The following is a 72,089-nucleotide window of genomic DNA, read 5'->3' as shown; positions in this document are numbered from 1 at the left end:
TGCATTCCTACAATTTTCTTTTTACAGCAATCCAGTTGCTAGGGTCTTATTTATCCTAGCAACCAGGCAGTAGTTTGAATGAGAGTCTGGGGGTTGGGCTGCATATTATGGTACACAGGCTCCTGATGGTACACTGAGTGTCCCTGTCATTTAACCAATTGTCATCCTATTTATAGCTTTGTGTTAGATACCAGGGGTTTTATTCCATTTATTGCTTTGTTGGCACAGACTGTCTTTAGCTGTTTGGCAGGTCGTACAGGCTATACTTGCAATTGGTCTTCAGCTGAGACAACCTGCAGTTGGTCTTCATTTATTTTTTCATTTATTTAGGTTTCTGCTTTGCATTCCTACATTTTGTTTTTTTAAAGCAATCCAGTTGCTAGGGTCTTATTTATCCTAGCAACCAGGCAGTAGTTTGAATGAGAGTCTGGGGGTTGGGCTGCATATTATGGTACATTTATTTTTTCAAATATTTTGGTTTCTGCTTTCCATTCCTACAGTTTGTTTTTTTACAGCAATCCAGTTGCTAGGGTCTTATTTACCCTAGCTACCAGGCAGTAGTTTGAATGAGAGTCTGGGGGTTGGGCTGCATATTATGGTACATTTATTTTTTCATTTATTTAGGTTTCTGCTTTGCATTCCTACAGTTTTCTTTTTACAGCAATCCAGTTGCTAGGGTCTTATTTATCCTAGCAACCAGGCAGTAGTTTGAATGAGAGTCTGGGGGTTGGGCTGCATATTATGGTACATTTATTTTTTCATTTATTTAGGTTTCTGCTTTGCATTCCTACAGTTTTTTTTTTTACAGCAATCCAGTTGCTAGGGTCTTATTTACCCTAGCAACCAGGCAGTAGTTTGAATGAGAGTCTGGGGGTTGGGCTGCATATTATGGTACACAGGCTCCTGATGGTACACTGAGTGTCCCTGTCATTTAACCAATTGTCATCCTATTTATAGCTTTGTGTTAGATACCAGGGGTTTTATTCCATTTATTGCTTTGTTAGCACAGACTGTCTTTAGCTGTTTGGCAGGTCGTACAGGCTATACTTGCAATTGGTCTTCAGCTGAGACAACCTGCAGTTGGTCTTCATTTATTTTTTCATTTATTTAGATTTCTGCTTTGCATTCCTACAGTTTGGTATTTTACATCAATCCAGTTGCTAGGGTCTTATTTACCCTAGCAACCAGGCAGTAGTTTGAATGAGAATCTGGGAGTTGGGCTGCATATTATGGTACAAAGGCTCCTGGGCAGGTTAAGGGGCAACAAGTCCCACAATAAAAGCAAGCTGCAGGGCCTTTTTGAAGGCCTTGTTGGGCCCTGGGCCAAAATCCAAAGAATGGGGCCCTATTATCCTGCTGCATGCAGCATGGGAATTTTTTTATTTTTAATGACACCAACTCTTTGCCCACACCCGTTTCACCAAAACATAAACCCAGACGTGCCAGAATAATTACTACAGAAGATGGATACTCATGAAATTTACTTAGACATGCCAGTATAATCAATACTGTGCCATTGCAACGAGTGTGGAAATGGCCAATGGGACAATCTGCAGATGGTCTTCATCTGAAAGGGGCAGGGGGGCAGGGGGGCAGGGGGCAGGGGGGCAGGGGGGCAGGGGGGCAGGGGGCAGGGGGCCAGGGGGCCAGGGGGCCAGGGGGCCAGGGGGCCAGGGGGCCAGGGGGGCAGGGGGGCCCTACCATGTCGGCTGCCCGAAGGCAGCCATGCTCTAGCATGTCTGAATGTAGACACCTTCAATTGCCCACCCTTTACGCCTTGGGGAGAATCAACAAAACATTGCCATTTTCACTGCACAGTGCGTGTCATCAATATTATCCCTGCCTCTTCCTCTGGTTCCTTAATCAAAGCAGAAACAAACATATTTTTCCCTTCGTAATGGACTCTTCCACCATAACTGGTATGCAAATGAGCTGCCAGTATATCCTTGGCCAGTAGGGCACACAGCTCTACTGCTGCTGTGGGAGAGGGAACTGTTATCTAATGGGGGGGCGGGGGTGGGGGGGGGCAGCATCACTAATTGCTGCAGGTTTAACTATATTGATATTTTTACATAGGATTTAGATTCTATTCAGCTGATGAGGCCTAGTTTAGGTGCATTGCTCTATCTTTGACCATCAGGGACTCCTAATGACACAACCTGAATACACCTTACACAACTGCAGAGGCAACATTTGCTACACACCACTGAGTGTCCCTGTCATTTAACCAATTGTCATCTTATTTATTGCTTTGTGTTAAATACCAGGGGTTTTATTCCATTTATTGCTTTGTTGGCACAGACTGTCTTTAGCTGTTTGGCAGGTCGTACAGGCTATACTTGCAATTGGTCTTCAGCTGAGACAACCTGCAGTTGGTCTTCATTTATTTTTTCATTTATTTAGGTTTCTGCTTTGCATTCCTACAGTTTGTTTTTTTACAGCAATCCAGTTGCTAGGGTCTTATTTACCCTAGCTACCAGGCAGTAGTTTGAATGAGCGTCTGGGGGTTGGGCTGCATATTATGGTACATTTATTTTTTCATTTATTTAGGTTTCTGCTTTGCATTCCTACAGTTTTCTTTTTACAGCAATCCAGTTGCTAGGGTCTTATTTATCCTAGCAACCAGGCAGTAGTTTGAATGAGAGTCTGGGGGTTGGGCTGCATATTATGGTACATTTATTTTTCTGCTTTGCATTCCTACAGTTTTTTTTACAGCAATCCAGTTGCTAGGGTCTTATTTACCCTAGCAACCAGGCAGTAGTTTGAATGAGAGTCTGGGGGTTGGGCTGCATATTATGGTACATTTATTTTTTCATTTATTTAGGTTTCTGCTTTGCATTCCTACAGTTTTCTTTTTACAGCAATCCAGTTGCTAGGGTCTTATTTATCCTAGCAACCAGGCAGTAGTTTTAATGAGAGTCTGGGGGTTGGGCTGCATATTATGGTACACAGGCTCCTGATGGTACACTGAGTGTCCCTGTCATTTAACCAATTGTCATCCTATTTATAGCTTTGTGTTAGATACCAGGGGTTTTATTCCATTTATTGCTTTGTTGGCACAGACTGTCTTTAGCTGTTTGGCAGGTCGTACAGGCTATACTTGCAATTGGTCTTCAGCTGAGACAACCTGCAGTTGGTCTTCATTTATTTTTTCATTTATTTAGATTTCTGCTTTGCATTCCTACAGTTTGGTATTTTACATCAATCCAGTTGCTAGGGTCTTATTTACCCTAGCAACCAGGCAGTAGTTTGAATGAGAATCTGGGAGTTGGGCTGCATATTATGGTACAAAGGCTCCTGGGCAGGTTAAGGGGCAACAAGTCCCACAATAAAAGCAAGCTGCAGGGCCTTTTTGAAGGCCTTGGTGGGCCCTGGGCCAAAATCCAAAGAATGGGGCCCTATTATCCTGCTGCATGCAGCATGGGAATATTTTTATTTTTAATGACACTAACTCTTTGCCCACACCCGTTTCACCAAAACATAAACCCAGACGTGCCAGAATAATTACTACAGAAGATGGATACTCATGAAATTTACTTAGACATGCCAGTATAATCAATACTGTGCCATTGCAACGAGTGTGGAAATGGCCAATGGGACAATCTGCAGATGGTCTTCATCTGAAAGGGGCAGGGGGGCAGGGGGGCAGGGGGGCAGGGGGGCAGGGGGGCAGGGGGGCAGGGGGGCAGGGGGGCCCTACCATGTCGGCTGCCCGAAGGCAGCCATGCTCTAGCATGTGTGAATGTAGACACCTTCAATTGCCCACCCTTTACGCCTTGGGGATAATCAACAAAACATTGCCATTTTCACTGCACAGTGCGTGTCATCAATATTATCCCTGCCTCTTCCTCTGGTTCCTTAATCAAAGCAGAAACAAACATATTTTTCCCTTCGTAATGGACTCTTCCACCATAACTGGTATGCAAATGAGCTGCCAGTATATCCTTGGCCAGTAGGGCACACAGCTCTACTGCTGCTGTGGGAGAGGGAACTGTTATCTAATGGGGGGGCGGGGGTGGGGGGGGGCAGCATCACTAATTGCTGCAGGTTTAACTATATTGATATTTTTACATAGGATTTAGATTCTCTTCAGCTGATGAGGCCTAGTTTAGGTGCATTGCTCTATCTTTGACCATCAGGGACTCCTAATGACACAACCTGAATACACCTTACACAACTGCAGAGGCAACATTTGCTACACACCACTGAGTGTCCCTGTCATTTAACCAATTGTCATCTTATTTATTGCTTTGTGTTAAATACCAGGGGTTTTATTCCATTTATTGCTTTGTTGGCACAGACTGTCTTTAGCTGTTTGGCAGGTCGTACAGGCTATACTTGCAATTGGTCTTCAGCTGAGACAACCTGCAGTTGGTCTTCATTTATTTTTTCATTTATTTAGGTTTCTGCTTTGCATTCCTACAGTTTGTTTTTTTACAGCAATCCAGTTGCTAGGGTCTTATTTATCCTAGCAACCAGGCAGTAGTTTGAATGAGAGTCTGGGGGTTGGGCTGCATATTATGGTACATTTATTTTTTCAAATATTTTGGTTTCTGCTTTGCATTCCTACAGTTTGTTTTTTTACAGCAATCCAGTTGCTAGGGTCTTATTTACCCTAGCTACCAGGCAGTAGTTTGAATGAGCGTCTGGGGGTTGGGCTGCATATTATGGTACATTTATTTTTTCATTTATTTAGGTTTCTGCTTTGCATTCCTACAGTTTGTTTTTACAGCAATCCAGTTGCTAGGGTCTTATTTACCCTAGCAACCAGGCAGTAGTTTGAATGAGAGTCTGGGGGTTGGGCTGCATATTATGGTACATTTATTTTTTCATTTATTTAGGTTTCTGCTTTGCATTCCTACAGTTTTCTTTTTACAGCAATCCAGTTGCTAGGGTCTTATTTATCCTAGCAACCAGGCAGTATTTTGAATGAGAGTCTGGGGGTTGGGCTGCATATTATGGTACATTTATTTTTTCATTTATTTAGGTTTCTGCTTTGCATTCCTACATTTTGTTTTTTTACAGCAATCCAGTTGCTAGGGTCTTATTTATCCTAGCAACCAGGCAGTAGTTTGAATGAGAGTCTGGGGGTTGGGCTGCATATTATGGTACAAAGGCTCCTGGGCAGGTTAAGGGGCAACAAGTCCCACAATAAAAGCAAGCTGCAGGGCCTTTTTGAAGGCCTTGGTGGGCCCTGGGCCAAAATCCAAAGAATGGGGCCCTATTATCCTGCTGCATGCAGCATGGGAATATTTTTATTTTTAATGACACCAACTCTTTGCCCACACCCGTTTCACCAAAACATAAACCCAGACGTGCCAGAATATTTACTACAGAAGATGGTTACTCATGAAATTTACTTAGACATGCCAGTATAATCAATACTGTGCCATTGCAACGAGTGTGGAAATGGCCAATGGGACAATCTGCAGATGGTCTTCATCTGAAACGGGCAGGGGGGCAGGGGGGGCAGGGGGGGCAGGGGGCCCTACCATGTCGGCTGCCCGAAGGCAGCCATGCTCTCGCATGTCTGAATGTAGACACCTTCAATTGCCCACCCTTTACGCCTTGGGGAGAATCAACAAAACATTGCCATTTTCACTGCACAGTGCGTGTCATCAATATTATCCCTGCCTCTTCCTCTTATTTTTCCCTTCGTAATGGACTCTTCCACCATAACTGGTATGCAAATGAGCTGCCAGTATATCCTTGGCCAGTAGGGCACACAGCTCTACTGCTGATGTGGGAGAGGGAACTGTTATCTAATGTGGGGGGTGGGGGGCAGCATCACTAATTGCTGCAGGTTTAACTATATTGATATTTTTACATAGGGGGGTTGGGCTTCATATTATGGTACACAGGCTCCTGATGGTACACTGAGTGTCCCTGTCATTTAACCAATTGCCATCCTATTTATTGCTTTGTGTTAAATACCAGGGGTTTTATTCCATTTATTGCTTTGTTGGCACAGACTGTCTTTAGCTGTTTGGCAGGTCGTACAGGCTATACTTGCAATTGGTCTTCAGCTGAGACAACCTGCAGTTGGTCTTCATTTATTTTTTCATTTATTTAGGTTTCTGCTTTGCATTCCTACAGTTTGGTATTTTACAGCAATCCAGTTGCTAGGGTCTTAGTTACCCTAGCAACCAGGCAGTAGTTTGAATGAGAATCTGGGAGTTAGGCTGCATATTATGGTACATTTATTTTTTCCTTTACTTAGGTTTCTGCTTTGCATTCCTACAGTTTGTTTTTTTACAGCAATCCAGTTGCTAGGGTCTTATTTTCCCTAGAAGCCAGGCAGTAGTTTGAATGAGAGTCTGAGGGTTGGGCTGCACAGTTGGGCCGACAGGTGAAACTCAAAATGTGATTGGTTTCTAGCATCTGCACAGGTGCTTTACTTTTAACGGGACTGCTACTGAGATCAATGGTCGGCATCCGCAGCACCGATAGGTAGGACCCCCCTAAGATGAATCGTTGGCACATCGGTAGCACCCTACCGCGACAAGCGCCGGCGGTGATACTGAGATGAATCGCCGGCACATCGGTAGCATTCCCCCCCCATCTCCCGAGAAGCGCCGGCGCTGAGACTGAGACGGTGCTACTGAGACTGGACATCACTAGCACCTCCCCTCTCTATGACTTGCTTGCCTGCCTCCAGTTTCCCAGCCGATATCATGCCGAGGTGGCTCTGCTCTGCTACAGCTGCTGCTGTTGCTGCTCCCCCCCACCACTGTGCTGTTGGTGTGCCATCTTCTCCATGGCCCTCATGGAGCAGAAGCCTCATGCAGAATAAAGTACTGGGTCTGCCCACTAATTGTGCCAAAGATTATATTAAATGATGTGGGGCCTGTGCACAACTATCACCCAAGTAAAGAGTGATACAGTCATTATCCATTGGGATTTTCTGCCCTGCTCCATTAGTACTTATGCCCTTGTTATTCCTACTTGGCAACAGTTTTTTTTGGCACTTTATGGCAAGGAATGGAGGAAACAGCTGTATAAAAGATGGCTTTCTCAGTCTGTTTGTATTAGGGATTATTTTTTACAAGGTAATACCCTACAGCTGCATATTGGAAGCCGCAAGACATATTCAATATATATGGTTTATACTTTTAATTTGCCCTTAGTAGAAGGTGCCAGGATCCACTTACCCACCCTCCATTCTTCACTCTGTTCCATCCAGTTCTACTCCATCTGCTCTCTCTGTTGCGTTGCCATGCTGACAAACTAAATCGCCTCATAGGCTGTATTCTCTTCTGCCTATAAACTGACACAGGGCTCCTCTTATGGTTATTGCTTTGCTTGGCATATGTTACAGAACGGACTGTATCTGCGTTATACCTGCTTATATCAAACGTGTATCTATACTGCGACACAGTTTGCCATTAACCTTGCCCTAATGTGCCTGGGCTCTTGTTGGGAAGAGTTCATGTACGGGTTCATGTACTAGCTCAGGTTCATGGGGCTTCCTGCTTAGTGCACCGCCTCCATGCTCTGATTATATTGATAGAAATATAAGTGCCTGTCAGTGGCAACTCTCTGGCTCTGAGCCCTTCGGGATACAAGATGCGTTCCTATTTGTGGCTGTCATTAGTCAGATGTGGCTATGTACCCCCGCCTCTGGCACCAGGATGCCTCCCTGGCACCAAGAAATCCTTTCCAGTCTGACTTTGCTAACGTGTCATGATAAGGGGAATTCTCCACCTAGCCACACCTCCTCCTGCCCGTCCCACCCGGTGGCCCGACCACTGCCGGTAGCCAGCTCCGCAGCCTCCCTGCTCCTGCCAAACTGTCCTACCGCCAGCAGCACCCAGCAAAGTTTCTGCTACTAATTCTTTCTGGCAAAACTCCTCAGTTATCCTTACCACGTAACAATGAGGGTTAAACCTGCATACTGCCCTGGCTGAGGAGATACTGAGGAGAAATACAGTGTGAAATAATTGCACATCATTTTGTGTGGGATAACGCTACAAAAAAGTATGCTCACCCCAGAAAGCCATATATTTTTGGAAAGTACACATTTTCCTGAATCTAAAATGGGTACCTGTGTCTTTCTACTCCAAAGTACCTAGCCACAAAGCATTTCTAAATTTAGCAATTTGGATGACATTTCCAAAAATCCCCTCAAAGCTTCCATTTTGCAGAATCTTATCTCCCACACAGCATTAGGTACCAAGATAAAACACCCTAAATATGAACCCCGGAGGGCTACTGTTATAACTGAACAGTTTGATGCACATGTCACTTAGAGACCCCAAAATATACCTTGTGCTCACTAATTTCATTGCTAACCTTTACCTAATTCATAAACACATAAACACATGGCAGTTTTTTCTGGGGTAAAAGCTGCAGAAATGTAGGAAGTCCCCCTTGATTGTAGAGGAGGCATTTGGCAGTAAAAGCTATAGCAAGCCATTCCTGTCAGCAGCAGCAAAGATCAGCAAGATAATAGAGATATAGATAAATAAATAAATAAAATATAAACATACATACATATACAGAACCAGTGATGCAACAAGAAAACAAAATTTTAAACATTACATAAACATCAGTACACTATTTAGCAAACTCTCAACTTTCTGAATTTTACTGAGTGTGCAGACATAACTCTGCCAATAAAATCAGAACGTTCATGAATATGAAGAGAACCGCCTTACATTTCTCAGAAGGCGCTTTCAAAATAACAGTTGATGTGAGGATGCTATTCAGTATGGAGGAGGGAGGGTGGGACTTTGCTAGTTGCTAAGTGACATCACAGCAAGGGTGTAGCCACTCCCATTCAGCAATTGCTTAACTGTCTCTCAGAGAAAGAAACCTAACTCTCTGTAATAATATCTAAATTTTTTAAAAAAGTAAGCATTTCTTATAAAGAAATATATTTGAAGGTTTTAATATTTTCATCAGCACTATCCATTTGGACAATTTGATTTTCATGATAGATCCCCTTTAATCAAAGCAGAAACAAACATATTTTTCCCTTCGTAATGGACTCTTCCACCATAACTGGTATGCAAATGAGCTGCCAGTATATCCTTGGCCAGTAGGGCACACAGCTCTACTGCTGCTGTGGGAGAGGGAACTGTTATCTAATGGGGGGGCGGGGGTGGGGGGGGCAGCATCACTAATTGCTGCAGGTTTAACTATATTGATATTTTTACATAGGATTTAGATTCTATTCAGCTGATGAGGCCTAGTTTAGGTGCATTGCTCTATCTTTGACCATCAGGGACTCCTAATGACACAACCTGAATACACCTTACACAACTGCAGAGGCAACATTTGCTACACACCACTGAGTGTCCCTGTTGGGCTGCATATTATGGTACATTTATTTTTTCATTTATTTAGGTTTCTGCTTTGCATTCCTACAGTTTGTTTTTTTACAGCAATCCAGTTGCTAGGGTCTTATTTATCCTAGCAACCAGGCAGTAGTTTGAATGAGAGTCTGGGGGTTGGGCTGCATATTATGGTACACAGATTCCTGGGCAGGTTAAGGGGCAACAAGTCCCACAATGAAAGCATGTCTAAGCATGGCATGTCTAAGTAAATTTCATGAGTATCCATCTTCTGTAGTAATTATTCTGGCACGTCTGGGTTTATGTTTTGGTGAAACGGGTGTGGGCAAAGAGTTGGTGTCATTAAAAATAAAAATATTCCCATGCTGCATGCAGCAGGATAATAGGGCCCTATTCTTTGGATTTTGGCCCAGGACCCACCAAGGTCTGAAAAAGGTCCTGCATCTTGCTTTTATTGTGGGACTTTTTGTCCCTTAACCTTCCCAGGAGCCTTTGTACTTTTTTTTATCCACTTGTTACTCAGTCTCTATATTTTCCTAGTTTTTTTTATCTTTGTAAAATTTAATCTATTCTACTATATATTCAGTTGTTTGATATCTATAGAAAAATAATTCATGTACATGAATTTCGCCAAATGGCTAGCAGGAAAGCCCACTGACACCTGGTCCCATTGGGAATTTTCCTGGTATTCCTGTGGGCCAGTCCGACACTGGCTGGCAGGCTGATGCAAACAGATGTTACGTCACTGTTCTGGAGATCCAGGAAATAGCCAAAACTGGTGTCAGCAGTCCAAGTGCCAGTTTTTCATGCTCTCCATTTCAATTCCATGTATTTCTTTTTAACGACTGTCTGCAAAAGGAATAGGTATAATTATTGGGTATATAGAGGCCGATATTGTGCACCATTTTATTCTATCAAGCAGATTTTTCACTCATGATAGCTAAATGTGTGTGGGCCCTTACTGTTCTGTTGAACTTGACACTATTCATTTCCCTGGGCTTTGAGGGATAATAAATAAAGTTTGGAGATCCTTAGGAGTAAGTATTGAGTAAGTACCGCTAGACCCTGAAATACCACTCACTGTACCCCTAGGGGCACATTTACTAATCCACGAACGTCCGAAAAGCGTCCGAATGCGTTTTTTTCTTAATGATCGGTATTTTCCGACTTTTTCGCGAATTGTCGCAAATTTTTCGAGCGCTCAATATGAAAAAGTCGCGACAATTCACGAAAGTCATAATGGCTATGCAAAAGTCGCGACAATTCACGAAAGTCATAATGGCTATGAAAAAGTCGCGACAATTCACGAAAGTCATAATGGCTATGCAAAAGTCGCGACAATTCACGAAAGTTATAATGGCTTTGAAAAAGTCGCGACAATTCGCGCAAGTCGTAACGGCTACTAAAAAGTCACGACAATTTACGAAAAAGTCGTAACGGCGACGAAAAAATCGCAAAAATATGAAAAAGTCGCAAAATGTTCGTTTCCAATCCGAATTTTTCCCATTCGGATTCGGATTCGTGGATTAGTAAATGTGCCTCCTAGTGTCCTATGATTACATTTAAGCCACCTCTGCATCCACACCAGGGCCGCCATCAGGGGGGCACAGGGGGTACGATCGTACCCCTTTCCTCAAGCCCGGGTCCTGTCTTTAGTTTTATCCTCCTCTTTGTGCCGCGGCTCTCTGCCGCATCTTTGCTTTTATAAGGTTGCGCCCGTGCGTACTGACGTCAAACGCACGGGGCGCAACCTTATAAAAGCATGGAAGTAGCAGAGAGCCGCGGCACATAGAGGAGGACATCGCCGGAGCTGGGTGCCAGGAAAAGTAAGGTGCTTGGGGGCCCTGGGGGTAAGCTGAAGGTTGCTTGGGGGCCCTGGGAGTAAGCTGAAGGATACTTGGGGGCCCTGGGGGTAAGCTGAAGGATACTTGGGGGGCCCAGGGGGTAAGCTGAAGGATACTTGGGGGGCCCTGGGGGTAAGCTGAAGGATACTTGGGGGGCCCTGGGGGTAAGCTGAAGGATACTTGGGGGCCCTGGGGGTAAGCTGAAGGATACTTTTGGGCCCTGGGGGTAAGCTGAAGGATGCTGGGGGAAGCCGGAGGATGCTGGGGGGGCCCTGGGGGAAGCAGGAGGATGCTGGGGGTGCCCTGGGGGAAGCAGGAGGATGCTGGGGGTGCCCTGGGGGAAGCCGGAGGATGCTTCGGGGGGAGCAGGATAATGCTTTGAGGGGCCTGGAGGGAAGCAGAAGGATGCTTGGGTGGCCTTGGAAGAAACAGGAGGACGCTGGGGGGGAGTGGAAGGATGCGGAAGGAAGCAGCAGAGGGCAGGCCATAGTATGAGTAATTTGGGGGGAGCACCAATGTTATAGGGGGCCCTGGGCTGGCCAGCATTGATTTAGGGGGTACCTGCCCTGGCACCAATGCAAAACGTAACCCCTGGCCACCAATGTTTTAGGGGGGCCCTGGCTACCAATGTCTGTATGTCCTTTATATTGATGGGAGGGGTCACTGGGGGAGGGGCCATTGGGAGTGTGGGAGGAGGGGGGGCCCAGAAAATCTTGTTGTGAGGGGCCCCGTGATTTCTGATGGCGGCCCTCATCCACGCATCCCAATATTGATCTATAAGTACTTGTTAAGGGCAACTTTAGGCTCTCTTGCTAAACTGGTCAGACTCAAGTGGATTCCAGCTACTATAATGGTAGAGAAGTTTCCATTGGTTGGGGCTTCCATGCTGGCTATGAAGAGCTACTGAGGCCTTGGTGAATGAAAAGGCTGATAATCCACATCCCAAGGTGATGGCTACACGCATAGGCCCTATGCTGCTGTATATAAATACAATGCTACAATGATTCTATCCATGAATGTAAGATGTATAGGGCATACTTTCCCTTTAAAGGGTTTGGTTAGCTCTACATAACGACATTACATGTTATTTCTCTTTTCCCCTTGTTTTTAATCTAAATAATAAAGTTACTCCACAGAACGTGTTATCCCGCTCGCACCCCTCCGTGCAGCCCGTACAAAAGCGAGCCTGTGTTATCCCGCTCGCACACCCCCCCCGTGCAAAGGCAGCTCGAACCCCCCTCCATGCAGCCTGTACGAAAGCGACCCCCCCCGTGCAAAGGCAGCCCGTAATACCTCGCTACAGCCATCTGGCTCATACCGGCATTCGGCGCGCACGCACGTGCGTCACGTCGTGCTCTGCGACTAAGGACTCCCATAGACTCCATTAAAAGCAAATCATTTAAATACAGTATTTTGTACTTAATCCCTACAAAGATATAATAAAACCTTATTGGGGGACTCCAACACAAACTACAAAGAGGGATAGTGAAGAGTAACTTCATTATATCAGAACTGATACAGCAGATAAATAAATATGATTATATGTAGGGCATTTATATACATGAGGTGCAGCTCACATAAATAGTTTTTCTTTATTAGCTCTCCTTTAATAAAATGAATTGTTTATGAATCAATAAATCATTTTCCTTGTTGCACACAGCAAGCAGAGTTTCTAGGAACCATTAGGGAATTGGGCCATGAATTTTGGGCAGCAGGAAACCCAGGGATATGACAAAGAAATGATGCAGTTACATACAATATAATTGTCTCAGATTTCTGTCCAAAACTGTCATTAGCTATATCTTAAATGGAATGGTAATTGTGATACTTGATGTAGAATCAACTAAAATTCTTTATGGGTTCTATAGTGTCCCAACTGCCGAACAGCACAACTGACTTGTTCACAGAGGAGGAGAAAATATCAGGGGTAGAAATTGCACAAAAAACACAGAATTTCTCAAAGATAAAATAAAATATAATATATATAATTATATATTACCGTCTTCTTGGGTCTGCCAACCTGGGGCAAAACAGACCTTATTAAAAGTTAACTAAAATGTGAGATTTTTGTGTGCTAAAGGAATACATAATAATATAATGGGAAGTTGCAAATTTGATAAAATATACAAGTACATTCTTGGTAAACTACGCATTTAAGCTGCTGAGGGCTCTTGGGGGGATAGCCTTACAGTCCACTTTTACCATAATATACATTTAAAAAAACATTCCAAATAGACCCCATACTTGTATGTTCATTGGTTGGGGAGGAACAAACACATGTGAGCAGAAGTATGGGGTTGAGAGATGGAGTGTTTGGGGACTGGAGATTTAGGGATTAAGGTCTTTTGGGATCTATCCTTAGATCACCATACTAGGGCTTCTAAAAATAGGTGCAAATGCTGAGAGTATGGGCTCTAAGAAGCACTCATTTCTACCCCTTGGCACTTCAGATCTTGTACCCCTGCTTAGCACAGAGGAATAACTGTGCTGCCCTGAACAGGCTATGGGAAAACCAAGGGGCTGTTCCAGCTGATTTGTGCCTAGAACAGGGGAAAACATGTTAAGGCATAATTTTATTATATGTTTCTGTATAGGCTATGAGCTAAATATTGTTTAGTACACAGGCATAGCTATAATTTGTGCTTAGTACAGGAGAATACCTATGTGCCCTAGCTTATGGGTATCTCTCTGTACATGCTATAAGCAAACTTAGGGGGCTGTTCCTGCTGAATAGTGCTTAGTACTGGGGAATACCTATGCTGCCATAGTTTTATGGTATCTCTCTGTACAGGCTATGAGCAAACTTAGGGGGCTGTTTCTGCTGAATTGTGCTTAGTACAGGGGAATACCTATGCTGCCATAGTTTTATGGTATCTCTCGGTACAGTCTATGAGCAAACTTATGGGGCTATTCCTGCTGAATTGTGCTTAGTACAGGGGAATACCAATGCTGCCATAGTTTCATGGTATCTCAATGTACAGGCTATGAGCAAACTTAGGGGGCTGTTCTGCTGAATTGTGCTTAGTACAGGGGAATACCTATGCTGCCAAAGTTTCATGGTATCTCAATGTACAGGCTATGGGCCTGAACAACAAGGGTTTTACTGGTAGAGCTGCGAAGATAAAGTCACTACTATCCAAAAAGAACATAGTGCTAGTAATAATGCTAGTTTTGCTAAACTCTACATGGGTATATCAGAAGGCTTTTGGAAGACTATTCTGTGGACACTTGAGACCAAGATAGAACTTCTGGCTCAAATATTTGCTGAAGGGCAAACACTGCATTCAAACATAAGAACCTTTTTTTGGGCCGTTGTTGTTGCCTTTGGACCAGGATGAATCGTATCTGTCCATGATGAACTAAAGCTGAAGAAAACATGCAACAAGACAGCAATCCTAAACACACAAGTCGCTTCCCTAAAAATTGCAGAAGAAAGTTCATGTTTTGGAATGGCCAAGTCAAGATCTTGACCATAATCCTATAGAAATGTTGTGGAAGGAGCTGAAGCAGGGAGTTTATGCGAGGAACCCTCCAACAACCCTTAGATGAAGGAGGAATGGGATAAAATGATTCCATGCTGATATGCAGAGCTGCTCAGCAGTTACCGGAAATGTTTAGTTGCAGCTATTGCTATCCAAGGGGGCATTACAGCTACTAAAAACAAAGGTTTACATACAAATATGTGAAACTCACAGATATGACACTTTGGATAATTTTTCTCAATAAATAAATGAACAAACAGAGTTTTGACTTTTTTGTTTAATTGGGTTCTCATTGTCTAGTTTCAGGACATTCATGAAAAAGAGATCACATTTTAGGTCATATTTATGTAGAGATGTTGAAAATTTAAAAGGATTCACAACATTAATTGCAGCTATTAAGGCACACTGAGACAATGCTTGTCCACATAGTAAAAAAGGTCTACAGAACTGCGCTTTAACATTATGTAATAGCATGAAAATCATTTAGTCATTTACATTTCGTTTCAGTAATACAATGGTTGCATATTATATATGATTCGGATTTGACCTGTCATTTTAATTACTTAGTAATTGTATTAAAATTACATTTAATTTACAATATTACATACTGTAGGTAGATTACCAACAATGTAGATCCCATGTGAACCTGAATAAGTACAGTATCTTTGAAAATAACATATTCTATTCACTGTCTAATGAAGATATAGCCTTGCTTCCTTCATTTCCTTTGTGTATTTAATCTCGGTATTAAAGGTAAGAGGAGTTTTCATAATGTATATTTACATAGCTGGCAGTGTAGCCTCTGGCCTGCTGTATCCCAATTACTGGTAGCTCAGTCAAAGGCATCAAACCATGACAATTATTGTGTGTGTGTCTTTTTTAATCTAAACAAATCCCATTGCAGCTAGTACACAGCTGTGTTTACTGAGTTTTGTCTTGTGTTGCAGAGATTTAAAAATATTTCTCCTTTGAAATCTGACAGTGAGACAAAAGAAGTTTGTAGAAACATTTTTGTTGTTGAGTGTTCAGACAGAAAGTGCTTGTCTGTGGCTCATAAATTTGCTCCCTTTGCTTTTTTAGCTAGATTTCTCTGCAACTGTTTAGTCCCAGAAAGACAAAACTGGATGCAGCTTAGTCTTGAGATGTAAGGTTTTAAACTTACACTTCAAATGCCAGTTATATAAGAAATATCCAAGTTGTATTGGAATAGCTAGTCTTTTTTTTCTCTCTGTATGTTATGTATGTGTGTACATATCTGGGAACAGCTTATACAGCTGTAGGTGACCCCATCATTGGCCCTAACTCCCTATATATATGGTATGTGCTGACATGCTAGAAGGTGCTTCAGAGGCAGAATTGGTTTCTGTGCTGTGTCTGTGATACTATGTGCATAAATGTTATTAAATTTAAATGCAGAACACATTCAATTTATCAGCTTTTTCCATTAGGCAAGTAAGCATTTTCAGCAACAGGGCACTCTGTCTTCATATTTTAGCATTAGTTGCAGTACATAGTCTACTGTTTAATAGTCTGACCATGCCCCTAAATGGGCAGTTATTGGCTCCAGTGATCAATGGGAACTTTAATCACAACCAAGACTGTCCTCCAACAACAACGAGTAAAGGAACAGATTTGTTTAAAAAATCCAAATCTAATTGGGGCATACATAAAATAACAAGCTTGTGAGCAACATTTTTTTTTAAATTTGCTATATCGTCACCTTTTTTAAGACTATCATGATTGTAGTAGAACTCACATTGCATTAGAACTCACATTGATATCCCAGGCATAGTAGAAGACACCCTACATGTCTTGTCTTGCTCCATTTCTCCACACGTCAAGTGCAGTTTCTTGAATAACATGTTTCTAAATGGTTGACACATGAAAAAATATATGATGGGGTCAAGGCAGACATTGGAAGCTGCTAGCAGCAATGTCACTTCCTTCATCGAATACAAGATAGTTTTTGAAGAACAACTATAATCAGCCCCAACCTGACTTAATGTATATGGAATGCGCAAAGCATGATAAGGGACAAAACATACAAAGAAGACAAACAAAATGCTGTATATATTTCGACTGGACTTGGCCTTCATGTTTGAACCATTTTTAAACCTTTGATTGGATTTGTATATTGTCCTGGAAATGGAAACATAAAATATGACAAGTAGGAAAAACACGACCACAAATACACTTACACAAATATAATTAGAGGCTTGGTGCCACTGTATCCCAAGGTGACTTTTAAGACGAGCACAGTTGGTATAGTTTGCTGCATGAAAAGGTTGATTAGTTAATATCATGTTGGGGACTGACACAACAGCCATAAACATCCACACAACAGCCGACAGAGCCTTACTGTATCCAACATTTTGGACCGAAGAAGTATGCATTGGCCTCACTACCTTTTGATACCTATCCAAACCAAGAATGCCCAGAAATATAATTCCTATGTACATATTTAAGTAGAAAATGACAGCAGTGTAGCGGCAGACTATTATGTTTAACAGGGCAGATCCCAGCTCTACATCACTGACGATTTTCAGAGGAAGTGTCAGCGTCATTAGAAGATCAGCAAAAACAATGTTTTTCAAGTAAACAATAAAACTCCTGTTACTAGGAACATAAAAGAAAATCCAAAAATTCAGTCCATTTAAAATGATACTTACAATAAAAACCAAACTGTAGAAAACAGGTAGGACTCGGCTGGTTATAACTGAATTGAAAACACAATGGGATGTGTTTTCAGTTGAATTTTTGAAATGATACATTGTTTTAGGAAGGGTTTAAAAAGTGTTAGTATTTTGGGAGATGTTTTTTTAACGTGCTGGTAAATGAAACACAGTTCAGAAAATAATCTTTACATAGTTACACACTGTTTAGATTTAAAAAATGTTCATCGTGTCCAATCTTCTACTTTATTCTTACGCTTACACTGCTAAAATAATCATTTTCCAGTTGTTCTTATTGATCCTTGCATTTTACTCAACAGGTGAAGTGTCATTGTAAGTTGGTTGCACAGAACGTTCCATAAGCAAAACTCTCAAAAGTAACCAGATCCAACTTGATATTCAGATGTTTTCTACCAAGTTGCCAAAGGTTCTTGATGTTCTCCCCTTAGTTTTCACTGTTCAATTTCCCCTTGGATAGACTGATGGAAAAAAAGCCAATGTTAGACTAGTTTTTTTAAATGACCATGCTTGCAGAATTGCACAACCGTAGCAATAAAGATACTCCAGTCCCCAGTATTTTTATGCTACAGTATATGCTAAGAGAATAATGGCATTATTACACAGAAAATGATAAGATTTACAGAGTTGTAGTACTAGACTGATTTACCCAGAAGAATATAAAGCAAAAGACCCTGCAGTTAAATTCTAGCCCATGACACATCCAAATCAGCCAAATCAGTTGCTGTATTGCTGATCTGTTTTTGGTTAAAGGAGGCCATCTTTGAGATTGGGATATAATGATTTTGTTGTAGGTATTCACTTAATAAATAGGTGAAATTGCAACTGATGCCACTCTGGCTGAATCCCATGTTCTTCTTTTACATTGGTGCATTACCTAAGACATCCCCTAGCATATAGTTGGCCCTTACCTGCTCCTCACATTGTTAAACTCTGCCTAGATACAGTGCAAGTGGGTAATGTAAGTACAGTATGTACTTACACAATTGTCATTATCATCTGCCCAAATATGAAGGCTTTAAAATGCTGCATACTTAGCATACTGTCACCCATTGCCTCATCCCTGACTCAAAATTTGAGCCTCCTCTTTTACAGATATAGCTAAAAGCTGAGCCCCTAGCTTCCTTCATTCATGGAGCATCAGAAGACCTGTGTTCCATTTTTCACACCCTAGCATGCTGGCTGCTTTTGGAGGCATACAGGCAAACATTAGTAAGGATTTCCCTGGTCTAGAACCAGGGACCCTACTGCTTATCCTGCATGTATTTACTGTGTAACTCTGTGATCCAGCTGCAGGCTATAGCCCAATTAAGTGTATATTTAAGCTTGCCTCCTCCAATACCCTGGCCTGGATCATTAAGCCATTAAGCCCTTGTTTCTGGCTCCTGTTTCTGTATTCCTGCATCCCAAATTCCTGTGTCCTCAAGTCTTTGTCTTCTGGAATCATGTAAGTCCATGTCTGCCCTGTCCTTGTTCCCTCTGACCCCTCAGTTTTGACCATTAGACTGTTGGACCTAGATTTCTGCTTGTCTGTGGTCTGCCATGACCATCTGCCTGTTTTATGGATGCTGCTGGCTGCTGTCCTGACCTTCTACCTGTTTCATGGTCTGTGTTTGCTTGCTGCCTGCCCTGACTATTTTCCTGAACTTAGATTTTTATTTCTTGCTGCTCTGGCTAGACCCATTGTATAAAGACTTACCAAACATTATACTTTTATGCTGTGTCCATGTTTTTTCAGTTTTTTTTAATAAAATATCTTGTTGAAACGCAGTTCTTTCTTTATGTTTGCTAGGGGATACATTACATAGGCTCCTACCAGCTAGTTCAGCTAGCACCCCTAACAAAACTTGAAAGAATGTCTCTTTCTCTGGCTTGTATACTCACTTCTTACTATCCATCACTATTACTGGAACCCTTTTAAACACATTTTTTCTTGTTTAACTTTATAAGATTGTGATTCTTTAAAGATTATTTACTGTTCTTAAAAATTGTGTTCTTTAGTTAATCGACCTTGTGGTTTAATTATAATGTTGACCCTCTTTTCAACAATTTACATTAGCCATCTATTAAACAAAATATTTCTACTAGCAGAACATATTTATACACACAGCCTTTTGCTGACCAATGCAGTCTCTGATATTTACTAAATATCCTAAATAAGGGATTTTTAATACTTTATAATACCCAATACCCAAGAGCTTATCATGTTGCTTTACACTCTCTATCATAACCCTAGACCAGTGATCCCCAACCAGTGGCTCGCGGGCAACATGTTGCTCACCAACCCCTTGGATGTTGCTCCCAGTGGTCTCAAAGCAGGTGCTTATTCTTGAATTCCTGGCTTGGGGCAAGTTTTGGTTCCAAAAAAACCCCAAAGAACTGACAAACAGAACCTCATATAGGATGCCAGTCCACATAGGGTCTATCAAATAGCCAATCACAGTCCTTATTAGGTACCCCATGAAGTTTTCCCATGCTTGTGTTGCTCCCCAACTCTTTTTACAATTAAATGTGGTCCGTAGGTAAAAAAAAGTGGGGAATCCTGCTCTAGAGGGTAGTATGGGGTTAAATACAAGTATCTCAAATCTATCCACACAGCCAGGGGTGTAACAAAAGATTATAGGTCCCCATGCAATGTTGAGTGGATGTTAAATGAGTAACCTGTCTCTCAACACAATATCATAAAATGCAATAAAATGATTCTTTTTATTAACAATTATTATTTATACACCACCGACATATTCTGCAGTGCTGTAAAATAGAAGTACATCAAATGTCACACAAACACTGATAGAAACAAAAAATCATGGCACTGTAAAAGGTTTGTTAGGTGACTGGCAAATATGTAGCCCATATTTATTTGGGTGTTACAATGGACTATGCATGCTACAGATTTGGTTCCTGCCCTTGGTAAATGTTACAGTTTTCATAAATGTCTTAGTTTTTGGTTGCAGCTACATACAGTAGTACATTCCCTCTTGTAAGTGCTGCACAGTGTCACTGCTGCGGCACAGTCTCCTTCTGTGTACTGACGCTGACGCATGTATAAAGTAGGGAAAAGGCTTTTTTTGGTTGGTCTACTAATGCTCATTTTTTAAAGCTTTTCAATGATTTTAGGGTTAGTGTTTTTCACCATATCTACAGTATAAGTATGGAGTTTTCTATTCATCCCCTAGGCTGTCACTAATTTTTCTATACATGTATGATCAACCATTTTTGTGGCAGTTGAAGGAGTACGCTTATAAGCTGATTTCAAGAAAAAAGAGGAGCCTCTTGTGTACTTCTTATTCATCACAAAGGCCAGCTGCAGTTTTTGTGTACAAAGTTAAAACAAAACATCAAACAAGGAGAGAGGTTGTCAAAAAGCAAAAGAAGAATCTGTGGCAGCAAATTGTACTTGACACAGTTAAGATTTAATATAACTCGGCAAGATGGAAAGAAAAAAATACAGTGTCAGAGCCCAATGCAAATATGACTGTTTGCAAATAGACAAGCTATATACATAGTATAGCATAAATAGTCTCTGTAGCCATTTAACTGGTCTGTGAGTGTGGGAGGGAATCAGAGCACCCGGAGGAAACCCACACAAGCAAGGGAAGGACGTACTTCATGGGAAGTGCCTTGCTAGATTCTTTAGAGCAGTTATCCCCAACCAGTGCTCCCAGTGGCCTCAAAGCAGGTGTTTATTTTTGAATTACCAGCTTGGAGGCAAGTTTTGGTTGCATAAAAACCAGGTGTACTGACAAACAGAGCCTCCTGTAGGCTGCTAGTCCATATAGAGGCTACCAAATAGCCAATCACAACCCTTATTTGGCACACCTGGGAACTTTTTTCATGCTTGTGGTGCTTCTCAACTCTTTTTACGTTTGATTGTGGCTCATAGGTAAAAAAAAGTTTGGAGATCTCTAATTTAGAGCTTTAATCAAACCTAGGCAAGTCAGCCAGAAGCCATATACACAGTGTGTTCAGTGTTGAACAGAGATTAGGGGTGTCCATCATGTTTCAATTTTAACATGTTCAACTAGTGAAGTGTTCAGTGCAGAGACTAGCTGCCCTTTGAAATAAAGCAGCACTCCAAGACCCTAATTCTTAGAGATAAATGCTCCAAGTGATGGACAGGAACATACCCCTAAGTATGTAAATAGTAGGCATGGGAGCTATCGTAACCCCACATTGTGTATGTTTTTCAAGGGAACCAGGGGGGTTTACTTGTGTGATTTTATGTAAGAGCCTCAAACCGCCCTGTTCTTGAGATCACATATCTGCTTTATTTCAAAGCACAAAACAATATAGTTTAGAAAGTTGTTGAACTTTGTCAACAGTTGTAGTTTAACAGAGGAGGGCAGCAGCTGAATAATTCATGTTACGTCACAGCACAGAAATGTATTCACTGGAAGTTTGTACTGTCGCTGTTGATGTTCTGAACCCAAATGCTTGATGGGTTGTACAAGGGTGATTTTACATACTACAGTTTACTGTAATAATTAATGGATTGTTCAGTAAACTAAATGTTATGAATATATTTAGACTGCTCAAGTTTCCCACTTTATTTAATGGATTCAATATGTGGTTAAAAATGTTCCATAAAAAGTCACAGGGGACTGAGTGGACACATCAGATATGTTCCATAAAACAAGATAAATTTGGAAAAATTAGCCTGTGGATTTTGTTGCTGGCGGTTTATATCATTTTATTGTTGCCAATGCACCTACACAGTTTATATAAGTGTTCTGTTTAGATTATTATAGTATTTGGAGGCTACTGTAAACCTACCTGGGACTTTTAAGCACTAAAGGATATTACAGTAATGTATCACTTGCAATGACGCAAGCCACATGTGTGTTTGTAGAGGCTTTCTAGACACATTGCCACATAGGGGCAGATTTACCAAAGCACGAATTCGAATCCCGAATGGAAAAAATTCGGATTGGAAACGAAAATTTCACCGTCTTTTTGTCAGCGTCACAACTTTTTTGTATTTTGCGCGACTATTTCGTTGCCGTCGCTGTTTTTCATATTGAGCGATTGTAAACGGCGGAAAAACCAATCCGATTTTTTCGTGACGGCAACGAAAAAAAGTCCCGGAAAATATACAATAAAGTCGTGACGGCGACAAAATAGTAGCAAAAATACCGATCATTATGAAAAAAACGCATTCGGACGCATTCAAAGCGTTCATGCCTTAGTAAATCTCCCCCATAGAGTGGTTAGTTGCTGTCTGATATGATAAGCAGTTTCAGAGAGCCCACTGCAAGCTCTTGAGTGTCCTAGAGTTCTGCCTTTGAGTCTATATGGCAAAAGCCTTTCCTACCATGATCAAGTGAGGAATCCTTTAAAAAAATCAGCAGCAAACTGCTCTAATAGGCAATACTGCCTCAGAAATCCTTGTCTATAAATACACAGTGCTTTTGTTTACTAGTAATAATAGCTTTTTAGGGAATATTCATTTGTAAAAACAAAAACACATAAAGCAAGACTTAAATAAGGCTTGTATACCACTGGGAGGATTCCCTTGGGCACAGAAATGCTGAGAAGAAGCACTTAACCATGACTTCCCCAGTCCTGTACTTACACTATTCTGTGGGACTTCAGCCCTTATCGTAGGCAGTCTGCCTATAAGCCACATTGAAAAGGAGGAATCTTTCTTTGGCTAGATGATCCATTGTAAAGGGTAAATGAGAAAGTGCATCTTCCAACACTCACTTGGGTGGGTTACTGTGTAGGTTGGGGCTTATTCTTATATTTTAGCCAATTTCCCTTCTGCATTTATCAGAAATTAAAGGCCGAGTTGATGCACATTCTAATGGGGCAAATTGTCCATATGAATTTCAAAGGAGATGCGTTCTACTAGGGTTTCCAGCCCTCCTATTTCTGCTATTCTTCTTTCCTATTAATACTGGCATGGAGATTTTTTTTTACCAGCTGAGGCAATACAATACCAGCCAGGTGGCAATCTTACTTCCTAACGTTGCAGTTAAAAGGGGAAGTGGCTTGTTAATGGTTACATAATATTTCTTCCCTTCCTGCAGTATTGTCATGTGATAGGGACCCTAGACTGTAAGCTCCACAGGGACAGGGACTGATGTGGAATATATCAGTGCTATATAAATGCAATGGTTTACAATTGTTCAATGGTTCAGTTAGGCTACAATGCATCTGCAATTCCTCAGCAAAAGTAAACAGTATGAGTGCCGAGTCATATAAAGGTTTGCATAGGATCCTTTACTTTTCTGCCAAGTTACAGCTATATAGAAAATAAAAATATAACCAAAGGGAATAATGCAGACACATATGCTGATACAATAATATATTTTACCAGGTTTTGGAATTTACAGGTTCTGAATGATAAATCCAGCCTATAAAAATCTTTTATCATTCTGTCATAAATTTTTCCCCATTTTGTAACATGTTAAAAGTAAGTTAAGTAAAATATCTGCCAGGTTTCTCTCTCTCTCTGCCTATCTTCTCTGTTCTGTCTGCCTACCTATGTACCATGGTTATATGAATCTGCTACTTACCAGATGGTGTTCTCCGGTTATGTTGCGCTTGCTGTGGTTGCAGTAAATGCAGGGACTCTCTTGTCACAGATCCATAAGTTTCGACTCAGCCAGTAGTTTATTTTCGGCAGATCTGTTCCAACCCTGAAATGAGTAATTGAACTAGTGTTTTGGGAAGCTCTGCCAATACAGTTGCATACAGTACATGTCAGGCTTTACAGATGGACAGAAGTAGCAGAATATTCAGTATGTTGCGCTTGCAGGGAGGAAGTAGCACGAACTGGGATGTTTCTGACTTCTAAAGAGCTGCTTTTTTTTCTCTTCCTACGTTTCCCCCCACTTCTCACCCTGCCTCTGTATTCTGGTAATTCTTGACCTTCTAACCAAATAACCCTTTCAGACTTATATATAAAGATCATTTAAATGTTTTTCTAAATAACTGGTGTAAAAGTTGCTGTCAAAAAAGATATTTAAATCTTTGTTGTTATGAATGAATAAAATGAATAGTGATTAACAAAATTCAGCATTACAAAGCATTTATGGCATTTCTGGTGTAAAAAAGTGGCATGAAATGATGTTGCTCTCAGCGCCAGCCTTTATATGTTTTTTTTTTTTTCAAACAAATGTTTTAAAATTCCAGAAGCCTCATTTACAGACATGGTGCCCAGTGCAAAGTGCCCTTGTTGTAGGAAATTCTCAAAGCATAATTTTGGGCACATGGCAGTTAGTGGCCTTTGGGCAATTTCCAAAGGATTTGTATCAGAATAGGGTCACTTTTGGCACAGTGGTAACAACAGCATTCACTTGTTGCAAGGCAGTACAGGTATGGGGTCCCTTATCCGGAAATCTGTTATCCAGAAAGTTCTGAATTATGGAAAGGCCATCTCCCATAGACTCCATTATAAGCATATCATTCTAATTTTTTAAATATATTTTCCTTTTCTCTATAATAATAAAATAGTACCTTGTACTTGATCCAAACTAAGATATAATCAATCGTTATTGGAGGCAAAACAATCCTATGGGGTTTATTCAATATTTAAATGATTTTTAGACTTATGACTTAAGCTATGGAGATCCAAATTACGGAAAGATCCCCTATCCGGAAAACCTCAGGTCCTGAGCATTCTGGATAACAGGTTCTTATAACTATAGTACCTATTGACACAAGTTGCTAGTGAGACCCTGGAACTCCTGCTGTCCAAGCTGGTGCTATTTCTAGAGTTCCTTTGCATCAATGCTTCCATGTAATTCATCAAGACTGGGCAGAGTAACATGTTTTTTTAACAGTTTTATTAATATGCCACTTTGCCATGTAAGGATTTGCTGTTGTACAAGCTGTTTTTAACTCTAATTACAGCTTGGCACAAATAATGCCGACCTGGTGTGAATATCTCTTAAAAAGCTAATTTTAAGCATAGTGATAATATCGGTTTAGGGGGGAGCTTCCTGCAAAAGACATAATAACACTAAAAAACAAATCTGTGAATCTAAAGTTATATATGCTTGATAAGGTAACTGATAGTTTTAAGTGTAAAACAAGCATCATTTTTCACACTGTTTAGTGAATCTGGGCCACTGTTTTATTGCAGACGAATAAAAGAAGAATATTAAAGAAGAATAAAAAGCTGTTTTTTTATCCAGTAAGCTATGGGTCATAGCATTTAGGAACAAGATGCATAGTGACTATATACAGTAGATAAGAGATTCCCCATCTGTATAAAATAAATTTAATTTTGTGTGGGTAGAACATTCCTGCTCTGCACATTTTAACGTTAACCCTCTGATTGCTACACCTTTTGATCCGATCCATCTGTGCTGTGTGTTGCCAGTAAATTTACAGAGGATAGATCAACACACACAACCAGACCTACAGCAATGGCACAATGGTCCAGTGCTGTAGAGTATACATTGGCTGGCAAGTAATGGTTCAAACATATTAGTAGAAGTGCCCTTCATTAATCTACATTGTCCAGAGTAGGGAGTTCCCAGGTTTAGAAACCTGTATAAGGGACCTGGGAAACAGGAAGACTTGCAGAAAAATCTGGTGACTCTTGATGAGCAAATCTGCCCCCTTTTGCTTTGCCAAAAAATTTGCAAAACCATGGAAACATTTGTGCAACAGTGGATATGAGTGAAATGCATTGAAGTCAAGTGGGTGTGTTTTTGCAGCAACTTTTTTTTAGTGATTTTTCGTGTTTTTTTTCACAGTGACCTTTTCTGTGGTGACTTTTGTTTTTGTGCAGACTTTTTTTGCACAGAATACATTGGAGTTAATGGGCATTTTTTTTATTCTATGTGAATTTTTGCAGCAAAATTATGTGGCGGTTTCTTGAAAATATTTGCTGATGGTGTAATCAAAAATCCATACCTGGAAAAAATTTTTGCTCACCTCTAGTGGTAAAAGTACAGACATTTGATAAGGTGACCAAAATTCAGGGACACGTCTAGTAAATACATGTTGCAGGGCAGCACTGATTGCATTTCAAATAAAATGCAATCATTTCACCTTGCTAGCTGCATTTTTTAGACGTGTCCCTGAATTTTTAAGTGATCTTGTCACGCAAACCTATGTACCAAGCCCAGTTAGAGGGAGCTCCTTGTTGGGCGCTACTAGTTAGAGGCTAGGCAGGCCAGTAGATATTGTCCCTGAGGTAACAGACAGCTATAAAGGAAAACCTGGAAGTGATTTCTTTCCAGTTATGGATTTTTTCCGTTTATGGATTTTAGGTGTATGTTGAAGGGTACTGGTATTCATCCTATATCCATTTTCAAATCTGATTCTAGTGAGTTAATCCAAATTCTTATTGAATTTTGATAATACAGAAATGCTGCATTGTGCGCATTGCTAATTAAAGTGCAAATAAAAGTTTCAGTCTGCCAGATCAATCCAGAGCACTGTATTTGTGCAACAAAGACTACTGAAAATCTAAATGCAAAGCATGTAGGGCAAAAAGGTTAGGTGTATTTGGCAGACTAAAAGTTCTAAAAGTAACAGACCTCCAGCTGGTTAAAAAGTGGAATAAAATTTAGGTATTTTCCAGTATCTGACTTTAGAGGTACTCTGCGGATTGTATCATGTAACCAGATAGAAGATGTGGTAATATCTAAAATCAGCTCTTTAGAAGTGTTTCCCCTTCTGTCTGCCATACTTTACAGGAGTGGCTTTACATTTGTGTATATGCTTGATAAAACACAATTGCATAGGTAATCATATATATTAAAAAATAAATAAATATATATATATACTGTAAAAATGACCAGCAAAACCGAGATCTCTTGTATTTTTAAAACAGCATAAACAGCCGACGTTACGTTTTATCAAGGCTCCCGATGTGGACCGAAACGTAACCTCGGCTGTTTATGCTGTTTTAAAAATACACGCTTTTTTCACAAGAGCACCCCTTGCCGTGCATCTGAGGTATGGTATGTAGCGGTATGCCATCCTTTGTGTGTGTGTGTATATATATATATATACACAAATGATGTATGTACAAATGATCTATCTATCTATCTATCTATCTGTCTATCTATCAACCATCTATATCTAGCATCTGATATGTACCATACCTGTTCTATAACTGTACTAAAGTTTTCTAGCTGAGATACTGTAGAGACCATTTAGAATAAAGGCATCGCCAGGATTTTGATATATATATATAGCAGTACTGTTTTCAAAAATAGATCCCTGCAGTCTTATAACATAGAGATTATGGCAGTGAAATGACTCTGTATTGTGATGGAAGCAAGAATAGCTCAGCTTGTTAATGCCTATGGACTGTTAGGAGACTTACTAAGTTCTCCTGATTTGCATGAATGTATTTGTTATGTTTCTCTAGAAACCACTTCCTGCTGAAACAACCATCCATAAAATATTTGCAGAGATGTACTCTTCATATATGTACTTACTAATAAGCACTGGTCATCTCAAATACCAGTTCCTGTTCAGCATCTGTTTCACACTCTCCGTGCCATTTACCATGTCACATACAGTAGCTGATCTACACTATATCATGTATGGTGGTTTACTGGTAAAATTAAGGAAAAAATGTACTTTCACTTTATTAATCTACTGTTTTCTGATAGTTTCCCTTTTGTTTAATAAAATAGTTCAGCCTACTGCATTCCATCCCTGTTAGCCCTTCAGGCAAATAAACTGTAGCCTAGAGCTGGAGGATCATATACTGTGTATCACATGCAATGCTATATGCCCAATAGATCAGTTCCAATAACAAAACTGGCACTTTAATTATGCATTTTTAAAACAATATTTTGGAGCTATTAAAAACAGTGCTAGTTACAATATTGTTAACACTATAAAATTGTGCAGTCCCCTAGCAGGCAGAGAAAGTGATCAAATAGTAATATTGGCCACAGAGCTTACATCAAATACATCTATTTAAATACATCTACATATAGATTGTAAGCTCTATGGGGCAGGGACCTCCATCCTCTTGTGTCTTTGACTCTTAACTTATTGCAACTGTATCTTGTATTTATTGTTATACTTTGTATTTATCTATTATTATCTTAATTACCCCCTGTTTGTATTAATGTATTCTACTGTACAGCGCTGCGTACATAAATAGCGCTTTATAAATAAAGATATACATACATACATCAAAAGGCTTCCATTTGACTAGTGTAGTGACAAATAAATTTGTCACTCATAGATGAATAACTGAAATACGGACCCATACTCTTACTCATACAGAAGCAATAGAACCCCAGTGTAGTGAAAGCATTCACATTATATAGAGATATCCATCGATATGAAGACTAAGATTAAGATAGGAAAGTTAGAAACTACCGGTAGATTCATTGTAATCTTATCATAATGTCATAATGTTAAATGCTACATGTACACAATCTCATAAATTCTTATGAAGCTCCATATTTAAAAAAATAAAAATAAAAAAACAAGGTGCAGAATATATATATATATATATTTATTTATACAGATGCAAAACTTGCCAATTGTTGGCAGATATCGGCTGCGTGTGCCTGCACCTGGGTGGATTTGGTGCTTTCGGGGGCAGGCACAACTAGAAGATTTTTTAAGCATATGGGTGGATAGTCAGCCTGCACTTATCCTCATAAAAAAGTCTCCCCAGGGCTCAGAGCATTTCACTTAGATTCCACGCATTCAGGCAAAGAAAGTTCTACTCAGTGTGTTCCCTGTGAATCCCCAGGTTCATTTTAACAGACACAGAATGTACATTAAGGATGTTCCACAGGGCTAGCAAGGCAATGAAAATCTTAGCTCTGGCTTTGCCTTAAAGTGAGAAATGAAGAGCGTTTATCACATGATACAATCATACAACCACTCCTTTTTTGTTATTTTGCAAAACCATACACAGACCACAAAAATGTCTTTTTTACTCTAGAAGTTAACTACAGAATTAGCTTTTAAAAGGAAACTACACCCCCAAACAATGTAGGCCTCTATAAAAATATATTGCATAAACAAACTCATATATAAAACCCTGCTTCATCTAAATAAACGATTTTTATAAAAATATACTTTTTTAGTACTTTGCACTATTGGGTAATGCTAAATAGAAAATTGCCATTTTAAGAATTAAGGGCCGCCTCCTGGGATCATAGGTTTCACAGTGCACACAAACAAGCCAAGGCACACATACATGCTAGGCCCCATCAGCCAATTAATGGAGTTCTGCCTTTTGCGCCCACACTACTTCCTGTTACAGTTAGAGCTGCATTATTTCCTGTCATGTGATCTCTGAGGGAGCACACAGCCCACCACTAAACGGTGACTCAAGGGAAAGGATGTAAAAGGGCAATATGTATATATATATATTCCAGTTTGGCAAGATTCTTTAATAGGCTACTTAACGTAATATAAACTCTGTCCCGTTTCGCTTCGCTGAAAAATTTGTGAATCTTTCAAAAGATTTGCTAAACGGCGGAAATTTGCTGCTAATCCATGCCTGGCAAAACATTTCGCCCATCACTATCTGTTAGTTAAGTATTCATTCTGGGGATATAGTTTTCCTTTAAGATGGCTTGCAGTGAATGAATGATGTGTCACTAAACAATTAAGTGGAAGATTTTAAATTCTAAATCTAAAAAACATTAACCTGACATGTGTGACAGTGATCTGTAAGATTTCATGTGTATATTCTGTGCCATGCATGTGAAAGTAAAAAGTAGTTGGACAATACGTCTGAGCCAGCTCTATACAACCACAAATAATCACACGGCAGGCATGCTGACAAGTCATCATGTGAATTTCCAAGTAAACTAACTGAACTTAGTAACATCATAAAGTGTATACCCCAAAATGCTATATCTAATAATGCCAACCTAATTACAACCTAATAACAACCTGTAAAATATATTGCAAATAATGTACCCCCTATTGTAAAAAATAAGGATATTATAAATATATGAAGAGTCATCCAGTTCATATACAGTATCTAGAAGAATTAGGTCTAAAGCAACTGGACTTTCTGAGTTTCCTTGAAAATGTTTTACCACTCATCCGAGTGGCTTCTTTAGTTCGACTTAAACCCTTGAGGTCTGTGACTGTACTACCCTCAAGATGTTAAATGCAGGGGAATTCCCTACCACTCAGTTGAACTGAAGAAGCCACTCGGATGAGTGGTGCAACGTTTTTAAGAAAACATATGTAAACAATAGAGGTACCTGGATATTTATTGGTAGTTACAGCGACCACTATAATGATGAACTTATAGTTGGGATATCAAAATCTAACCTAAGCCAATTTGTTTGGTGCTCTTCTATCTCTGTTATTCCCCTCGATTTCCATTTCCTCTCTATACGTTCAACTCCGGTACTTCTCTAACCTGCTCCTACTGTTTTTCTTAGTGTCATATTTTCTTCTCCCTTGATCTGGCCCTCCTCGTTCTGTGCCTCCCCTTTGTCCCGCTATCTATGAGGCCTGCCACTTCACTATCCCCTTCTTCATTTGCCCAGTTTTGTTTTCCTCGTCCCTTTTTTTTAATTTTTCTTATTTTCTTCCCCTCACTCCTCTCCTGCTTCTCCCTAGCCGCGTTTGTTCTCCTATTCACCATGCTTTTCTGCTTTCCCTTCTCAGGGTTGCCCTGGACATTATTTTATCAGCTTGGCCAGTAAAGATGAACCTTGATGCCAATGTTATTATAAGGGAATGCAACAAAAATGGAAGTCTGGAATTTCTTGTTCCAGATAAAGGTTACAATACACCTTAACGCCTTTTTAAGTTTTTTAGCTTTGTCCCTGCACTTTTGCCTTTATGCCTTCTGTAATTCCTATGTTCCCATTTTATAAGAGGTCTTATGACTGTGACCCAGAAATTGCTTTAGAACCAGTTATGGATCTTATTATAAATATAACTTTCCATTTTAGGAAGATATGTTTATGTTAATGGTTTTTTGATTCTGTGATAATTAATGTGGGTATTAGGGAATATGTGTGTATTCAAGTGTATTCCTGTCATTATCAGTGCTTTTACTGTATGAATGTGAATATAAGTACGGTTAGTCTGCAATGTATCTGTCCTGCAAAGTACATAGTTTAAATAATTTCCCTGTATTACCTTCTTACCTTCTCTGTATAGTCAGTGTAGTGTCACATTATAGATGTTTGTTTGCTCTTTCAGCACTGGAGCGTTGGGTTTGAATCTAACCAGGGAGCTGATGTATGTAGTTTGTTTTATCCCTTTCATGTTTGGGAAGGTTTCCTGTTAGCGCTCTGCATTCCTCCAACAACTCAAAAACATATTGAATAGTGGGGAACCAACTTCTGATAAAACAGGCACTAGTATAGAGACTGAGGTTAATGGTTAAACATTCTGTTAATTGCTGCATACAATGTACCTGTATAAATAATGTATTATAATAAAGCAGGCAATTTCATGTGCAATTAAACCACAAATTCCAGCTATCCTGATATACAAGAACCTTTCACGGGTTACATTTCCAGAATGTTCTCACATAAGGTCAAATGGTTCAGTGTACTGATAAAGATTTGCTTGTACCAATAAAAATGATCTAAGTATCCAAGGATACTGTGAAACTGCATGGAGTGGAGCTGGAAACTGTTTCTGTGGCTTATCGTGACAATTTAGGCTTATTAACAATACATAGTGACTAAAACATTACCTCAGAGCTATATACAATGATATACAGGTATGGAAAACCTATTATCCAGAAAGTTCTGAATTATGGAAAGGACGTCTCCCATAGATTCCATTATAAGCAAATAATTAGAATTTTAAAAAGTAATTTTCTTTTTCTCTGTAATAATAAAACAGTACCTTATACCTGATCCCAACTAAGATATAATTAATCCTTTTGGAGGCAATACAATCCTATCCTATCCTATATCTTTTAGAAGACTTAAGGTATGGAAATCCATATTGCAGAAAATCCCTGGTCCCAAGCATTGTGGCTAATAGGTCCCATACCTGTACAGCAAAACTCAAGTCAGTTGAATACTTTACTGTGCACACTGCACTTGTAGCAATAGAGCTTATCACTTCTAGAATCCTCCCTATGATGATATTGGCCAAATAAAGCCCTGTGCATTTTAGAAGCTAAGTGCAAGAAAAACCACACACTTTCACGGAGGACCCTTTCATGCCCTTGAGGGTCCTAAGCAAAAGCTTACATAGTATTCATTGCATGTTATTAGTAAAACATGTAGACCTCTGTGTGGCCATCAAGAGGGATCCTTGCCTCTGAGTTTTTGATACAGCAAATTATCAGTGATACTAAGCAATTAAAAATACCTAAAATAAAGGTACATAAGTATGTATGGTGTAAACACACACACACACACTGTATTCTGTAGTCTCATTCTTTACTCAAGTGCAATAGTAGTTACAATAACGCTATCAAATTCATTGCCAATCATTGCTATACAATAGTGATGAACAGACAGTATTTAGTGTCATAGCACATTATAATTATCTCTAGGATGATTTTAATCAACCATGCAATTAATAAAGAGCAGAGAAATTGGAAGAGTATCACCACAAGGTGGCAATATGGAATTTCTTTAAGAACAGATTCTGCTTTGAGGTGGTTTGCAGTTTTTAATGCTTTAATGACATTAGGAGTTGTTTTTATTACATTAAGATAAATGAATGGCTTAGTATAAAAAAATTATGTATGAAAACAATTAAACCCTTACCTGCTCCAGAGCAAAACTCCAGTCTATGATCCTGAATATGGCAGGTTTTCAAAGCACTTGCCAGTCATTTCAGCTAACTGAAGTGTGTTGCTTAGTTCCTTTGCTAGACTGATCCTGGTTCCTCCCCTTTTTGCATTGATAATAATACAGCTTGATTGGTCATATAATGTATATAAGATCCAAAGGATCTAACACAGCACCATTGTCCTGGCTGAAAATTCCCTAATACAGAGTTATGATTTGCTGGTTAGCTTGAAACTCACCCACATTTGCTTTTTTATTCTTTGCCATATGGGGATATTAGATATCAGCTGACCATAAACATCTCTATTACATGGCATTTGCTTCATCCGTATTACCCAATCCATACATTTTCGGATCAGATGTAAATTATATATGTAAGTGTAAAATAGAACTTTTTAATAATTTGAAAGTGATTTGCAAATCTTATTGGAATGATTTATGTCTCTCTTCTGCAATGTCCTCCCCCACCTCCCGACTGAACACTGGAACATTGCATGGGTAGCCAGCTCTCCACCAGCTAGGACTCCAATTCCCACAATGCCTTGCATGTTCTATGATTAAGAGACTTGGGAAGAAGTAGATTAACAAAGTGAGGAAGGCATTGTGGTAACTGGAGCCTTGGCTGAAGAAACTGATTTCTGATACACTGTTTATGTACCAGGGTTGGACTGGATCAGTGAAACAGCTGGATAAAACACGGTGGGCCTCAGGCCTGCTGGCTGCCCCGGATGGGGGGATCAGTTTGTGGTGTTCGGAGGAATGCGGTAGGGTTGCACAGGGATGTGGGTTCACAACATGGGGTCCCTTTAGGTGGTGGCCCCCTGGTGTGTCCTGGACACCCCAGTTCAATACCCAGACATTTAAATTAGTGAAAATATTTAATCAACATATATTGGAAAGTGGCCTAGAATTACAGTTTTGTTCATGCAAAAAAAAACCCCAAAAACAAACATTATTGGGTAACATCCCAATCATGGACATATAATTATTAATGAATATACATTCTTACTTCATTGAACGATCATTGTTGGATCTTTTTGGAGTGCTTGTCCAGATTTGATGATATCGTTTATCAACATCCCCTTTAAGTCATGTGTTTGACAATGGAATTTCCCATGTTAACGTACAGGTTTATGTGCGTTCAAGGAATATCCACATAGAAGAATTTATAAAAAAATGAACATGGAACGCCAAGGTGACTTCTAATGTTCTCATATTTTATCACTGATATTCATTTTTTTGTAATACACAAGTTTTATGGAATGCAAATGACATCACTAAGCACTGATTATAACTGATGACATCACTAAGCACTCATTATAAGGGTATATTTTATAGGCTCTTGTACACAGAGATGAATGTTTTTATGTTTGAAATCTTTTACTTTAAAACCATAGGAAGCAGTGAAAAAAAGTTGTGGTGGTAAAAAACCTCATGTGCCAGGCGATTCATTGGCTGAAGTAACCTAGCATGTTTGTGTGGTTTGTATGTGAACATGGCATTCTCTATGAAACAGAGTGATGAACTTTAGTACCCTACGTCTGTTTTTCATTTTGAACAATCTCGTGGCACAAAATATATATTTTTTGTAAAAAAAAAAACAAAAAAACAAAAAACTTCTTATATTAAATGTCTGTTTTATGCAATCTGGGTATGGGATCTGTTATCCATAATGCTCAGGACCTGGGGTTTTCCAGATAAGCAATCTTTCTGTAATTTGTATCACTAGACCTGGTCTGCTAACAATCATTTAATCATTAAATAAAATCAGTAGGATTGTTTTGCAGCCAATATGGATTCATGCAGCTTAGTTCCTATCAAGTACAAGGTACTGTTTTATTATTACAGAGACAAGGGGAATCATTTTTACAAATTTGAATGATTTGATTGAAATAGAGTCTGTAGAAGATGTCTTTAATTTGTAGCTTTCTGAAAAATGAGTTTCAGGATGCTATACCTGTAAATGTATTGTTATAGATATCTATAACATTCAGATATAAACCAAAGTGACAGTTTACTTTCTGAACTGGAAATATTTGAAATGAATTGTCTGAATCTTTCCTGCAGGTGATATGCAAGGTTTCTCTAATGTCAGATCTGAGAATTAATTCCAGGATTTTGCACAATGTTTGCATATAGCAGCCTTTTAAACCGTTGGCAACAATGGATTTTAAAGCATTTAATCTGTAGCTGAATAGCACAGCTCACAAAAGATGGTAAAACCAAAACACGGCCCTAATTATAATAACATTTATGAAGCCATTCTATACTCTGGTGTATAACCTCTGTAAGCTTTTTACTGAACAAGTCATACATCTAAATGTGGCCATACTGTACATGGGCCAAATCTAGCTGCTGATATTGGTCCCTTAGACTGAATCAGCAGCTTATCGGCCTGTGTATGGGTCCTGTGACAGACCTGCCTGACCGACATCTGGCCTGAAATTGGCCAGATCTCGTTTGGGCAGGTTTGATTTTGCAGTCCCCAAATTGACGGGCACCTATACCCACCTTTCTAATTCGATCATTTGGGCCCCAGGGCCAAATGACTGAACTTGCCCAATATTGCCCACCAATTAGCAAGCGGATCTGAGCATGTATGTCCACCTTAAGGAAGCAGTTTGGCAGGGGCTGCATTATGCGTACAACTAAACAAGATGTGATACAGTTGTTTTTTTGAGAGGAAGGAACTTGATTCTGATACAACCATCAACTCAACACTAGTACTTATTACCTGTGAGAAAGGATGAATGTGTGCAAAGTGCTGCGTGCATTTGTAATGCTTTCTACATGACTAGAAATAGTTTTATAAAAACCATTTACAACATTATAGTCCATTGTTGAAAGAAACAAAGCATTTTTGGGGAATGGTGGAGAAAAGGAACTGAAGAATTTAGACAATACAGGTACTATGAAACAAACTTCCGCATTCATATTCTGCAGTAATTTCCGTATGGTCTTGAATCTGGTAAATGATTTTACTTCAAGATGAAGTAAGTATGTAATCTCCTACCCATATTATCATTCAAGCTTGCAATTCAGTCGGAAGAGAAAGCGTGATAAGCATGCTGTGTGCGTCCCGCTGAAATACGTATTCAGAGGCCAGAAAGCTTGTTTTTCTTACATTCCTATATAGTTAGCCATAAACACTATCTCATTTTGTTTTGCATGTTTGTTTGCTGATTGCAGAAATACAAGTTTTTTTTTCCCTACAAAGATTCACATTAGCATTTCCACACTCAATACATTTCAGTGGCATTGTTGCTACAGGTGTGGGACCAGTTATCCAGAACACACACCTGAGGTTTTCTGTAATTTGGATCTTTGTATTTTACATCTACTAAAAAATAAATGTAAACATTAAATAAACCCAATAGGGTTATTTTGCCTCCAATAAGATTTCATTATATGTTAGGATAAAGTACAAGAAAATGTTTTATCATTACAGAGAAAAGGGAAATTATTTTAAAAAATTAGGATTGTTTGATTCATATGGAATCTAAAGGAGATGGCCTTCCTGTAATTCGGAGCTTAGGATATAAGAGGCAATGTCTGCTTGTGCTGAAAGGTAAGTGATACAAAGCAACAATAACATTAAAAGTGTATTTTCACTAGTGAATAGGGGTGGGTGCATGTTGACTTTTTGTTGACCCGCACATGACTAATTCTCACATAGCAATAGTTGTTTGCCTGCCAGTTACACACCCAACAACCAGATAGCATTTTGAACTGCAAACTGAAAAGAGGGAGACAAGAAAGACAAATAATTAAAATTCTATTAAAGGACATGTCAACCCCGAAAAAATAATGTTTTGCCTAATAAAAGAAAGCTCAATTCTAAGCAACTTTGCAATATACATTCATTACATATTTGTAATGGTTATTGAGTTATTTGTATATATAACTGCTGTTAGCCTGTCCTTTCTATTCCCTGGCATTTTAAACATTGTAACACAAGCAGCAGACTGACAGACCTGACTTGCTGGAGGAGCCTGGCACTTGCAGCATTGTATAAAAAGTAACAACTAGGAGTTCAGCAAATGCTGCTTTCTATAGCAATTTCATTTACTAATAACTTTTAAAGCACTAATAATGTTTTAAGAAATTGATATTGGAAAGTTGCTTAAAATTATGTTTTCTTTTATTAGGCAAAAATTATTCTTGGGGTTGACATGTCCTTTAAGCATACAATGGCTTAACAATAGAGAAAGCTTCCTCCATTTACCAGGTAAATCTTTGCTCCATGCCAGCTCCTAGGGAGGAGTATGGGCTGGGATTTACAGGCCAGTGGGCGGGGAGCGGGGGGCGCATCAGACCAGAGGGACGAAGCGTCAGGGTGATGGGGCCCGGTAAGTTTGCTACTCTGTGCTGGGCCCTTCTGAAGGGAGGCCCGGCGCAGAGTAGTTACGCCACTGAAAGCATACATAATAAAAACAAATTCAAAAGTAGCTAAGAATAGTCCATTAGAGTATACTAAAGCTGAACCTAAAGGTGAACTACCCATCATACATATAACCCCTGCATAAGTGACTATTGCCCTGTATTAGTAAGTGATTCAGAATATATATACATCCTGATGGCAAAGCAGTTCTATTGGACTCCACCCAAATATAAAAGATCCTGAGTGAATATTGTATTACATGAATTAGGTAATCTTTTATTCTAAATATAATACAGGACCCATTATCCAGAATGCTCGAGACCAAGGGTATTCCAGATAAGGAGTCTTTCTGTAATTTTGATCTCCATATCTTAAGTCTGCTAAAAAATCAATAAAACATTAATTAATCCCAAAAGGATTATTTTGCATCTAATAAGGATTAATTATATCTTAGTTGGGATCAAATACAATGTTCTGTTTTATTATTACAGAGAAAAAGTAAATCCATTTTAAAAATCTGAATTATTTGATTAAAATGGTGTCTATGGGAGACAGGCTTTCCGTAATGCGGATCTTACTGGATAATGGGTTTCCGGATAATGGATCCCATACCTGTAGTTACATTAACTCATTTATCAAGGTGACCAGATAAGTTACTATTTACACTATTTTGCTACCAAAGTGGTGGGTATTATTGTCTGTTGGCCAATGATCAAATCACATAGGGGACCATATAGACCTATCAGCAGATGGACACAGAACAACCTTTATAATCAATATCTGATTGAGCCCAATTAGATTAATCAGGGAGGTTATTCTGGCCCCATTCAACACCCAGGCTTACGACTCCTGCCAGGTGCGACTGAGCTGGCAAACAATGTCTATTTGTGTATGGCCTGCTTATCTATATATTTTATACAATGTATATATATATATACACATATCATTACCAAGATGGGGCAGTTCTACTAAATAATGCATAAATGCTTTTCAAAAAAGCTTAATACATGGGAAAAAATCAAGCACGCGTCAGGACTTGAATTACCAGGGAATGTTTTTATTTTTTTGCAGCTTGTTAATCTGTAAAGCTTATTTTTATGTTAATTCTTGTCCTGACTGGTGTTTAGCTTTCCTCTCTCTTTCTCTCTCTTTCTCTCTCTCTCTCACTCTCTCTTTCTCTCTCTCACTCTCTCTCTCTCTCTCACTCTCTCTCTCTCTCTATATATATATATATATATATATATATTTGGTGGTGGGGATTTTGGTGCTTTTCATAATAATCAGAGCTGTTACTAGAATGCAACTTGACAGCTAATGCAGACCCAGGACTTGTACAGGTGTATCAGGCATTTTATTGAAAGACCCTTGCCCCTATATGTAATAAAAGGCACTAAGTTTGCCCAGGAGCAGTAACCCATAGCAACCAATACAATGTTTTTCTTTTAAACAAGTGACCAGTAAATGCTACCTGCTGATTGGTTGCTATGGGTTACTGCACCAAGGCAAATGTAATGCCTTTTATTACACAACTCCTTAGGGGTGTATTTATTATGTGTGTTTATTATATGGCATCAAAGGAAACCTTAAAGCCAAAATCTAATTTCACGTATAACCAGGGCCATTATGAAACGAGTTAAGGACAAATTTATAGTGTGTTACATATTATTTCCCCGTAGAAACTGGAATTTTGAAATTTTTTTTTATATGTTGTCATACAAATAAGTACATCTAGCCCATGGGAAAACTGTAAGCCTTAAAATTGCTTTTGGCAGCCATATTTGGGTTGCTGGAGATTGTTTATATAAAGAAAGTATTATCTCAGATAGTTTGCTGCTGTTATAAGAATCGCAGAAGCATTGAGTGAGTTGTATGGTTAATATACATATGTTTTTTGCACCCTGCTGATACTGCCTGTAATACAGACATAAGTAGAGATAGTATATGAGACATTTAGATGAATCAGTGACTCAGCATTATAGAGAAAGCATATCCTGCTTATAAATTACGTTTCACAAAATGAAAATAGAATTGCTTTATTGAAACATATTTACATGTCATATTTACCGCCTTATTTACACTTCTGTATATTCACAGTATATACGCACTTCAGATTTTCTGACACTCTGAAGAGATCGGATGCTTTCGCTTCTTGATCTCATACCAGATCGGTTAAACAGCCTCTGCGAGAAGGATCGGCACATAAAGAAATATATTATAGGATCCAGACACACGTTGCAGGCTGAGAGAAAGAGCGTGGATTCCTTGCAGTAAAGTAAAATGGTATATATCCGTTTATCCAGAATTTTATCCAAGCGACTGAACATAAAGGGCAAGCCGCACAGGTGATAGGGCAGAAAGCAAACGAAAAACACAGCCACTACTACACGGATGCTTTGGTTGTGCCTGCGAGTCCGGCTTGAACAGCTGACAAAGGGCTTGCTAGATTTCTGGATGTGTCTGGATATTGAAATGTAACATACAATTAAAACCACCATCACAATGAAAAATATACACGTATCAATATAAGCCACTGCTTCATGCCACTTGGCCCCAAAAGAACTTTTTAGGTATATGCAGTCATAAATGTTGTCTCTGGTTGGCTGTACATTTGTGAATATGACATTGGGCATGGCCATAAAGGACATCGCCAACCAAACCATCAAAGACACAACTTTTGTAAACTTGATGTTGTACATTTTGGAACTTCCAAAGGGTTTTACTACTTTAAGGTACCTGTCAGTACTGATAAGCCCAAGGAATACAATGCTGATGTACATGCTCGTGTAGAACAAGATACTGCTGTATCGGCAATGGTAGACATTGAAATTCCAGGGTCCGATTCCAGAAGTTTGTATGATCTTAAATGGGAAGGATACTGTCATTAACAGATCTGCAATCATAATATTCTTTAGATAGACTATAAAACTGGTTTTATTCCTGATGTGGAAAAAAATCCATACTGCAAGGCCGTTGAGCATGATGCTTCCCAGGAATATTACAAGGTATAGCACAGGAAAGATGATGGTCGCAAGTTCACTGAAAGCCGTGGAGTTTGCTCTTGGACTTGTTACATTCATGTGATGCTCATCTGTCTTTTCCTCTGCAAAAAAATGAATAATAATTTATCACATCGCTGCATTTTACTGCTGAGAATATTTAATATGGAACTTTTGGCTCTTACACTGAACTGCACTGAAATTATTTTAATGTCCCACCCTGCTTTATTGTCCCTTCATTTCACACCCAATAGATACTGATCTGTAACAGATACTAATCTCTTGCTATACACACCCAAATACATTTTAGTTTATTAGTTCAACATTCTCCTACGTATATGTCTTCTAGAGGTGAAGATTGGTTTACTTTCTCAGTACTATATTATCTTCATAAATTTGATACCAATAAAGCTTGTTTACATGCTTGAACTGGTTACATGATAGTAAATGGAGCATTATGGAATTGAGCTGCCTCCCAATCATAAATACTGTATATCTGCTTGACTATTAAGAAAGAACTTGCTATAGATGCTGGTGTCTATAAGCTACATCAAAAGGGGAAAAAGCTCTGCTAAATTATTTGTCCTATATGACATTCCTGACATAGACTTGGTATGCACCACTGCTGCTATACCAGCTCTGGATACAGGCCATTTGTTTGAAGGGTCCCTATTATGTTCCCCCAGTCTTGAGAAATCTTGCAATTATATCAACAATAGAGGGGGTTCATGGATTTACACACTGCAATCACTCTGGTTTGTTAGCCCACACCCCAGTAAGTACAGCAACACAACTGAGGGACAGGGTTAACACCCTGAGCAACAGTACATAGAGAGATAGAGACCGCTATGATTCAATTTAATAATTCAACTTATAGTGAATATTTATATTGACTCGTAACAATAAAACAGCTAGAATCAGTATAAATATTGTCAACTGTTGTGGGATCATGAAAGAATAGCCAGTAAATTTGTGGATTACAGAAGCAATTTGACAATGGGGGCTCACAGTTTACATCTGTGTTCCACAGTAAAAAGTCATAGGGCCAAGCAGATCTTGTAAATGAACATTTAAGGCAGAAACGCTTCACCAGTAATACTGCAACATTGAGAGAGGTCTGTGGAAAACAGAGTTTGGCATCATTATTTTGCAAGTGTAGAGTGACTGAATAAAGAGGATGCACAGCTAATTCAAAACAAAAAGGGCTAAGAGAGGCAAATTAACAAGTTTACCACTTTAATGTCATGAACCTGCATGGTCAAAATAACAAATTAAAGTGGAAAAAAGATTGCAAGACACCCCAGAACAGTAAGGGGGTAAACTCCCAGCCAAGGAATTAGGGTGAGGGAACACTGGCAGTGCAGCTACACACAGCAGCGAATAGAAGCGGATGCGCTTCTCGCTGCATGTCTACAAAATGCAGGTGTAGACAAGCCGATCATATGCCCAGTGTGCCGTCATCCTTAAACTTTGCTGTGGCATCCCAATATTTCCCCAGGAGACATTTCATGAAAACCACACAATCTTTCTTCCATAATAATAACATACTAGACAAAGAAACTGACAAACTTTCCTTAAACAGCGGGTTCTGAAGCAACTCTCTTCAACCTAACTATGCAACAATACAGGAGATAAGGGATCCTACACTGCTTATGAAGGACCCAAGCATCACAATTCTGTCAGATAAAGGAGACACACTATTTTGCACTACACATCAAACTATTACTTCAAAATCACTACTCTATAGCAATGTCAGTACATATGACTTACTGCGGAGGGATCCCACGAGGAAGTTACAAGGAAATGGTTATAGAGTGTGTACAACAGCTTGAGAAGCACAAAGTCACGAATTGGGCATTGGGGCGCATTTCATACTTGGACAGAGAAGGAGCCTCAATCAGTAATGTCAAGCTACCATCCTAGCCCCCTTAGCTGGTAACACAGTGCTGCTTATTAAGAATGCCAAAACTTTTTGTTAACAAACATTGTTGGGTAAAACTTATTCTTTATTATTGCTTTATTTATTTATTTATTTATTTAAAAAAAAAAACAAAAAAAACAATGAGAAACAGGCCTTCATGGAATACATAAACCTAGTGGACAGCAGCATAAAATTCATATATTTTTCATACATTTTTTGGTTGTGTAATATACATTAAAGGTGTGTGGAGCTTGAAATATCAAACTCAGTATCTTCTATTTCTGTCTTAACACAACACAGCCTGATGTTATCTTTTCCCTGATTCCTCACTAGGAAAATCTTGGATACATGCCCATGTGTATAACTGCAGAGTTTATAGGTAGTAAACTGATAATAGGTATACTGGCCTCCCCTAAGGTATTAGAATATTGGTCAAGTCTCTACCATATCTAAATAAAATGGAAAGTATGCAATAATATCCAGCAACATCCAGTTGAAATGGGAAACACAGTTTTCTAAACAAGTGAAGGTTGTTATTAGAGTAACATTTGAGCTGCATTTTGTGTTCCGAGGACAGAAACCTGTATTGGTGAGAAACTCCAATTTTTGTTTTAAGTTTAACAAAACCAGAGGGCATGTTTTGGTTCATAGTCAATCAGCTGCACTGTTTCTCTGCAGCAAAAGCCAAGCAAATGCCTTTAAAGGGGACCTGTCACCCTAAGTAATAATTCAAAATCCTTTCCTATCATGTTAGCTGAGCAAAATAATACATAAATCTACACTATTTCAATAGATTTAAATTTTGTTTCCTTCAGTCTTGGAACTCACAATCACAGCAGGCAGGAGCCATTTTGTTATTAGCTTTGCATAATCTCCAAATCTTGTGTATGTGCCAAAATCAGGTACCTGATGTCCATGCCCATGCACTGTCTACACAATTATAGCTTGTGAGGAGAGAGGTTGAATGTGAGGAGTGCAGTGACGTCTAGGAAGTGCTGAATGGAAAATGAAAGTTATTGCCTGCCCCAACACTATGCCTGAGACAGGCAGCATATGATTTACAGCTGAGATTTTTAAATACCTTTTAAATACAGGTGTAGATGGATTAATACCATGGGTTTCATGTTTAATTTGAAAAGGATTTTTATTATACAGATTTTTTTGTCTGGGTGACAGGCCTCCTTTAAATTTGCTTGCGTTTGAAATAAATACCTGAATACTTTTTTTTTTTTAAAAACACTTGGCCTTGCTAAACCTTGACAAAAAGTAGCTTTGCCTGTACATTATTTCAAATTTGTTGGCATAACCAAGCTCAGCACCCATATATGTTTTTTATCTTTCAAAAAGGCTCTGCTCGACTACAGTATGTATATATATATATATATATATATATATACTGTATATATATATATCAATAAAAGCTTGCAGACTGTTTTTTACAGACCTTTTGCCTTGAGTGCTTTCCTTGGCTATAATATATATATATATATTTATTGCTGAAATATACAAATAAGAATGTCTAAAAAGAATAGTAAATATATGTACAAGTATGTAGCCTTATTTTTCTGTTTCTCTTTGCAATACTTCAATATGCTATTTCTGCAATATTTGATGTTTATGCTGTTTGAATTCCACCTCTTAGTTGAATATCGCAATCAGCCGCAGAAAAAGGCACAGTGTGGGCCACAAATAAATATGTTTTCTGCTTCTTTTGTTTTGCATTCTATCTTCAGTTCTTTTAGGATAATGGGACATGGGGAGATTTGTTGCCCATGGGCCATGGTTAAATCTTGGCTACCACGGGCAACAAATCTCCCAAAAATGCTTTCCCACTAGCAAACTTTAGGCAGCTTTCCCACCAGTAATTTGCTTTAATGTTGCTTTGGCTTTCCGAAGTTGCCCAAAGTTTCCCAGCGAGTGGCTAATCTCCTTGTGTGTCATTGCCCTTACCCTTAATGTCTTACTCCTTTCATTCTCCCCTCACTTATTTTGTTGTTCTTTTATGTACATAGTGTACATTGCTTTTTTATTCTTCCCCTTACCCCACCACACTCTTGTTTCCTGCCATTCTTACATTCTACTCTCTTTTTTTGCTTCTTCCTGATTACTCTCTGACACTTTCTCATTTTACTCTTTTCTCAATATCAATACTACTCTTTTCTGTTTTACTTTTCTCCAACTTTCTGTTCTTTCTCTCTGACTCCTTCCTGTTTTTGCTTGCACTGAGAAGGCACTTTATGGTTGACCTTTCTAGCCTAAAAGGCTACCCTGTTACATAGAGTTACATAGTGCCATTGTGATTGGATTAGTGGAAGAGTATATATGCTGAGGACTTCCCATACCAGTCAGTTGAACTGAAGAAGCTGCTCGGATGAGTAGTGACACGTCTTCAATGATTACTAAACAAGTCCAGTTGCTTCAAATGTATTTATACTAGAGCTACCCTGTACGTTAACTTGCTGTAGAAAAGAGGGTTTCAGTTAATAGTGGATGAGCTGGGTCAGCAGCCTGCATGGCTCTGGGGAAGTTCATACCGAGGCTCTGACTTGTGTGATAGTCTTGCAGAATTTTTTTGTGAATTGGTTCTTGTCTATCTGACCTGCTTTTGCTTCCCCATTTAGGGTCTCTGAACTTTATGACTCTCTGTATAGCCTGAGCAGTGTTCTTTACTTCTGAGTGCTCTCTCTTACCTTGCTTATTTAGCACTTTTTGTGCCTGTCTTTTCTTTTTTCCCCTTGTCTCTTTGTTAATTCTTTTATTCCTTGCTTGTGACCCTTGCTTTCCATGCCCTCCCTTTAGAATGTTTGTTTTACTCATCCTGCACTAGCATTTGTTTTTTATATTATTATACTGACTCCTTCTGCCTTCTATGTTTCCACACCTTCTTATAACTTAATGCAGTGGTAGCTCATACACTCCTATGCACTCACATGGCACACACAATTTGGTTTTGCCTTAAAAATTCATGTATTTAGACATTATTATTATTATGTTTTATTAATCACTAACAGGGTTGGACTGGGCTGGTGGGATAAAGGAGAAAACCAGGTGGGCCCTGGCCCTCATGTGCCCTGCTAACCCAGGCTTGTGCTGCACCATCACAGTTAAGGAGGAGGAAAAGGTACGCAGTATGTTGCACACACACACACACACACACACACACACACACACACACACACACACACCTGAATTGCATAATAGCAACATGATGCCTATGTTTGCATTTTGTACAATTACATGAGTCATTGTAGGCCCTTTGTTGCTCAAGGGGAACGAGATTTCCCACTGAAGACAGTACAAGTTGTTTGTATTATTTCCATCCATCCCTAAATCTCCTTTATACAAACAACAGCCATGGCAAAAATCTTTCTTTTTTCTTAGAAACAAGATAAATTCTATAAGAAAATAAAAAAACAAACAAACAATGAGGAATTGCTTGATTTGCTACAACTAGCGATGGGCAAAAAAATTCGGCAGACATGGACTTGCAGTGAATTTCCGCGTTTCGCCATTGGCGGATTATTTCGCATATGGACGACAAAATTTGCAATGTAAAAATTTGGTGTGTGACAAAAAAATGACGTTTCACAAATCTTTTCCAAATGGGACAGATTAGCTCATCACTACTTACAACCTATTGCTTGTCTCTACCCCTTGTACTCATCACATTTGAAATGCCTGTAACTTGCCTTTAAAGGAATAGTATGTTTCTATGCACAGTTTTGACTCAATCACTCAAGCAACAGGCGGTAAGAACAGGGCCCTGTTGTGGCTTGTGGCCATTGCTATAAGGAGATAGGTTGCACGCGACAGGGGGTGCCTTTGTGCCACAGAGGCAGCACTTTAATCACAGGGGCAGCCTCAAAGGGAACACAATTCATTCAGGCAGAAAGGCACTGTGTAAAGTCTTTTTTTGTCCTGTTTTTCAGTGCACTAAACTAGGTCTGACACTAGTTTTTGCCATATATGTACTGGTGTCTGGTTTGTCTCCCTCCTCCTCTCTTTATACAGTGGCTCTGGACCAACTTATTTATTATCTGCTACTCAGTGAACCTGAATCATGCCTAACCTTTTGAGCTTGAGATACATTTACAGAGCAGATTAATCTCTGCAGGCCTGTACATGGATTTAATCTCTATGTTTTAGTGTGCTTTAGTTTCTGCTTTGATTAAAGATGAAGGCATTTCTTGGTAATGTCCTAATATACAGTAATATTGATAATGAGTGAGTGCAGAGGATCTCTTGTTGTCTGTATTTCTCACAGTCTCACATTTACAGATGATTACTTTTAAGAAATAGTTATTTGTTGTACTTAGTTCTTTATATTTAGAGTATTTCTATCCCGTTCCATAGGCTGGTTCTGTATGCATATATACTAGAACTAGCCGTGCAGTATGTGGATTCAATATGTGGCCGGTTTTAAAGGGGTAAGGTGGCAACAGTAGGGAGAACAATTACAATTTTTTTAATTTAGAAACCTTTTTGTATAAGCTGTTGCGTTGTTGGCTATAAAAGGAAGTTGGTAAACAACCTTCCAGTTGGTAAACAACCCTTTTCTCCATGTACCGTGTATGTTACTGAGAAAGCCAGGCTAATGTCTGATTCTCAATGATATGTCAGTGCAGGGAAGTTGAGAACAGAGAACATGTAGATAGGGGTGTTTCTGGCCCCTGAGCCACCTGAGGCAGCTCCTGTGATGCTGCCCCCCTCCAGTTTACCTTTACAGAGGGAGTCCAGGGGGGCCGCATTGCTAGTCTAGAGAGCACAATTGCACTCTCTGCACTAGCAGAGCCGAATTTCCGTTTCAAAAACCCTAATTTCGTCTCTTAAAGGAGCGGCTTTTAATGGCAAGGGGATTAACAAACACTTTGCTAAATGCTTGATGTACGGAAGTCAGTACACAGAAGGAACAGCTACATTTCAAGTCATTCAGGCTGTCTTAATCTTTCATTCAGATGAAATAGCTCTGGTCATGTTGCAACCCATATGGGCGTTTCTGTGTTAGACTAATAGGGAGTGTAGGTGGCACATTTGCAGGTTAGCAAATTAAATGAGAAAGTGGAAGGATTTAGTTGCAGTACCTGCATGATATAACTACACAGAAATCATATATAGGGATAGCTAATTCAGTCTTCCCTCATCACATTCCCACTGAGTAATCTATCAGAAAAAAAGTTATGTAGTAGCATGTTCTAAAGTTTAAAAGCAGCAGTTAGCATTTAGTCATTTATTATAATAATTATAATTATGAAAATAATAAAAGGAAACATCTATTTACAGACTATTGTCAATTCCAGCCTATAATCCCTACCCAGTTCTACTGAACACAGACATTTGTAGCATACTGTGCAGCTTACCTGGGGGTTTCACCTGCAGAACCAACTCCATGTCTCTTGCAGTTCCTATGTGGGCATGCAGAGCTAAGAAGCCTTTCTTCAAATCTGCTTATACCTTGCAGCCCTGGGAAACATATATATATATATACAACCATTATATAATATACAGAAGTGCTTTACTTTTTAGTCTTTTCTGTTAAACACCATTTGTGGCAGTTTGGTGGTTATGCACTTTTCCTACTTTTGCATGATTGCTTTGGTAGGTAAGTATCTCTACCACAAAAATACAAAAATATCAGTTTGATTCCTAAAGCAGTAGACCCAAGGACTTATGGATGTCTGCAAGTGCATTTGCGGTCCCCATACTTTCCCTTCAGTCAGTTGTATGTACAACCATTTCCTTTAAAGTACTTCAAAATAGATCAAAATGCACTCCATGCACTTTGCATAGTTACGCCGGGTACTGTTCAATCCTTTCTGCCTTTCATGCTGTGCCTACTGATGCAGGGGAACCCCTCAGTGCCCTGTATCTATCGCCATAGTTCAGTTGTGTCAAAAGAATATGGCACGTACAGCAAAATTGTGTCAAGGTTATAGCCTCTTTGAAACTGCAATGACACTGGAATTCTGGACAAAATGCAGCATTGTAAGAAAAAACATGGTGATTGCACTCGCAATTGCACCTTATTCACTGCACTTGCCCTAATGTCTCTACTACATGAACATAAAATAATGCAGCATTTGACTAAAGAATTATGCAAAAAAACCCAAAAACTAAACATTTTTATAGAATGGGGGTATCCCTGCAGTGTGTTCTTCTGAAATGAAAATTAAATGGGTTAGAAACTCTTTTCTGAAACCAGTGATATATGTGTGGGGATTTTCTTAAAGTGGCAAAGGTTACCACCAGCCCTGAGTTGTACTAACATGTGGTTGGCTAAAGTTACATTGTTCCAACCACAGAGGGAATTGTAGGCCTGTACATTTCTGGGTCAGCGGATGGAGTTTCATATTCTGTTTTCTGAACATACCACTTACAAAGGTGGGGGGCTGGAAATGCACAATATATCATTAACATGGACTGAAGTTGATCAAAATATCTGAAAAATTGAACTGGTGCATGTGTAGCATATGTAAAGAAGGTAATTAAATGTCATTCAGTAAAAAAATATGAATTAGAAGGAAGCAGTTCTCAAGCAACTGCAAAATAGAATTTGCATTTGACAAATCAAGAGCAATTAGCCAAGTAACTGGGTAGTGTCAGGGTGTTATATAATATGTTGATCAACTATACACCTGATTATGGCATATGTTAAAAATGCAGTTGCTAAGGTAACTTGGCCAAACAGAAACATGAGGATTGCAAGGGACCCTGCAACGTGAAGCTCAGTGTGTCACCCTAGTGGTGGTGTGACTAGTAGTAATGCCTAGCACTGTCACTTAGTAGCAACAAGCGTAATGGCCCTTGTGTTATAGTCCCTGTATTAAAACATTTATCATATGCACCTAAATCTTCTCTCCAAAATAAAATTATATTTTTCATTAAAGGGTCTGCATTTACATTTCTTCATTATTTTAGTCAGGAGATTTTTGTTTTCAAAACCAGAGATGGCTTTATAGTCTTTGTAAGGATAGTTTTTGAAAACACTTGCTTGTTCCTTGGCATTTCATGGTTGCAGTGACTAAAAACTTGCAGACTGAAAGGAACCAGAAAGGCCAGGTGATCTTATATCTCCTTTTACACTGAAAATCTTTTGATGAAAAATGTGTAAGCAACCATGAGAGTACTCTGTGGAATTTGTCAGCACTGTGCATTGGAACAGGGCAGGGGTAGCAGTGGAGTATAGTTAGCACACCTGTATGGCATTTACAAAGTCTTGGTAGAATTTTAAAAGCAAGACTTACCTTCGCCCTCTGCATGGAGTCAGCTTGCAGGCTCTCACTGGTGAGGTTCCGATCGTAAATATAACCTTATGCATATGTAAGTTTTAAAATGGCATAGCATAGAGGTGTATCGGAGCGAAGCACATGTGTGGCCTCTGTTGTTTGCCAGTAACGTGCCATTTGTGATTTCAGCAGGTTTAAAGCAACAGGTTTCGACATGAAGCCGGCAGGATATGTTTAAATTAAGTACTCGCCTACAAGACTTGTCTCATGTGTTTTTACATATCCAAACGGAAAATGCTGCAAAATAATAGCTGCTTTAAACTACCACTATGGGATAATTACAGTTGTGTTAGTGCATGTCAGTGAAGGTTAAAACAAGCAGACATTTAGTCTCTGCTGAAGATTAAATTAAGTGTTGTAAACAGTTCTACAGCTTGGCAGCAATGTGCAGCAGAGAACTGGGAATATGGGCATTTTTTGAAATGCTACCAACAGTTGCCCGGTGGTTGTGCTTGTGTTATGATCTAGTAGTGGTGCATATCGCTTTAAGAAAAGCACCAGAGGCTGTGGAACTCACTGTGAGTTGTGATCTGACATGAATAAGTGATTTGAGCACAGTTCACAATGTTCAGTCCATGCTGCAACGGAACAGCTCAATCTCAAGGCACCAATAGATTCCAAAAACTGTTGTAGATTGTTTGGAACTTATAGTACAGGTATGGAATCTATTATCCAGAATGCTCAGGACCTGGGGTTTTCCAGATAAGGAGTCTTTCTGTAATTTGGATCACCATATCTTAGGTGGCCATGCATGGTAAGATTTGCTTGTGTGGCAAGGTCACCCCACAATGAGCAAATCTTCCCCTCAATATGACCACCCTGGGTGGGCAATATCGCATTTCAATGAAGAGAATTTGAAGTCCGAGTGAGGACTAAATTAATAAGCATCAATATGGTCCTCGATCTGACAGGAAAATCAAGCCTGCCAACCGACATCTGGCCAAATTTTGGCCAGATATTGATTGGGGAGGCCTGTCAGAGGGTCCCATACAGGGGCAGGTAGGCTTCCAAATCGATCTAAAGGACCAGAATTGGCATCTTAAATCTGCCTCCGTATGGCCACTTTAAGTCTACTACAAAATCATTTAAATATTAAATAAACCCAATAGGATAATTGCCACCAATAGGGATTAATTATATCTTAGCTGGGATCAAGTATAAGGTATTGTTTTATTATTACAAAGAAAAAGGAAATCATTTTTAAACATTTGAATTATATCATTAAAATGAAGCCTATGGCAGATGGGCTTGCCATAATTCAAAGCTTTCTGGATAACCGGTCCCATACTCGTAATTTACTGACAGTAAAGCAATATGTAACTACACAGTCAATATAGTACATGTAAATACATTTCAACATACCTTTAATGGAGTTCCCATGGTTCATTGCTTACATCATCCAAAGAGTTCACTCTGAAAACAAACAGCTCCTTAACATCTTTAGTTTCCCATATTTAGCACTTTAAATAGCATTTGCTTTTAGACTCCGGCACCTCAAAATAAAATCCTATCCACATGTAGCTGCTGTTGTTGCTGTGTGAGAAGATGCAGGATTAAACCACTCTGGGCACCTGCTGGGTGCGTTTCAACTATTTCATCCATAAAGTATCTAGATCTCCTATTAATCACTGTGACTCACTGGGAACTGTAAAGGAGACCTGCAGATTATAATTCACATCAAGTCTGAACATCTCCTGTTGAATTAAATACTAATAGGTAGGCTGAACAGCTTTATAGCTAAAAGATGGGTGGATATGAGTTTTAGTTGTTCGCTCAGAACAGAAAGTGGAGAGAACTTGTAACTTGTCTTTCATTCTTTAACAATACTGTACATTTAATTTCAGTCAATTTTACTTTTGCTTTGATGGTTGGTAGATTTGATGATAGATGGCATTTTGAAAACTCAGCTTGCTGCAGTTTTGGTCCATAATAGATTTAAACATTTTGGAAAATATGAGCTTCATTACATGAAAAACCGGCATCAGTGCAGTACCCTACCTGACCTGAAATGGCCATAGACCTAAATAATATCCTTCCTGTGATTGATTTTTTTTTTGTAAGTATGTACAGGCAGTCCTTTATCTGGCAACCTAGTAATTAAAAACCAGCCTCTGATCACTAGAAATGTCAGATCAGGGTTGAGCCGAAATAAACTAAGAAGTTAAATGGGCAGTAGACATAAATGGCAAATAGCTTCATGAAGTTGTGCAGCAAAATGTATAGGATAATGTAAAGGGGGTGAGAGTTTCCTGGACTGATGATTGCGTGCTTATGGACCCAGCATCATGCCTAGAGTAAAGATATAAATGAGGGCAAAATATAATTTGTTTCCTTGTTATTTGTCTTACCAATTACTATTTCATTATTATTGCCCCATTTCTTTCTTTAAACCCCTTCTTTATTTTTTAAATCCCTGGTTCTTTTGCCATCCATTTACTTCTTTCTCTTCAAACCCCTTGCTGTATCACCCCCCCCCCCCCCCCATTGGTTCTCCTCTTCATCAGTGACCTTTAGTTCTTTCTTGCACGCTTTCCCCAAGTGATTGGTTTCCTGTCACTATATCAGTGCACTGATAAAGGAAACTGCATGACACAGGGCCCTTCTGCAGGTTTATACATTTAGTTTTACTGCACAGCACATAATAAAGCATCCAAAACACAGGATCTGTGTCAGTTTGCCACCTAGTAGGGTATCCATGACATTCAGAAATTATATGATATATTCTCACAAGACTTGTGTTGTCTTCATCTGAACTAAGAGAAATACGTATGTTGATCCACATGGGCCTATCAGCAACCTAACAGTCATTTGAATCAGCTCAGAAAGAGTCTAAAGGTGGCCACACACGTGGCGATTTTCGATCTTTCGTGCGACCATGAAAGATCCTCCACTGACATTCAGAGCTGAATTGTCGGATATGGAGGTAGAAACAATAGGAATTCTACCTCCTTCTGCCGATTCAGCCCTGAACATAGATTTTGATCGGGCGCCTTCAATGGCGCCCGTTCAAAATCTTTTTACCTGCCCGATCAGCAAGTCGACAGGTCGCCTCGCCAAGTTGCCATACATGCACTGAATATCGTACGAAATTAGGTTTCGTACGATATTATCGGTGCGTGTATGGCCAGCTTTAGTTACATTGCTAAACTAGCTGTACATGGGCTGATAACAGCCACTGACTCAGGCATCATATATGGGGTCAAACCGACAGCTTGCCTTATATCTTTATTAGGCTTAGGCCCCTGTTATAATCCAAAATCCTTAGCCCTATGACCAAATAATCAGATCAATCCAATTTGACACCAACAACCCAATTTGACCTATACCCACAACCTTGCCAAATGAGCAAATCTTTTCCCAGTATTCCCAGCTTTATAAAGGGGCAAGAGTTACAATGTGTAATGCTTTGTAAATGTAAAGGTATCAGCAGAAATACTGAACCATAGAAAATGATCCCCTATATATTACTCTATTAATAGCATTAACCTGGCAAATAGCAAGGGCGGTGGAAAGCAGTATTTTGTTTAAGCAACATTAAATGGTATTAACAGTGGAAACCCTTGTTTAAAGGTTTTTGACAATTGTGATTACTATATTACTTTCTTCATTTCTCCATGTAGCCTGTCCTTAAAGAGGTAATGAATAGCTACTCCCCTTCCAGTCTAACTAGACTGCTTGATTTTCTGGATAAACGAGAAACCATTTTGTTAATAACTTGCGCAGCTGCTGCCATTCAGGAAAAGAACTTTTAGCCATTACACTGCCAATTTGCTACAACAGATAATCTATACCTGTCAGCCATGTATTCAATCAATTTCTTTTAATCAAAAATATATGAAAATTATAATCACAGTTGAGTATAAATATGTATTTTTAACAAATTCATCAACATTTTCCATTCTGCTCTATTATTAAGTATTCAGAGGTAGGGTTTTATTATTTTTTTCATGCATTTTTTTAAATCCCTTTATTGTATTCACTTTGACCCTGAAATTTGTGTCCTGTGCTCATACGTGCAACTCTTTGCTCTTCCCTCAGTATCAGCTCAGCATGTGTGGTATCACTTGGGTCAGACATAGACATTCCCAGGAACACCCCTACCCTGCTTAGTATCAGAACATGCTAGGCTCAAGTGCCATCAGACGCAATGTGCAAGAAAACATTGTACTAAAAGTCTGCCCTGAGTTGTTGAGAACAGGGCACCCTTGAACTCACTACCCCATTTAAATTCTGCACAGTGGTACATCCGCATCTTATAAATGAGTCTTGTAGATCACTGTGTATTATTCAGTAGCCCTTTCCTTCCTGCTTTGTGAACAGTAATGAGTTTGAAACATGTTAAAGCATTGAACTCTTACTTTATGTGTCAAAATTTAGAACAGTCCATTATGTTGAACTGAGAGTGCATGATGAACTCAGCCATGGTTTGTTATTAGCAATTCTACATTCTTGAATCTTGGCAGGTTTGAGCCTCCATACTTGTAGTTGCAGAACGAGATCCTTTTGTTAGCAGTTGTCGAAATGGCTTGCACAACAGTATGTATATCAGAGGATCCATGCAGACATTGGTGGCAGCCAGCCAGAGCGTAGTCTCTTTAGCAATATACAGTTTGTTTTGCACATTGCAGTCTTTTATGCCGCCCGTTTGGCTAATTGTATAGGGAACCCTTGCAAAATGGAAAGGCGCAAAGCAAAGAAAAAATACTGCAACAATAATGAAAACCTTTGCTTTCGTCTTCTTTGTTGTGCTGCTGTCTCTGCTTCTAGAATTTGTGTATGATTCATAAACCTTTTTTGAAATAATTGTGTAGAATATTACCATGAGGGTAAAAGTAGTCCAGAATATAAACTGGCAAAAATGATTTACTGCTTCATGCCACTTGATACCCAGTTTGCTTTTTAGAGAAGCACATTTCTTAACAGTAAGCTCTGTTGCCTTTTCATTAGAAAGTACCATATTTGGTATGGATATTCCAAACATAAGAAGCCATGCTGCTATGGAAAGTGCTCTTGCAATGAACACATTATCCACCCACTTCTTTCCAAATGGCCGTGCAATTTTTAGAACACGATTAAGACCAATGAGTCCAAGAAGTATTATATTAATGTACATAGATACGTAAAATACTACTGACGAAAAGCGGCAAACGAACGCCTTCATTTGCAGTGACCCAATTCCAGAATCTGTAAGGATCTTGAAAGGTAACATACAAATCATTACGAAGTCAGCAGCCAATGTGTTTTTCAGGTAGACTATGAAAACAGTGTGGCTGGGAACTTTGCAGAAAATCCAGATGGAGAATCCATTCAGCAACAATCCAAGTAAGAATACAAGGGCGTAGAGGACTGGAAACACAACTTGGGAGATTCGAGTGTCACGGACACATTGTTTGGGGGGTAATGAGGAGCCATTGGAGTTGTTGAACACTTCTGAGATTATGGTTGGAGACCAAGACTAAACAATAAAACAGAAGAAAACTGTAAATAAGTTGTCCTTTTTGAGCAATTTTAATATGTTTACTGGCACACCTATCAAACATAGAAATAAGAATAATAAAATACAGAACATTCTTTTCATTGTTGCCTGCAGGTACATATGCTTACAGCAGAGGTTTGTAAAAGGTGAATGTTTCTTAAAGCCTTAATCTTTTATTTGAAAACAAATAAATTAGTGGTGATGTGATACTGTGTCTGGGGTTAGAGACCTGTGCTCTTAAAGGAAAACTATACGCTCAGAATGAATACTTAACCAACAGACAGTTTATATTATGTTAAGTGGCCTATTAAAGAATCTCGCCAAACTGGAAAATATATATCAGTAAATATTGCCCTTTTACTTCTTTTCCTTGATCCACCATTTAGTAATGAGCTGAGTGCTCCCTCAGAGATCACCTGACAGAACTCTGCCCATTCATTGGCTGATGGGGCCTAGCATGTATGTGTGCCTTATTTATGTGCACTGTGAATCCTATGATCCCAGGAGGCGGCTCTTAATTTTTAAAATGGCAATTTTCTATTTAGGATTACCCAATAGCACATACTACTAAATAAGTATATTTTTATGAAAATAGTTTATTTAAATGAAGCAGGGTTTTACATATGAGCTTGTTTATGCAATATATTTTTAGAGAGACCTACATTGTTTGGGGGTATAGTTTTCCTTTAACTTGGGTTCCTTCCTGCCTGTCTACTATCTCTACTTGGATGTCCCAACGTTACCTTAAATGAAATCTCTCTAAGACAGAATTAGTTCTATTTCCCCAGTCCAACATCTATAATATCCAAGAAGTGTCTATCATAGTTAGCAATTCCACTATCACCCCATAGTCTCCAGGCCCGGTGCCTTGGCATTATCCTTGGTCCTGCCTTGTCCTTCACTACTCATATCCAGTCATTAATTAAATCATGCCACTTTTACCTATTTAATATTACTAAAATACAATCATTTATCACCCAAGATGCTGTCAAAATTCATATCCACTCATGATATCACACCTGGACTACTGTAACTCCCTATTAATTGGCTTCCCCTCCAGAGACTGTCCCCTCTCCAATCCATAATGAATACTGCTGCCAGGCTCATATATTGATACTCACCAAACCACTTGTTACGCTCCTCTACTGACCCACTACTCAACCCCTCTCTCATTTCCTCATCTGGCACCCTAATAAATAATAACTAATTCTTTTCTATTGTGTTTTCAAGCAAAATAACTGTAGTTACACTATATAAATAATATAAATCTTGTTTTGCTTCAGTCAAAACACAATCACAGCAAGCAGACAGGCGCCATTTTGTAAGACACTGTTATTAAGACAAGCTTTCACCCCAAAATCTTGTTTATGTGCCAAAATGGAGGACCTGATGCCCAAGCCTATGAACTGGCTACACAACTAGATGGTACAGAGAAATAAGGAAAGTGAGTTCTAAATGGAAAGTGAAAGTATATGATTGGCAGCTATGATTTTTAAATGCCTTTATAATGGTTATGGATGTATTAATAAAATATGAATTTGAGTTTCATCTTTAATTGAAGAAACACTTTTGATAAACAGCTTTTCATGTCTGGGTGACAGGTCCCCTTTAAGATTTTGCAAGAGCTGCCCCCCTGCTCTGGAATTCTCCCAATCTTTGTGCCTTCAAAAGATCTCTTAAAACACTTTTATTCAGAGAAGCTTACCCTCATTTAGTTTCCCATAAGTTCAGTGTGCTGCTAAAAGCAATACCCTGTGCTACGTCTCTCACCTTGCTCACTTCTGATCTTGCTTATTCCCACACCTTGTGTCTCATCCTCTTCTCGTTTTAGATTGTAATCTGTTTTGGGCAGGGCACCTTTTTGTTTGGTCACCTCTTGTATCAGTTATTGGTTACTTTGTATGTAATTTTCAATGTATATACTCATTTATTGTACAGTGCTGTGGAATAATAATAATAATGCTGACCAACAGTAACTTAATCCAGACAAAGTCAGGACAATATAACAATAAAGCAATATCCCCAAACACTTACAGAAGGGTATGAGGAAATTCTATACTGTTACCTAACACCCTGTTACCTAAACACAAAAGTAATATCATCATAAATTAGGAGTAATACCACTGCCACTGCCACTGACCAAAATATCACATACTATAGTTGCAGAACTATTTCATTAAAATGGGGACAAATGCATTTTAAAACAACAGTTGACAGCACAATGGTTAGTGTTGGGGTTCTAAAGGTAGTCATACACAGCAGATTTCAGCTGCTGATTTGAGTCTTTTTAAACTGATTTGGCAGCTTATCTGCCTGTGTATGGGCATCCCCTAGGGCCCACTGGACCGAAATCTGGCTAAAAATTGGGCAGAATTTGATCAGACAGGTTTGATCGGTCAGATTGGGGACTGCATCAGATCATTGATGTGGTCCTTGGTCCGATGGAGCCTATGCCTGTCGTTTTAATTCACTCATTTAGCCTTAGTTTGTATGTATGTAGGTTTGTATGTACTGCACGTAGAATGTGCTTTGCTTCCAAGTATTCTGGATTCTTCCCACAATTTACAAACATACAGGAAGGTTAATGGCTCTTAATAAAATTGACCTTACTGTGTGTTTGAATGTGACAGGGACTTTAAATTGTAGCTTTTCTGGCACTGTGAATGATGAATAAACTCTGTAAAGCTCTGTGGAATATGTTGCCACTATATAAATAAAAATAAATGTATATTAAATTCCATTACTGCTACCCTTATCACAAAGATTGCCTGATCATATTAGCTGGATATTAAAGGGGTGATTTACCTTTAAGTTAACTTTTAGCATGTCATAGTATGGCCAATTCTTAGCAACTTTCCAATTGTTTTTCTATATTTTATTTCTTATAGTTTTTTAAATTATTTACCTTTATCTTCTTACTCTAGCTTTTAAAAGGGGGCCACTGACCCCAGCAGCCAGAAAATAAAAAGTGAAGACCAATTGCAAATTGTCTCAGAATATCAAGCTCGAAATCAAAAGTTAATTTTAAATGCCCTGCCTCTAAGAACTGTATTGAGGTCATTTGCTTTTCCCCGGGGAACAAGGACATGCCCCTTAGTGCTCAAACACTGTATTTGATAGAGCTTTTTTCAAGCAATTTAAAAGTTACTTAGAGTTACATTTTCTTTCATTATGCGAGAACACTTTTTGGGTGGAGATTTCCTTAATGAGCAATGGTTTCTCAACAAAAACTGGTACATCTTTTGGTTAATTTCTTATTCTGCAATCAAAAGCTGCAAATATGAAAATAACTATAGGGACCCTTTCCCCCCTAGTTATGTTCCTGCCCAATTTTAGCAATTTGCTGTTATTGCTGTTTTGCTGTTGTTGCAAATATTCAACAATTCTTCCAGAAAATGATTTTTGTCATTGTTTATTCTCAAAACAAGATTGTGCAAGAGAGTTTAGGGCATCAAGTAATACGAAAATAACTATATGCCCTTCCGTAACGCGTGCAACTGTTAACTTATGAATCACGAACATTAATTGTAGGACAAAAAAATAGTAATTGGCAACAAAACCAATGATCAGAAATTTCTGAATAAAAATGTGAAAATTGTGGAACCACATAGTGGCATTTACATTTTACATACATTACATATTTCAGGCTGATTCATGACTAATTCACAAGAGTACATGCTGATTCTGCAACCAGATTGCCACTAGTTTCACATGAATCACTTGGAATTTGGTGTTGTAACTTTTGTAAGGGATTTTGTTTCCTTTATTCTTTTCTCTTTCTCTTCCACAAGTATTTACTGTGTGCCTTCTCTGATTTGTAATCCTTTAGACCAGTACATGCTGCTGTTGCACAGTGCTGAGAGCCTGCATGGGTCTAATCAAGTTTCCCACAACTGATCCCATGGAGCCATGACCCACAACCCATGTTTTTACCTATTGGGATCTGCTGCCTGAGTTGACTTGCAACCTAACCTTCTACCTTCTGGCCCTTATAATATCAAAAATGTCAACACATATACCCAATGTATAGTTACCATAACTTGCGAAAATACCAGCAGTTTTGCAGAATAAAACATTAGTACAGGCATCGGACCCCTTATCCGGAAACCCATTATCCAGAAAGTTCAGAATTACGGAAAGGCCATCTCCCATAGACTCCATTATAAGCAAATAATTCAAATTTTTTCCTTTTTCTCTGTAATAATAAAACAGTACCTTGTACTTGATCCCAACTAAGATATAATTAATCCTTATTGGAACCAAAACAATTCTACTGGGTTTAATTACAGTTTAATATTTTTTTTAGTAGACTTAAGGTAGGAGATCCGAATTACAGAAAGACGCCTTATCCGGAAAACCCCAGGTCCCGAGCATTCTGGATAACGGGTTCCATACCTGTAGATACCTTAGATACCATCATATATGTACTGTATATGTATATATTAAGCATTGTGCCCTGTATATAGTTGCTTTGTATATATTAAGACTGCTGTGTACAAGGGACTTTAAGTGGAACCATTGGACCTGTAGCCTGGGATTTGATTATGATTATGAGTATGGTTTCCACTTTTAACTTTAAGATCCACAAATACTTTTAAGTCATTAATAAAGATTAAAAAAAATCTTTAGACAATCAAGACAATTATATTTTTAAATACAATTACACAAATGCCAACATGCCAGTTCTTGTGAATACTCTTATGATGGGTTGCTGCCCAGATCCATCAATGGATTATCAATCAAATCTGATTGAGTGTATATATTTGAATACACAAAAAATGTAAAAAAAAATAGATTATATTAAGTGTTTTCAACTTTCTTGAGGCATACTGCATATGAATAGGAATAGTTTAAATATAATTAGATAGACAGACAGATAATTAGATAGACAGATAGGTAGATAGACAGATAGCTAGATAGATAGGAAGATAGATAGATAGATTGATAGATAGATAGATATAGATAGATAGATAGATAGATAGACAGACAGACAGACAGATACCTGGAATCTGGTGACAGTCAGTGCAGCTGTTAAATCTATAGACATCTTGTTGTGTGAATTTATTTCCATTTCCACTCAGTGTCTAATTCTTCCTTTTTCTGGATCCAGTTCCTTATTTTCTTTTAATTCATATTTTATTGGCTCATCTTTATTTGTTCCCCATTTCTGAAAATGTAGCTGTATTTCTGTAACGTGGCTCTTGTTGGTTGTAAAGCCACAAGACAAGCTAGTTGTCGTGTATGTTCCTCTGGGTTTTCAGCTTAGCTTCTTGGCATACCACTGACAGCTTGTTTTTAAATAACTAGTAAACCATGTCCTTCCTTTTTAAAGGAAACAGCTTTGCAGAAAAACTTCCTATAAACTGCTCTCATAGGATAATGTCCATCATTTTTTAGCAAGATTATACTGTGTCACAGAAGCTGTGTGTATTGCAGTACATACACTGAGCAGTTATAAGAGAGTGATTGTCTACATCAGGATTGATTTATGGTATGGTAGCTGGTATCAGGTTATATAAAGACATATTCCTTTTTATTTTGGTTTTTTTTCCACATCTTTTAAGGTGTCTGGGATCTTCTTACACTGTAGATGCAGAGTTATTATAGTGAATGGAAATCTTTGGGGTAATTTATTCAGTGCAAAATAAACTGCAATGAATTCTAAATAAGTCTTTTCCCCAAATTTTTTAAAATGTAAAAGGTTTATTAGTGTGCTTTCCCTGGCCTACCATATGCATGTATGGAAATTGCTGCAGAAGAAGGTCTATTAGTGACCCACAGCATGAGTGTGTTGGTTGGAGGCAGGGAAAAAATATTAGTTCGAGAAATTCACAAATATCCAGTTCAATATTTGGAATGATACTTATTGGTGAGACCAGTTTATTAACTATCAGTGTCTATGTTTCTACAGTTGACAGTAACATTTCCTTTTAAGAAGATGCTATTTTGAAAAAAGGTTCACTTCAACTCAATCCTTACTTGACATAAACACTTCCTAGATGAGATAATCCAGAAGCAAAAACAAAACCCAAAGCATAATTTACATTGTATGTCATGCAATTCCTTCCTTAGTCCAAAATGTTGTGTGTACACATAGCATATAATAGCACTGTGCCACGTGGGGGCATATTCAGGGTCAGACTGGGGGTGCTGGGCCCTCCAGGGCTCCCACCCCAGGGGCCCTGCATGTGCCCCAGGCAGCCGTGTCCCCTACCCCCCCCAGGGGCCCCTCTAACCCCCCCGCAGGGTCCCTACCCAACGTCCTCCCCAAGCACGTATAAATCGAATGCGTCAGGGGAGGAACAGTCAGTTGGGGGAGCGCCGGCAAAGGTCGGTCCAGTGCAACCCTGGGCATATTTAATAAAACTTGAATTTTTTGCATTTTTTTTTAAAAATTGAATAAACTCATTTCCATGAATGGCTGACATTTATCAAAAAATCTGAACTGTGAAAGCACATGTTTGAGGAAAAGTCACAAAATCTTGTCGCATGAAAAATGCGACTTTTATATATTGTCGCACAAAAGCCAGTGTCAAAAATCTGAAAACCTCTAACGATATGAAGCAAATAAAGACCTTCCACTGAAGGGATATCTGCCATTGACTTCTACATGATAAGTTTATTTGGAGTATTTTTGGATTCAGAATTGTCGCATAGTAAATCTTGAAAAAGTTGTGGCTTTAATCAGAAACTTTCAGTGCTAAAAAAATCCATCTGTTAGTAAATGGCCACCATTGTATTGAAAACCTGTATGACTCCCAACATTAAATATCATAGTGACAACCAGTATTAAAGGACATAGTAACCTACAGCATCAAAAATGGCAAAGTGACCCCACTGACACTGTCATTTGAATCAGCGCAGTCTTACTTAGAAAGAGACTAACTTTGTCTCCTTGAGCTGGCCTTACACAGGCTCATATCAGCTGCCAACTGGTAGAATTTATAGGGCCAAACCAACAGCCTGCCATTTACCTATTAGGCTTATGCCTCTGTAAGGATTCAGTCATTATCCCACAGGCCAAATGATCGGATCAAGCCAATTTAACCTGCATCCACTAGTTTATCAACCTCATCAAATGAGCGGATCTTTTTCTGGTATTCCTAGGTTTATACCATATAATCAGCGAAGACAAGAAAAAAGTCTCCTTAGACCTTAAGAGCAATAGTTATAATATTTTGTAAATGTAATAGTATCAACAAAAATACCAACCTTTATAGATCAGTCCCTGCATATTAATTCAATTCAAATTCACTTTGCCCCTGAAATTTCTTTCCTGCACTCATACATGAAACTATTTTTTCTTCTAGAATGGAGAAGTTAAAGCTTTCAGTATCAGCTCAGCATATCTGAGTGGCGTCATTTGGGCCAGACATAAGCATTCCCAGGAACCCCCCTTCCCTCCTCACGCTCACTGTTTAGCTGTACTGTATAGCTCTCCCCCTCTTAGATGCCCAGGGCCAGGCCCGCAAAGGACCAGGCATGTTGGGGGGGGGGGGGGGGGGGCAAGCAGGCTGCTCCTACATCTATATAAAGTCAATAAAAAGGTAAACTTAGACCACCTGCAGCTCTATATATAATATACCCAACCCACTGCAAGGCTGTAACCAAAGTATCACATAGTTGCAGAACTGTCTCCTGAAACTGAGGGCAATTGCATTTCAAGCAACAGTTGTGCAGGTAGGTGCACAATACCCTGGGCTTTTCCATTTGTCTACACTTGTCAGGTAGAAATACTATGTTATTTATTGCTTTTACATTTCCAGGAGAATTAGTGATAAGTAGGAACAGAGACAAGCACATTGAGAAAGTTAAAAGTTATATGAAAATTACTATAGGAGCTTCTTGTACACCAGTCTGTTCCTAGAGGGCAGTAAAAACAAAAATCATCTTTATCGCTGCATGGCAATAATAAGCATCTCAAAATCTTCTCTGAGCGCTGATCATTTCTCTTCCTCCTGGTGGATAGAGGTTATAGCTTTCAGAGAGAGGCTGACATGTGTTAATGTGTTATGATGTATGTGGGGTTGCAAAGAACCCAACAGGGTTAAAAATGGTCCTGTCCATAGCAGTGTGATAACAAATATATCTGATAATATACAGTAAGTAGTCCCCTGCAACCTGGTTCTAATTAGCACGGCTTCTACATCGGCTGTGTGAGTTACATATCCCATTTATAGCAAACTGGTGTTCAATTTGAAAATATTTAATAAAACCTTCCAGAAAATGTTTTTTGTCATTGTTTAACAAACTTGCCCAGAAACCTCCAAACAAGATAGCAAGACAGTTATAATGCATAAACAAATACAGTATGTTCTCCTTCTAATACTGCCTTACTTATTCATGCTTATCAGGGCCATTTCTGCCATTAGGCAAGATGAGAACCTTTCCTCAGGCGGCAGTAAGCGATCCGTTACCAGGGGTGGCAAATAGTTGCGTCCTATAACTTTAAGAGACCAATTTCTGCTTTTTAAAATGGAAATTCAGCTCTTGTAGTGTAGAGAGTGCAAGAGCTTTATATCCTAGTGATGGGGCCTCCCAGGACCCCCTCCAACACTGAAAGTGTAAGCATGGAGAGAGTAAGGGAGGGGGCATAGGGGCTGCTGATACTTTTGAATTGTGAACATTAATTATTGGACATAAAACAGTAATTGCCAACATAACCCATTAAATAAGGTGACCCGAAATTGTGGAACCACATAGTGATTTCAGGCTGATTCATGGCTATTTCCCAACTGAGTACATGCTGATTCTGCAACCAGATTGCCACATGAGTCACTCTAAATGTTGTGTTGTAACTTTTGTAATGAATTGATAAACTATTTGCTCATCTTTTTCTTTACACCAATTGGTTCCTAAAAACTCTCACTGTATTATTCCCAGCCTTTAATTTGAGAGTGCTGTAAGGGCTGTATTTGGTAATATTGACGTTATTTGTATGTGATGTTACTACAACACCTGGCTGTGAAGATATTTTCTTTTTCTCTTCCTTTGCCATTGTTGATCACAAATCACAGATATTTACTGTGTGCTATGTGCTGCTGTTTCACAGTGCTGAGAGCCTTCATGGGTCTAATCAAGTAGTCCCACAACTGATCCCATGGATCCATGGCTTGCAACTCCTGTTTTTATCTACTTTGACTTGTTATCTGACGTGACCTGCAATTAAAACCCATCTACTGGCCACCAAAAAATTAGAAGTGTCAGCAGCAGAAGGCATCAACTGAAACAGAGCAGCTCCCTTACCTGCATCTGTAGTGCTATAATCATATCACATATGCACTTAGAACAAAATTAGATAATCAGATAATTTCACACGCCTAAAAAATGTTACTGTGATGTCAGTAAGGACAGTAATAAATGCGGATAAATGAGAATGAGTATACTGTATAATGAGAATGCTGTGTACATTTTGTATGGGACTAAGTAGCACCAATGGACCTGTAGCCTAGGAATTCATTATGCGGCAGTTCCAAGGCATCATATGTTAAGGAGTATGGTTTCCAGTTAAATACAAATATTTCTTCATTAATAAATAATAATAAAAAAATCTATAGATAATTAAGGTAATTCAATTTTACAATATTACTCCATGCTTCCCAGAAAATGATCACTTTTGCTTTTAGATAAGATGAGTATATATTTGCATCAATAACTGCTGCAATAAATTGGACAAAGAATGTAACATGCCAGCATGCCAGGTCTTAGAAATACTTTTATGTGTATGATAGGCAAAGGTACCATTTGCTATCTCTGAATGAGTGCATTCACTTAGATACACAGAAATAAAAAACAAAACAGATCATGCTATTTAACCTCTTTGAGGCATATTGCATATGTAAAGGAATAGTCTAAACACTAACCCACTAATCCCACCAGGAATCTGATGACAGCGCAGCTGTTAAATCACTGGCCATATTACTTTGTAAATTTATTTCAATTTCCACTCAGTCAGTGTCTTATGGTAGACTGTAAAGCCACAAGACAAGTTAGTTGTCGTGCATCTTCCTCTGGTTTTAGTGCTTAGCTTCTTGGCATCCCACTGACAGCTTGTTTTTACTAATAAACTATTGCCCTTCCTTTTAAAGGAAACAACTACTCAGAAAAACGTCTTTAATGCAAGATTTCTATTAACGATAATTTCCATCTTTTCTAAGCAAGATTATACTAAGTAACTAAGTACCACAGAAGCTGTGTGTATTACTTCCTAGATGAAATAATTCAGAAGCAACCCCCCACCAAACACACAACAAGATGCAGAATAAAATTCCTTCCTTATTCCAAAATGCTGCTTGTGTAGGCCTAGCAAATTAGTAGATTACAGCATCAGTCGGCACAGTGACCCTACCCAAATATTAAATGACACATTTACATAGGCCCACCAGTACTGGGTTCATTATCAACACTGGGCAAATTTGCCCATGGACAGTAACCCACAGCACCCTAATAAATTATGGCATTCATTGTTCTACCTGCTGCTGAAAAAATAATCAGCCATGGGTTACTGCCCATGAGCAAATTTGCTCAGTGTTGATAAATGAGCCCTAGTGGTCCCAGCAGTGACTCTCAGCAGTAAAGGGCTCAGTGGGCAGCACTGTGGTACAGTGATAAGCATTGCTCCATCACAACTTTGGAGTCTCGGCTTTGGTTCTGACTAGGGCACTATCTGTAAGGAGTTCTCCAATTGCTTTTGTGGTTTTCCTCAAAGTTCTTTGTTTTATTTCACACTCTAAAAATATAGACAAGTTAATTGGTTCCATATAGAACTGACAATAGTGTATGTGATTGTGCTACCTGAGAATGGAAGCTGGTGCAGTGATAAATGTGAATGATATACTGTATAGTCTCTGTAACAGCTTTGCTAAATATGTTGGTGCTGTATACAGTAAATAAAGAATAATAAGAACAGTGACTCTGTAGCTCTAGATACACAGGGTCCCACATCATCAAACTGAACAGTGACCCTCAGCATACAGTGACACTTTGACTCCCTGCACCAGATGGAATAGTGATACACATTATAAAATGGTATAGTGACTTTCAGCTCCTAATATTATGGGGAGAAAACATTGCAAATTGCATCCAAAACTGCACTTTACACACTGCACATACATTTGTATATGAGCCCTTATGCAGCTTATACAGATGCATTGTCCTAGTAACAACTCTTCGGCAGTCAGCTTCACAGATTAGGCCTAATACCTTAATACAGAGATTAATTGTTCTAACCCCCTTACTCCCACTTAACCCTCCTCTGAAATATCTATACTCAATCCTGATCATAATTGGTTAGAAGCATAGAAGTCATGACTAGTGCTTATTTTTTCTCCAGCCATGGATTCGCTGCAAAATTCAAGTTGCATCAAATCAGTTGTGGTCACGTCAAATAAGTTGCGTGTATCAAAAAACTTACGTTTTAGCCATGTTTTCACAAATTTTTCACTGTTTCATGAATTTTTCAACAGTTTTGCAAATTCTTTGGCGAAGCAAAACTGAACAAATTCGCTCATCACTAGTCATGACTCCTGGAGGGGCCTCTTCCATCTACTCTTCATTGTTTTAGGGATTGGAAATTGACTGGGGCAATAGTACTGCCAGGACAGTAAATGGGAACAAGTTTATAAACTTGCTGCACGACAACTTTATGTCACAGGTTGTTGAGGAGCCAACCAGGAACCATGCTATGCTAGATCTAGTGATCTCTAATGACCTAGAACGTATAGCAAATGTGCAAGTGGTTGAACCCCTGGGTAATAGTGACCATAATGTTATTTCATTTGATGTTTGGTGCAGGAAACAAATTTACACGGGGGCAACAAAGACACTGAATTTTAGGAAGGCAAATTTTAGCTCCTTAAGGGCAGCGCTTCAGGGCATAGATTGGGGCATTATGTTTTCTGATAAAAACACAGAGCAGAAATGGTTGTCATTTAAAATGATATTAAATCATTACTGTTCTCAATTCATTCCATTAATAAGAAAAAGTAGAAGTGTTAAGAATCACCCTATGTGGCTTAACTCTGAGGTAAAGAAGTTAATAGGGAAAAAAAGGAAAGCTTTTAAGAAATATAAGTCAGAGGGGACAGTAGCTGCGTTTAATGATTATAAACACTATAACAAGTGTTGTAAAACAGCAATCCGGAAGGCAAAGATAGAAAATGAGGAGCGCATCGCGGCTGAGGCCAAGACTAACCCCAAAAAGTTTTTTAAGTATATTAATAGTAAAAAGATGCAGGTTGAGGGTGTGGCCCCATTGAGTTACAATAACAATATGGTTACAGCGGATACAGAAAAGGCAGATGTGCTTAACCAGTTCTTTTCTTCTGTGTATACAGTAGAGGAGCCAGTGGGCCAAGTCCCACCCAATAGCTTCACTGTTGCCTCAGCTCCAACTATACAGTGGTTGGCACAGGATATGGTGCTTAAAGGGTTACACACGATAAATGTAAACAAGGCACCGGGGCCAGATGGAATACACCCTCGGGTACTGAGAGAGCTAGGGGCAGAATTGCAGTGGCCCTTGTTTCTGATATTCTCAGACTCGCTCTCATCAGGTATGGTACCTAGGGATTGGAAGAAGGCGAATGTCACTCCCATATTTAAAAAGGGAGTAAGATCTCAGCCTGGCAATTATAAGTTTGACATCCGTGGTGGGCAAGTTATTTGAAGGCTTGTTAAGGGATCACATTCAAAATTATGTAGTGGAGAATGGCATTATGAGCAGTAATCAGCATGGCTTTATGAAGGACAGGTCATGTCAGACCAATTTAATTGCTTTTTATGATGAGGTAAGTAAGAAGCTGGACAGTGGGGATGCAGTAGATATAATCTATTTGGATTTTGCCAAAGCATTTGATACCGTTCCCCACAAACGACTGCTTTCTAAGCTAAGGTCTATTGGTCTTAGTGAAGTCGTTTGCACATGGATAGAAAACTGGCTACAGGATCGGGTACAGAGGGTGGTTGTTAATGGTACATTCTCTACTTGGAATAAGGTTCTCAGTGGGGTCCCTCAGGGTTCTGTACTGGGTCCACTTTTATTTAACTTGTTCATAAATGACTTAGGGGAGGGTATTATGAGTAATGTATCAGTGTTTGCAGATGACACAAAACTCTGCAGACCAGTCAATTCTATCCAGGATGTGACATCCCTGCAGCAGGATCTTGACCAACTGGCAATCTGGGCAGCTAAGTGGCAGATGAGATTTAATGTGGATAAATGTAAGGTCATGCACCTGGGATGTAAAAATATGCAAGCCCCGTATACCCTTAATGGGACTGCACTAGGCAAATCCCTAATGGAGAAGGACCTTGGAGTCCTTGTAGATAATAAACTTGGCTGTAGCAAGCAATGCCAGGCAGCAGCTGCAAGGGCAAACAAGGTTTTGAGCTGTATTAAAAGGGGTATAGATTCACGGGAGGAGGGGGTTATTCTTCCCCTTTACAGAGCACTGGTAAGGCCCCATCTAGAATATGCTGTTCAGTTTTGGTCTCCAGTGCTCAAACGGGACATTATTGAGTTAGAGAGGGTCCAGAGAAGGGCAACTAAGCTGGTAAAGGGTATGGAAAGTCTCAGTTATGAAGAAAGACTGGCCAAGTTGGGTCTGTTTACACTGGAGAAGAGGCGCTTAAGAGGTGACATGATAACTATGTATAAATATATAAGGGGATCATATAATAACCTCTCTAATGGTTTATTTACCAGTAGGTCCTTCCAACGGACACGAGGGCACCCACTCCGTTTAGAAGAAGGGAGGTTCCATTTAAATATTCGGAAAGGATTTTTTACTGTGAGAGCTGTGAAGTTGTGGAATTCCCTCCCCGAATCAGTCCTACTGGCTGATACATTATATAGCTTTAAGAAGGGGCTGGATGGATTCTTAGCAAGTGAGGGAATACAGGGTTATGGGAGATAGCTCTTAGTACAAGTGAGGGAATACAGGGGTATGGGAGATAGCTCTCAGTACAAGTGAGGGAATACAGGGGTATGGGAGATAGCTCTCAGTACAAGTGAGGGAATACAGGGGTAGGGGAGATAGCTCTCAGTACAAGTGAGGGAATACAGGGGTAGGGGAGATAGCTCTCAGTACAAGTGAGGGAATACAGGGGTATGGGAGATAGCTCTCAGTACAAGTGAGGGAATACAGGGGTAGGGGAGATAGCTCTTAGTACAAGTGAGGGAATACAGGGGTAGGGGAGATAGCTCTTAGTACAAGTGAGGGAATACAGGGGTAGGGGAGATAGCTCTCAGTACAAGTGAGGGAATACAGGGTTATGGGAGATAGCTCTCAGTACAAGTGAGGGAATACAGGGGTAGGGGAGATAGCTCTCAGTACAAGTGAGGGAATACAGGGGTAGGGGAGATAGCTCTCAGTACAAGTGAGGGAATACAGGGGTATGGGAGATAGCTCTCAGTACAAGTGAGGGAATACAGGGGTATGGGAGATAGCTCTCAGTACAAGTGAGGGAATACAGGGGTAGGGGAGATAGCTCTCAGTACAAGTGAGGGAATACAGGGGTATGGGAGATAGCTCTCAGTACAAGTGAGGGAATACAGGGGTATGGGAGATAGCTCTCAGTACAAGTGAGGGAATACAGGGTATGGGAGATAGCTCTCAGTACAAGTGAGGGAATACAGGGGTATGGGAGATAGCTCTCAGTACAAGTGAGGGAATACAGGGTATGGGAGATAGCTCTCAGTACAAGTGAGGGAATACAGGGGTATGGGAGATAGCTCTCAGTACAAGTGAGGGAATACAGGGTATGGGAGATAGCTCTCAGTACAAGTGAGGGAATACAGGGGTATGGGAGATAGCTCTCAGTACAAGTGAGGGAATACAGGGGTAGGGGAGATAGCTCTCAGTACAAGTGAGGGAATACAGGGGTATGGGAGATAGCTCTCAGTACAAGTGAGGGAATACAGGGTTATGGGAGATAGCTCTCAGTACAAGTGAGGGAATACAGGGGTAGGGGAGATAGCTCTCAGTACAAGTGAGGGAATACAGGGTTATGGGAGATAGCTCTCAGTACAAGTGAGGGAATACAGGGGTAGGGGAGATAGCTCTCAGTACAAGTGAGGGAATACAGGGTTATGGGAGATAGCTCTCAGTACAAGTGAGGGAATACAGGGGTAGGGGAGATAGCTCTCAGTACAAGTGAGGGAATACACGGTTATGGGAGATAGCTCTTAGTACAAGTTGATCCAGGGACTGGTCCGATTGCCATCTTGGAGTCAGGAAGGAATTTTTTCCCCTCTGAGGCAAATTAGAGAGGTTTCAGATGGGGTTTTTTGCCTTCCTCTGGATCAACTTGTAGTTAGGCAGGTTAGGTATAGGCATTATGGTTGAACTTGATGGACGTATGTCTTTTTTCAACCCAACTTACTATGTTACTATGTTACTATGTTACTCTATTAACTTTGAATTTTGGATATGAATAAAGTATATTCATACTAAGTTTTTTGTGGTTCTCTACTCACTAAATGGGTGAACACATATAAAATAGGTCTCTTGCTACTAAGAAATATTTGCAGATGCTTGCCATACATATATACCTAAATGTACATAAAGTATTTTCATTTATGGTGTTACTTGCCCTATAAGAGATCAGATTCATGAATACGTTCGGGAGAATAGCATTATGAGTAGTTGTCAGTATGGGTTTATTATGCCAAGACAAAACTCTTAAGGATTGTCCAGAGATTGGTTGATAATGTTAACATTTTTGATTGGATTAGGGGCCTAAGTGGTGTGTTGCATGGTTTTGTGTCCAGTTTTATTTAATCCATTAATACAAAATTGTGCAGCACAATTGAATCCATACAGGATGTGTCTACATTGCAGGGGTTCTTGACAAACAGGTGGTTAAGTGGCTGATGATATTCAGTGTCCATAAAAGGTTATGCATTTGGGATTGAAAAATGTGGATACTACTTATACCCTAATCAGACTAAAAGGTGAGTCCTCGATAGAAAAAGGACCTCGGGTGACTTGTGGGTAAAAAAATGTAGCTCTAGCAAGCAATTATGGACAGTGGCTGCACAAGCCAGACCTTGAATTGGTTGTACTGGAAGATACATTTAATATATAAAGTTTATGTATGCCTTTTTAGTAAGTGAGAAGTTTACTGGAACTAATACTCTTAGGGGTGTATTTATTGACATTAGAGACAAACATCACTGTTGATGTTGCACATAGCAACCAATCTGCAATTAGATTTGAGCAGTCACCTACAAGTTAGAAAACCAAAGCAATATCACACATCACCAGTGATAACTGTCAATAAATACACCCCTTAGTACAATGCTGATCAAGGGTCAGATCTCACTGTAGTTAAAGTAAGAAATTTTTTTTCCCCCATCTGAGGTACACGTAGCAATAATTATATTTTGTGCAACCATTGCCTCCATTGACGTTCAGGGCGGAATCATCAGATATGGAGGTAGAAATAATAGAAATTCTATCTCCACCTGCCGATTCAGCCCTAAATGTAGATTTTGCTCAGACGCCTTCAATGGTGCCTGATCAAAATCTTTTAACCTGCCCAATCGACAAGGCGACTGGTATCCACAGCCTTTGTATGTATGTATGTATAACTTTATTTATAAAGTGCCACAAGGGTACTCAGCGCTGTACAATCTTACAATATACAGAATTACACACAGGGAGGACAAGTGTTATAATAAATACAATAAATAAGTATAAATACACAGGGAGTAAGTGTCACGTGGTATGAGACACAGTAGGAAGGAGGTTCCTGCCCCGTAGAGCTTACAATCTAAGTGGTTGTGTAACATACAGGCACAAATTGGAAGGTAAGAGTGCACCAGGTATGGGCATTTCCATAAGCGCAGGACTGGGCAAAATAATGTTTTAGTGCTCCAGAAGGTAGCAGCTGAGTTTTATCTTAAAGAGAGTGGGCGAGTGTTCCCTACGGAGGGATTCAGGGATAGAGTTCCAGAGGTAAGGAGCAGCGAGATAGAAAGGTTTAAGACGAGAGAGAGCAGTGGGTGTGGATGGTGTAAAAAGACAGAGGCTCTGA

The 72,089-nt window shown here is 39.3% G+C and overlaps 3 protein-coding genes across 4 annotated transcripts; all 3 read right to left on the bottom strand.

Moving 5' to 3' along the window:
• Positions 1 to 14,887: 14,887 nt before the first annotated feature.
• On the bottom strand, positions 14,888 to 24,066 carry p2ry14 (purinergic receptor P2Y14). The gene is made up of 2 exons (XM_002941104.3): positions 23,831 to 24,066; positions 14,888 to 17,773 (listed from the first exon to the last, which is right to left on the bottom strand). Exon 2 carries the CDS (start codon positions 17,391 to 17,393, stop codon positions 16,392 to 16,394), a length of 1,002 nt encoding a protein of 333 aa, XP_002941150.1. The 5' UTR covers positions 17,394 to 17,773; positions 23,831 to 24,066; the 3' UTR covers positions 14,888 to 16,391.
• Positions 24,067 to 39,390: 15,324 nt separating this feature from the next.
• On the bottom strand, positions 39,391 to 51,902 carry gpr87 (G protein-coupled receptor 87). Of its 2 annotated transcripts, none has more exons than XM_031902890.1 (3): positions 50,936 to 51,902; positions 47,648 to 47,750; positions 39,391 to 40,473 (listed from the first exon to the last, which is right to left on the bottom strand). In XM_031902890.1, the coding sequence occupies exons 2-3, from the start codon at positions 47,676 to 47,678 to the stop codon at positions 39,446 to 39,448; spliced, it is 1,059 nt and encodes a 352-aa protein (XP_031758750.1). In that variant the 5' UTR covers positions 47,679 to 47,750; positions 50,936 to 51,902; the 3' UTR covers positions 39,391 to 39,445. The 2 variants fall into 2 exon arrangements, with proteins under 2 accessions (XP_031758750.1, XP_002941151.1); XM_002941105.4 differs by lacking the exon at positions 50,936 to 51,902 and adding an exon at positions 49,532 to 50,570.
• A 1,474-nt stretch (positions 51,903 to 53,376) lies between these two features.
• Positions 53,377 to 60,287, bottom strand: p2ry13 (purinergic receptor P2Y, G-protein coupled, 13). Its single transcript, NM_001015696.1, is given in 2 exon segments — positions 53,377 to 55,028; positions 60,052 to 60,287. Coding segments are annotated over 2 exon segments (1,083 nt in total). The 5' UTR covers positions 60,121 to 60,287; the 3' UTR covers positions 53,377 to 54,014.
• Between the last annotated feature and the right edge of the window lie 11,802 nt (positions 60,288 to 72,089).

Source organism: Xenopus tropicalis, chromosome 5 (assembly GCF_000004195.4).
Source record: "Xenopus tropicalis strain Nigerian chromosome 5, UCB_Xtro_10.0, whole genome shotgun sequence".
In the NCBI taxonomy this organism is placed as follows: Eukaryota; Metazoa; Chordata; class Amphibia; order Anura; family Pipidae; genus Xenopus; species Xenopus tropicalis.
Note: the sequence above shows the minus strand (reverse complement) of the source record. Positions and strands in the feature narration are given on the sequence as shown.

Excerpts from the sequence above, each read along its gene's own strand:
- gpr87 (XM_031902890.1), bottom strand. The coding sequence starts at position 47,678 with ATGGAGTTGGTTCTGCAGGTGAAACCCCCAG. Across the intron at positions 40,474-47,647 it reads TCTGCAGGTGAAACCCCCAG|AGGAAAAGACAGATGAGCAT; the intron begins GTAAGCTGCACA and ends ATTTTTTTGCAG.
- p2ry14 (XM_002941104.3), bottom strand. The coding sequence starts at position 17,393 with ATGTATCATTTCAAAAATTCAACTGAAAACACATCCCATTGTGTTTTC.